This window comes from Diceros bicornis, chromosome 8 (genome assembly GCF_020826845.1).
Source record: "Diceros bicornis minor isolate mBicDic1 chromosome 8, mDicBic1.mat.cur, whole genome shotgun sequence".
In the NCBI taxonomy this organism is placed as follows: Eukaryota; Metazoa; Chordata; class Mammalia; order Perissodactyla; family Rhinocerotidae; genus Diceros; species Diceros bicornis.
In genome coordinates this window covers 46308253-46380341 of record NC_080747.1, presented here as the reverse complement: position 1 = coordinate 46380341, position 72089 = coordinate 46308253, and positions in this window count along the sequence as shown.

Here is a 72089-nt window from a genome sequence, read left to right as displayed (position 1 = left end):
ATACAAAAAGATGCTCTACATCACTAATTGTCTGGGAAATGCAAATTAAAACCACAATGAGATGTCACTTCATACCTGTTAGGATGGCTATTATCAAAAAAAAACCCCAAAAAACACAAGAAGTGTTGGCAAAGATAAAGTGAAATACTTGCATACTGTTGGAACCTTTGTATACTGTTTGGTGGAGGTGTAAAATGGTGCAGTCATCATGGAATACAGCAGCAAGTTTCAGCACTGCTGGGAATGAGAGAATATTCAAATCAGTGGATCCCAACAGCAGAGCGGACACTAGGTGGAGGGACAAGGAATGGGGACAGCTGGAGAGGATAATTTTATTGGCTAAGGGCATGGAAGGTATGGACATTGGAAAAGTACTATTCAAGCATGGGCTTCATGCTTTCCAACTCTACAGCAGGCATGCCGTTTAATCTCTACGTGTACTATTTTTCTTATCAGAAAATTAGGGATAGTATCTACATATTTTTTTATTTTTAATCCTTATCAAATCACAATGAAAACAAAGTTATTAGTTTCATTTTACCAATAAGGAAGCTGAAGCTCAGGAAGCAAATTATGATGCCCACCTTCATAAATTCTATCAAGTGGGAGAGCTGCACTTCAAACCAATCTAGCTGGCCATAGTATACTGGTGCTCTTACTTTTGCTCCTAAGGTCTACATAAACCTGTTTCACTGTATGTGGTGTAGTGCTTGGGAACCTGATCTCCAGAACTAGATTCTGTTGGTGCACAGTCTAGGTCTGCCACTGGCTAGCTGGGCAACCTTGAGCAAATTACTTGATCTCTCTGTGCAAATTGTTGAACCACTTTGAAGCAGATTATTTGATTGCTCTCTTTGGTAATAGGAAAGTAATAATATTATCTACCTCTCAGGTGTTAAGATATGCAAAAGCAGTGCCTGGCACATAGGAAGCACTATATAACCTTTCAACTACTACCATAGTCTAACCACAAGTATTTTAAGAAACAAAAACACTGAAAAGGAAAAGCATACCAAAAGGCAAGGGTACAAACCCAAAGACAAACTCAAATAATTCTGCTCAGGGCTGATCCTATTTCAATCAGTGTGATGAATGTTAGAAGTAAATTTTTTTCTCATCCTTTGTGATTTGATTTCCCTTCAGGATTGCTTGTTTAGGTTCATTCCTTGAATGCCTGCAGATCTTCAGAATGTGGAGTAGGAGAGGAGAGCCAAAGAATAGGCATGAACAAAAGAAATCATCAAAATCTATTACAAGGGACATATTGGCGCAGAAAACAATCAAATGGATCCGGTTGCCTAGGTAGTCCCTGGCAACTAAAAAAACATATGGTTTTCTTAGTCTATTATGAGACTCGATACTCTCCAAATAGCTTGTAGGAGAGACAGAATGCATGGAATGAGTAAAAGCAGCAGACAGCAAACTTCCCCCTGAGATGTGGACAGGTAGGGACCTGAGGAGAGGGAAGAGGAGAAGCAAGGGCACCTGCGGAGGACACAGCAGTGGTATTCAAGTGGGGCTCTGACATTTTCAAAGTACTCTTTATTTCCTTCACAAGATGCTTCTTTGTGTATTAAAAAATTGAAATTACAAAAAAGAAAAGTCTCTGAAAAGAACAGTGTCACCCTTGATTAGAAACAGCATAAGAAGCAGCAGAAAAGCTTTACACTCAGCTTGAAGTCTTGGGGAATAAGAAAACCTTTCAGGAGCAAAAACAAAACATAGCAGAGGAAAGGCAGATTAGTGTGACTTCAGAAATGAGTTCCAAGACTACCGAAGCAGAGTGTATTAGCTTTATGACGAGAGCCATTAGCTCTCCACGGACAGGCAATGTTTCTAAAGAGCTATACTGCGCGGAGAAGAAAGAGCGAAGGATCTAGGAAAAAAGCTCTGCTTTCTCACAAGTATTAACCTCATTTATACCACTGAGTCCCCATCATTATGCTCATTGCCCTGACATGGCTCAGTGCACTGACATTTCATTCAGCAGGGTGCGGATTGTGACGACAGAGAAAGGGAACCCCAGAGGCTCAGCTGCAAACGCCTTTGTTATGACCAGCTGCACCTCGGATGAAAGTAAAAGTCTAAGTAACTATTCTGGGAACGAATTCCCTAAAAACATTTTCAGAGTCCTTTATCCTGAGGCTAATTCACCAACTATCTGTTTATAAACCTCCGCAGGTTTCAAGTTCATTTTTCAAAAGCAGTTGTACACTTTCTTTCTACAGCACGAGTAAACAGAAGTTGTATGCTTGTAAAGTCAATGTGGATCTTTCCATTAGCCTCTTTAATGGAAAATAGCTTTTCATGAATTTGGGGAAATCATCCATTGGGGTGATAGATGGATTGGAAGGGGTGAGGGAGATAATATTTTAGTTACTTGAAAACTAAAACAAAGAGTAAATGCTCCATATTTGAAAAGTATCCTTTTAGGATGAATATCATTTTTCAGATTGATTAGCATCAAATGAATCTTAAGACCTTGTGTTTCTTACTTTATGGGTATAATATGAAGATAACTCTAGAAAAATAATCAAGATGTGTCTAATGAAGTAAAATGAATCACAATAATTTGTTGAGTATCAATAATGATGTTTGATGAAATATTATCCTTATCACTTATTGAATAAAATATAAGATCATCTTTAAGTATAAACATAGAGGCAGCAATTTTCTACAAAATGTAACAATGAAAAGTGGGGAGTTTTTCATCCATTAAAAATTCTTGAGCAATAATGTATGATACAGTTTGTAAGATGTCACTAGTAATAGACAGCCTTGACCTTTGGAAATAATCTTATTTAAAACTCAAGTATTCCTAAAATAAGCAAACTTTTGCACAACAGTTGAATTAATCTAAATATTTGTATTTGTGAAAGATATGTGAAACCGCACTACTGAGTAGAAGGTAAATATTACATCTATACAAGACTTTATAATCTGAAAACTAATGAGACAAATTTACATATATCTAATCAAAAGACTATAATACGTGATCAAATGACAATGCTGATGCTTTGGTATGCATTACATCAATATTTGAAAATTGTTATAAATGGCAATAATTCATTTTTAAAAAGTTCACAATTAGTAGAAAAAGCAATCACATTAATGTTTAATATATTTGAAATAAAAATATAAACTCATTGCATATATTATGCAGAACTTGAAATTGATTTGATATATATATTTAATGTATCTTAAAATTTTAATATAAATCACTAACCACTAATAACTGTGCTATTTCGTTTGGCTTCAAGCCACTTTGCCCTTTGGTCCTCAGAGCAGCTGGACTCATTTGACTTAAGTATTCGGCCAAATTTAGCTCTCTTGTGTGGAGATTTTAGGATAATCTCTTCAGGGGTGTTTCTCTGCTCTGATCAACAGATCTACTCAAAAACTCCCGTTCTAAAGTAACAACAGCAGCAAAAATCCTCCTCTTCAGTAGAGGAAGGGGGTTAAAATGGGGCAGGAAAATTGTCAAAGCTTAGTGGTAATGTCCAAATGAGAGGTCTGTGATGAGAGTCTCAGTGAGGGGCAGGGCAAGAGCAGAAGAAATCTCTGCAGTATCTGAAATGAAATTACGACAACAAATAGTGATATTTCAGCCCTTTAAAATAGCACAGTGTAAAGGAATACCAAAATACAGAAAATCCTCTATGTGATCAATAACCATAAATTACAATTAGCTTAATGAGTTGGAAAACGTTATAGCATAAATAAGAAAATTGAACTTGGAGAAATTGTAACTGAAGCTCCTTTAGCTAGTAAAGGTTAAGAAGCTCAGACTTCTCATTCCTAATAGAGGGTCCAGAAGAATTTGATAGTAAGTCTGTCTAGTTAGAGATGCAATGACGGCACCTTGATTTATGTGTTTTTCTATGAGATGTAATTTCCCCAAATTCTTAACTCACCTCTATCTCCTTCCAAAGTTTTTAACCTTCCATCCACATTTCTGCAACTCATTTTTTTTTGTGTTGACAGCAAGACTCTTCTGCCAGTGAATGAGATAGTGAATAAATTCTTTCCGGCAAACAGGTTTTATTTAATCCAAATGGCTTTTGTGAAAATAGTTTATCAATGAAAAAGTTACTTTCAGACTAGAGAGGTCCCTGAGATTTCACAGACAATGAAAGATCAAGACTGCCAGTCTTTTGTGTAAAGGGTAAGTAAGCTCAATCAGCTGATAGTCAGAAAATGCCCTACGCCAATGAAATCCACAATTGCCAATTAAGACAGAGAGCCAACAGGGCAAGTTTTAAAATTTCCCCATTTGTATTGTGGTTAGACAATAGTTATATACTCATGTGACATGAAAGACAACTAAGTGACAGGGATGAATTTGGCAAAAGGATATACATGAGTTATGATGTAATTCCTATAATAATTTGGATTAAATTATTTTAAGAAAAGATCTCTGTGGAGTAAAAATGAAAAGAATTCAAATATCAACAAAGAAAATGTTTTGAATATTAAATTTCCCTGTAGTTCTTTAGCTGAACAAATAATAATATCAACATGTTTTTACATGTTATATTAGATGTTTTTCTTAATTTTGCAGAGTCACAATCCCTAGGTTTTTAAGAGCATTCCTAAATACTTCCAGATGTATTCTACGTAATTTATGCAACACTCTGCATATAGGCTTGACTTAAGACATTGATGAGATTTCTAAAGTATGTGTGGTTTTCTTTTTTAATTAAAGAAATGAATTTGATGACTAATGTTGAGGAAATCATTTTGGAAGAGTATGTTTTAATATTGATCACCAGGGGACAATTATATCACAAAAATAACAATAATGCTACTATTAATAATAGTGATAATAATACACTCCATTTATTGAATATTTTCTTGATGTTAGTACCTGTGCCAATATTTTCTTGTTAATTCATCACAAAAATTCTGTGATAAAATATTTCCTATTGTACAGATAAAGAAACTAAGGCTCAGAAATGTTAAGCAAATTGCCCAAAGTTACATGATAAATTTGGAATTCAAACCTATGTAGATCTACCTCAAAATTTAATTCCTTCAACTAAAGAACTATATGCAATCTTAAAAAAAACTGCATACAATGGTCAAAACAAACAGCAAGAACTGGATAATTGTCAGAATGCACTAAGTAAAGAACAGATGAAGGAACACAATTCTAATTCAAAGGAAAGAAATATGAATGGATTTGGATAAAAGTTTCTGTATAAAAGCAAAATTGTAAATTCATTTATTTAATCTACAAATGTTTATTAAATGTCCTGTGTACTATTTTTGGCACTCAGGATATATAAGTGAACAAAACACATAAGTCCTTCTAACTGGAGAAATAGAACAGCCATTTACTGAAATGGAAAGACAGTTTCACACTGCATGTGGAATAAAAGCTAGGTTTTTACCATAGACTCCAAAACCCCAAGGATATGGCTCTGCCTGCCCATCTCTACAACCTCAAATTCTGACACTACCCTCATTGCTCCCTTGGTTTCAGCTACCGTGACATTTTCCTATATCCTCAAAAACACAATGTTCTTGTCTATCTTAAGGGTCATCCAACATTCTGTTTCCTCTGCCTAGAACACTATTTTTTTTTTTCCTTTTTTTTCAACATCTTTAAGGACACAGTATAGATATTTCTCATTCAGAGAGAACTTCCCTAAACCCAAGTATAAAGTATCCTCCACTCCCTTGTTTTCCTCCTACTTTAATTATTTCTATCACTTTGGGTTTTTCTCTACATTATGTAACACATATTGGTATTAATTTTGTTTAGTTATTTAAAAATCATGAAGATAAAAGAACATATATTTATTCTCCACACTGAATCTACCATATTCCTTAGTGCTTGGTACCTGTCAGACAGTAAACAAATATTTGTTGAATATCTGAATTAAAGAATTTATATTGTTTTATGATCTATTGGAGATTGGATCATCATCCTCTTGTCTTATATATTTGCATTTTATATATAATTCATATAAAGCAGTTATTTAACACAAGTCAATGATTCCTTGATGAAATAAGTTATGGAGAGACATTATAGATTAGTTTATAAGCATTACATACAACAACTTTATACAACGATATCAAGTTAATCTTTTGAAAAGACTCTTCTGTGGTTGTAATTTGATGTGAGTTATTGGGATTTCCACATGGTGAACATTATATTACATATATTGTCAAATGGTGGTCACCTTTTCAGTCAAGCAAGACTTATTGAACAAAAGGAATTTGTAGTAATATCCCAAAATAATTTAAATTTTTTAAAAACCTACTTCTAGCTTCTGCTAAGAATGCAGAAGTCTAGAAAGAGCATCACTGCCACTCTAACAACAAGAAAAAGGCTCAAAGAAAAATCCTCGAAATCCTCACTTTTTCTAACTTCATAAAAAATGTGAGATCAGAAGGCAATCAATTGCCTGAAATCCAAGAGTATATAAGCCTCATCGAAGAGAAATTCAGACATGAGCACTGGCTTACCTGGGGCAGGATATGGGAAGAAGACAAGGGCACCATGGAAATTAAACTTTTTAAAACAAATATCTAAAAAGGGGTTAGGGGTTGGCATGAGAGTATAGAACTACTGGTTATTTCAGACACAAGTGGAGTTTGTACCAATCAAAGGCTTTTCTGAGCAAATACAATTTAGCAATATATAAAAAGATAATACAGCATTGGAAAGTGGTATTCATCTCAAGAATAAAAGGCTAGATCAACAAAAAAAGGCAATCAAAATATCAACAGATAAAGAAAAAAAATCATAGACTCATTTCACTAAATGTAAAAACACGTGAATTTTGGCAAAACTCATCCATTCATGACCAAAAGGCTAAGCAAACTAGGAATGGGCAGGAGTTTCCTTGGATTGATAAAGAGCTTCTGAAAAAAATCTACAGTTAACATGATATTTCAATGTTAAAGATTGAATACCTTCTCCCTAATTACAGGAATAAGAATGTCCACTGTAATCACTCATTCAGCATCCTACTGGAAGTTCTAGGCAGTGAAATAATGCAAGAAAATAAATAAACGAAAGGCACACAGTTTGGAAAGGAAGAAATAAAACTGTCTTAAATCACAGATGTGATTGTCTATGGAAAATCCCCAAAGATTATTAAAATAAATAACAAGTATTTTTATTCAACGGTTATTTCTGGACTAGTTTCTACGTTTGAAACCCTGTTCACCTGGGGCTACAACATTTAAGTCTTATGCTTATGGAAATTATACCATAAAGGAAAGGACAAAGACAATAAATAAATCTATACGTAATTTTTTGTTGGAGAATATGTATAGGGAAGGCAGAGAGCAGGAAGACAGAGTCAATTTTCACTGTGATGATTAAGTGAAGTTTTCATCGAGAGAGTGACATTTGAACATGGAGCTGAAATAGGGGAGGGAGCAAACCATGTGACTATTTGAAGGAGGGGTTTCCCATATAGTGGGACCAAAACTTGTAAAAGTACTCAGGTGAGAACAAGCCTTATATATAGACCAGCGGGAGTCCCCAAATCCTATTTCCTATTCTTCTTAGATGACTGCCCTCAGCTCTCCACTCCGTCATCAAGTAGGATTAAGAGGAACTCCAAAGAACTACTACTGCTCAGAAGAGGGAGGAGGAGAAGAGCCACATTAAAAACCAGAGGATGATGTAGAAATCTATATTCTAAAGAGTGAGACCAGCTTTCGTCCCATTCCCTTGTCCTGTCCTAAAAATGCCTACATCCAGGCCTATGTCTCTTAGGCAGGAATTGTAGGACTCTTTGCTGAAGGAAATTAAGAGTCTTGGAGTAAAATCTTCAAGACACTGACATTTAGAGTCCATAATGAAAATCTGGATGACCATCTTCTCATATTACAGTGTAGCTCACATGTCAGTTTTCTCTACTCAAACATCCAGAGCTGTCAATCCATCATTAGTGTCTCGCTCTTAATGATAAATGGGACACCAAGAAATGCCAGCCATAAGAGGAAAGTCTCCAACATGGAATACAGTGATCAGAAAGAGGGGAGGGGCTCTAATCCAGATGAAACAAAGGTAATGCATAAGGGAAAAAGTTTCAATTTATATCCAGGGAAAAGTGAGATGAAATATTGCATTTGTAAAGCAATAATAGGAATACATCAAAAATGAACAATCACTAAAAAATTAATGATTAAGATCTCGGAAATTAAAACTTTAATAGCATAAAAACTGTTCAACAATAGGATCAGAAGATAATGTATAAAGACTCTAAGAGAATATAAACAAAAAATCAAACAAAATGGAAAAAAGAAAGGCTAAGAAATTTAAAGAATCAACTCCGAAGTTCTCAGTTGTGACAAAGAATTTTAACAAAGTAAGAACAAATAATAAATACATGAATTGTTATAAAAGATAATATTTTAAAACTGCCAACTAAAGAAGTCTCCATACAGAAAGGTATATGCTACTGTGTACCCAAATGCCCAACACAATGCATGAAATGATACGTAAGATATACTCTAAGGTACCTGATCATGAAGTCTAGAATACAAGGGATAAAGAAAACACGAGAGAGAAAAGTCATAATTGCAAATAAAGAGACAGAAATTCAAATTACATCAGATTTCTCATTAGCAACATGACTAAAATTTCTGAAGGAAAATAATTTTCAGCTTAAAATTATATACCCAAACAAATATCAGTCACGTGTAAGGGTAGAAAAAAAGATTTTTTTCAGTAATGCAAACATTCCCACTATGTAGTTACTTTCCACACTCCCTTAGATATGGAGCTATTATAAGACATAAAGTCCAGGAAACAGGAAATCCAATGCCAAAATGAGGCAAAGGATGATCTAGAATTAGGACCTAGAATTAGAATATTAAGAAAAATATTAGGATAGCTGTGCCATTGGCTATGAGAACAGCCACAACTTACTGTAGCAAGAAGAAGGGAGTTTCCAAGGGGGATAAAACAAAAACAAAAACCGCCAATTGAGTAATATGTTTGTTTTGATTATCCAGGTATGTTAGACATCTTTAAAATGACATTGGTAGGTATCCATCATATCTGATAGAGCACGTGGAAGCAATTCAGTTAAGATACAAGGAAAACAAAACAAGGGAATCACTAATGCTAGAAAAATCAGTAAGTTTTATATCAAAGAATTCTAAATATGCTTTAATATTGATGCAGAAATAAGCAATTTAAATATATAGTCAATATAATAAAAACATAGGTGTTGATTTAAACAGAAATGCTAATATAACTATACCTGGTAATATACAAGGAGTTGAAATTGAGGGAGTAGTGGTGTAAAAAAAAAATTCACTTTCCTTAACAGGAAGTTGATATCTAATGTAAAATGTTATTATATAAAATTACTAATATAGGATCTTTTGATAAATATGAAAGTAAATACCATGACTAACAGTGAAATATTTAAAAATAGTTAGCCCTGGGGTGTGGGAGTAGGTGCTAGGGAAAGGTGAAGCCAAGTACTGCTATTTTCACTACAGACTTTGTAGCACCTTATGCATATATATTTTTTAATTTAAATTTTTTTGACCAATTGCTTGCATTTCTCTAACACAATACAACTTAAAATGCTATATATAGTAAAATGATGAGCTACATTATCCTGAAAGCAACTCATTGTAATAAAATGAATATTTTAAATGAAATCTTAAAAACTAGAAATCGAAAGCTTGTGATTGTCAGTAGACAGAAGGGAGGAAATTGGGAAAAGACAGGCATAAAATGTTTTCAAATATAAAAATGACTGCATATGAATGAAGTTGAGTATCACCTTTACACCCTACCACAAATATTTCAATTTCTATTTCTTTAAGTGTTCACTCATTTCTATATTTTTTGGTAGAAATATTTTAAGTAAAGAAATAGAAATTTCTTCCTTTAAAGCTTCTTTGCAAGTTTTTAGTATTAGTGTCACAATCTTATACTAAATTATTCAGGATTAGTACCCTCAAAACAATTTAAAATATTTTCCCCAAACTATAGTTGTCTGGTTTTCTTTAAGAATGACTTTACCAACCTTGAAGAAATCCTAGCGTCTTAGAATAAGCTGTGTATATTTCTTCTAAGTGGTAAGAGTCTAGTCTGGTAAGCAAATAAACTACAATCAATGAGAAAAGGACACAATAGGTAATCATTACTTGTTTATTAAATGAACAAGTAAATGAATGTTCCATAGCGAATCAAGAAAAACTCAAAGTGTGGATTACATTACATTCTAATATGCATTTCCAGCATCTTCCTTTGGAAGCCTGGCAATCAACTCAGCAAGTTAATTTAATCATGGGGGTGGTGGGGTGCTGGGGGGAGAAAATTGCCAAACCTGGTAAAAAGCACTCACAAGGTAGCCATTTGCAGTTTTCACTGCTAAATAAAGAATTTACAGCACTAAATATATTTCTTTCAACTTTTCAGAAAGGCAAGTTGCCTTGGAAGAAAAAATATAAAGTCAAATCCGAAATCTACCACTGTGTTACATTAGGTTACTCTATAACACAACCACTTTCTCATTATAATGCCTTATTTATTCCAAAACCATTTGCCTTACCTTACTGTCTATTACTCTACAAAGAACACTAGTAAATAAAAATTCCCCATCGATCTGTTCTAGGTCCTCTTCTCATCTCTCTGAATATGTTTAATGTGAACCATCACACCAGATGTGAATTTAATTTTCACCTCTACGTACATGGCTGCCAAATCCGTGTTTCTAGCCTTGACTTATCTGTTTTCCAGTCTTGAATTTTCAGTCCTTGCTTCTGGATAGCTCCAGATATCCTATAACCCCTATGAAATATGCTGTATCTTTCATCTCAAACTTCTTTAGTTTCACATTTTCCTTATTTCTTCTCATGTCACCTGCATCTACCCAGTCACCTAAACTCAAAACCTCTATGTCTTCCTTGCTGTCTCTAAAATGTGTTGCCAATTATATTTTATCGTCCCTCAACAATATTTTCACACATTCCCTCATATTTATTCCCATTCTCTTTCTCTTGTTTCACATCTTGCCTTTCATCTTGATTCTAAAAATTGCCTTCTAGCAAATCTTCAATGACTTCATTATTATCTGATCAAAATTACCAATGCTTCTTTAGCATTTAAAGAATAAATAGTTACCTTGGTTGTAATTCAAAATTCTCCAAGACTTTGCCTCAAATTATTTCCAATCTCTTTCTCCAGGGCTCACCTGCTAGCATCCTATTTCCCTGTCAAATCCTTTAAATACCTATGCCTGCCTGCCTCACTTCAACCACAGATTCATGTGGATATTTCTGTTTAGCATTCTCTTTCACCCATAGCTCCACCTCCACAAATTCGATCCATCTTCCTAGACTCATTCAAATGTCAAGTATAACAAAGTTCTCCAGGTTACACCACCAAGAAATAATTTTGTGCACATTTCAGTTCTCACAGTAATTTTGTATGCCTAATTGCTAGCCTTTTTACCCAGTGTAAAACAATAATCTCTGAAGGCCAGGATTTATATTGGATTTCCCATGTATTATTTATTTATATAGAAAATATCTGCTGTGCATCTGATACTGTTCTGGGTATTAAGAATACAGAAATGAATAAGACAAGACCCCTGATATCATAAATCTTTCATTCCTTTAATGGGATAAACAGATATTAAATAAGAATTGAATAAAAATAAGATAATTTAGGAGAATGAGCAGTGTTCTGAAGGAAATAATGCAGATTAATATAATAGAGAGTATGTATAGGCATTTGTTATGGAAAAAGTTGGCATAAAGCACTTAATATGATAATATGATGGAAGGAAAGGGGAAAGGAAGAAAAAAGAAAGGAAGGATGCATAAATTGTACTTATATTAAACAATGTGTAGGATAGTTCATTTATTTAAGTGTATAGTGAGCAGCTAAAATGTGCCTGAACTACTGTAATCACTGGATGAATAAAAGATAGTACAAACTCAAATAGGTCACATTGTGAGGATACAGGTAAATAAGATCATATACTGCTATATGACAATTTCTATAATAACATAAAATGAGTATGAATGAAGTTCTATTCGGAACATGAAGCAAGTAGTAATTAGCGCAGTTTTGAGAAGTCTGATGAACAAAGTATTTTTCATGCTAGACCTTAAAGAATTGAATGCTCAGCACTCTTCCCTCTTTTCTGGTTAATGGGTATGCCCTCACTCCAACAATTTAATGTTCATAGCAGCTTCAATGCTTTTCGCAATTTTTTTTCTTTTTACTGTGCCACATTGGTTGGTCTACAGATAGACTTGTGAGCCACACTCTTAGATCATGATTGATTAATTCCAGGGTGGACACTAACCAAATCTGGACCTCTTTCATAGGAATCCTCAATTTGGCATTAAACATAATAATAGTGAGTTTCCTTCAATGACAAGGCTCACAGGTATTCATCAGAAAGCTGCTGGGAGCTTTAATTACAATGCGGGGAGGAAGTCATTCTGCAAGAATGAAAGGGAATTGAAGGGAGAAACAGACACTCAATGGAAAGCGGGAAAATCAGGTTTTTTCAAGATTCTGTTTTACCCCTAAAATCTAGTTTAACTCCTGAACTTTCATCGGTTTGATTTTTTTGAATTTACATTTTACTTAGCTGGTTCTAATTATGATCGTGATACTTAAAGCCAAAACACTTCCAGATTAATGAAAAGATGAAAGAGCATTCCAGGTAGAGAAGGTAAAATAAGCAAAGACAAAGACTAAGACCCTTGTATGAGTTTTATTTGTTCAGGAAGAATATTATCAAGATACTTAGACTAGAGATTCTAAGATTAGGACAGAACAAGGAAAGTAGTGTGGGATTAAAAATAAAAGCTGCCATATGTCTAAGTTTTAGTAATCATGGTAGGAAAATCCGTATAAATTGGTAGCACTAAGTTATGATTGCTGTCTAGCTTTGACTATATGGTTTGCCTTGTTACTCCTTCAAAATGGTGCTTCATCAAAACTCTTTCCTGCTTTTCTTTTATTCTTCTCAGACACATTTTCCAAAAATTACCAATTCCAAAGGAAAAATCTTAACATGAAATTGATTTCTGGAGAAAGGAAAGGAGACATACTGAATTCTAATGTTATAAACCAAACCATACTCTACACGACAATTTTAAGACATTGATTGAAAAGAGAAAAGAAAATACTGGCATGAAAAGTAACCAATTATAAAAAGATTAGTTTTGTAGGAAGGTGAGTATGGTGGGTTGGAATGAGGAAATACATCTTATTTACATTAGAGTCAATCTGAAATGTTAATATTTATTTTTTCACTGTAACTTAGAGAACTTGAAAAATTAAGGATCAGTCTTATGTGCAATGTTACTCTCATAAAAGACAACACACTATTTTTCATTTTGTTTTTGTTTTTTACCAGTACACAAAGGAGAGTCATGAGTTATCCGGAATGAATATAGTAAGGTTTTGAGGTAACTTTAAATTCAAACTGAGCACAGTACCAACATGCCAATATCTCCTGTTTTACTCTGTTGGTTTCTGAATGATGGAAAATTGTTGTCTATTTTGTTTTGAACAATGGATGTCAAATACAAAGCTTATTTAAAAAAAAAAAAAAGAACACTGAAGCTCCTGGAAGGTACTCCAAATGCATGTACATTCTATTCATTGCAAAGACAGGGTGTGGTTCAAAAAAAAAAAAACTGAATATAACATGCAATGTTTAGAGCTGCATAATATTCCATTCATATTAGACTGCAAATTTGCACTGCAAGGAAAGCTTTATCAGCCAATTGGATTCTGCAATTTGCAAATTAATTTGCAAATTAGTGCATTGTTGGGAGAATGAGATAGTTATAAACAAATATATTAGGAGACATTTGAAGCATGTATAATCAGTTTGAACACTAAAAATTTTTATTTATGTTACATGTAACTTGTTAGTAATACATATATATTCTCTTGGTGTTTTTGCACTAAAATTTTTGAAAAGGGATCTTTAATACAAAAATTATAAAGTCTAATAAACTAAAACAATAATGTCTTAATATTGCTACTTTTAGAGAATGTAATTATTCAATGATACATTAAAGAAATTAAAAAATAATTTCTCCAGAACGTGAATTGTTCAAAAAGCCTTTAATTGTCACTAAGAGAGCTATATCTTCATAGTTTTCCACAATTAATATTAAAAATTCTAATAGTTCTGAAAATCTCAAACATGAAGAAATACAACTAAAGTTTGCAGTCAGTAATTAGTAATTAAGGAGAATTCAGAAATATTTACTGAAATAAAGGAGTTTAGACACAAAGAAGAGATGTTTCTAGGAACAGACAGACAAGACAAAAAGTGTTTGAAATCTAATGTAAGCACCCTTCATCTTAGCAATGCTAAGAAAATCGGAACACAGTGCCACCGAGCATACCTCTTAACAACTTACAAGTTAGGTATGTTTTCTGATGTACAAATTATCAGAATGGTTATCTGACCTACTGTTCAATCAATTGTATTGATTCCACAGCCCATTTTCCCTCCATATACTACCTGGGAGGATTGTAAATTTTGGGAGAAAGTTTTTTCCTTGTTGATGTCTGAAAATTTTTTAAGATGAAGCAAAGACACATTATTATGAGATAATCAGTGCAAATAATTGTGAGATAGAGACAACATATAGACTCAAATTCACAAAATTACTGAATTTAGGCCTTTTCCTTTAACAAAGAAATTGGGGAGGATTTAATTTTACCTACATCAAAATTATATGCTGAGTCAATCCTAGACCTCTTTATGAGTATAGTATTAAACATACCTCAAAATAGATGATATATATATATATATATCTTCACCCCAGTTGACTTTGTTTTAAATATTAAAGCTCAGATATTCTAGGATATTTTCTTGAAAATAACGTAAAATGAAAAATACCAGGCGCCTATGGAACTTGCTCATGCATCAGAGGGCCCAAATGACTATGTCACGCCCAAAATGAATTCATGCATGCATTAATTTTTCCATTCAACCAATAATCTTTCTAAAATAAAACTGGATAAAGGAAAAAGAATAAATTAAAATACAGTGCTTTATTTAAAGAACAACAATAACAAAAAATAAATGAAGTTATACGAGTTGTCTAATTTTTAAAAGACAATATTTAAGTCAAATGTTCTTGTTGGCAGTTGTCATTAACTTTGTTGGCCCATTTGCAAATTGGTATATATATATGTTTTTTTTTTTTCTATAGCAGCTTTTAGAAAGTCCAGTGCAATCTGTTTATGGTTTATGCACACATGTGCAACAGAACAGCAATAAATTTGGCAGCCAGAAAGCAAAACAAAAAAAAAGCAAACCAAATGTACAGAAGAAGTCAGGAGGCTGGTTGTTCTATGACTTTGAGGAGCAGTTACAGCAGAATAAATGAAGGAGATGGCTTCAAGTCAGACAGTGGAGTGGCTGAATTTATTATTAGGAAACAGTGTAATTCTGGGTATTGGCAATGCCTAAGGTGGTATTATGAGGATGAGTGGTAGATGTACATTAGAGGTGAGGTCACTTTACACTTACAAAGATGTGATGCTACGGAAAAAAAATGACAGTATAGAAATATAATTAATCTAGATTTGTTTTCCTTTTTAAGTTTTAGCATATATTTCAGTATTGCCAGAAATTTCCTCTCTAGACCCTTCAAATAATGAACTTTTACTATAAGCCAGGTCTTGAGCATATATCACTACATTTAATCCTCACGATTAACACATGAAAATACATACATTACTACCCTAAGCTTATAGGTGAGAAACCCTGGATCTGAAAATGTGAGTACATTTTCTCAAAGTTGCACAGGATGTAAGTGATGAAACAGGGTTCTAAGTCAGACTCCAGGGACTCAATTCTTAAGCATGATTGCATTATACTATTATCCAAAGATAAAACCAGGAAGAAGAAGAGATCCTATTGAATACGAACAGTAGAAATAACAATAGTATTTAAGTATACAAGGAATATTTTCCTGCAGTGTTTAACTTTTGACTGTTACAGATACATTAGCAAGTCTAATCAGATTTAGGAATATTATCTCAAGAAAATGTACATACATATATATTTAAAAAATGGTTTTGTATAGTGTCTTTGAAAAACTAAAAATATAAGAAATATGAAACATTTATTACAACGATAGGTACATAGAAAAAATATACAATTTGAAATATTTGGGTAAATACTTAGTACTTTGTGCAACATGGGAGATTTGTCTATGAAACTGGTTACATTTTTTTGTAGCACTTTGGGCTTTAAGGATTTTAAAATATAGTTGTGATCAGAATTAATGAGCCCCAGTTGACAGAGCCATCCAGAGTATTATGATGTTCTTTCATCTGAGACATGAAAATTCTAAACATCCTGTACTTTACTAAGGTTCTATCTGGCAAGGGATTACTCTGAGACACCTTTATGAGTTGTTTGAAAATTTCTTTGCAAAGGTCAATTCCCCACAGGATTGATATTGGTAATTGGTTCAAAAGCAAACTACCTCTCCAAAATGTGCTGCTTTCTGCCTGATTAGAGCTTAGAGGCCAAAACAAGAGAGTTTTAAATGATCTTTGTTTCTAAAGCAGACTTATTCAGAGTCAGTTTCAAGGGCATATGAATCCATACTCCTCAGCATATTGTTCTGAAAATTCTGTGGTGAGGCAGGGTTCTTACCTTGTGAGAATTATAGATTTCTTTTTAAGTTAAAATTGGCATTTCTAGAGCTTATTATTTGCTTCCCTCTGGCAGCTGCCATATTGCTGTGAACATCACTGTGTCTGCCATCATTTGTGGCATACTCCACAGGAGGCCAGTCAGGAAATTTTGGTCTCAGGCTCTACCCTAATGCAGATTTAACAGTCAGAAAAATCCTACACTTTAATAAAACATTAAAAACATTCTTGGCAGCATGAGGACAGAAAGCAAGACAATGGTAAACTCAGCCATCTGTAGCATTCTGGGAGTATCAAGATGAGAGGACTCCATGACTTTGTAGCTCCAGACATGGTCAAATCATTGTGTAACTGAGGTGTGAAAATATACGTTTAGTAATGACCAAAATGGTAGAAGTATTTAAAATAAGTCATAGATGAAAATTGTAAGAAATAGTTCAATTCTACTTCATTCTTTGCAAAAGAATCACAGAAAGGAAAACCATGACAATATGTTTTTCCTTCCTCTTTTGTATCTTATAAATTATACGATTTTTCATGCCAATAAGTACATCTCTGTCTTATCTTCAAACGGTTTCTGGGGAAACCACAGGAAGAAGAAAATAAAATGGGTAGAAGATTTAAAAATGAGAATAGAGAAATTGAGCCCTAGAGAAGGACCGAATTAGAAGAATATAAATTGATCATCTAACTGTGCACTATACAACAGATTGTCATTAGCTGTGTGAAAGAGTGTGGAGTCCCTTGAGAATGCGAAAAATGCAGGAACTAAAGTAGTTTTGAAGACTTAAAATGGTCAAATTTATTTATTCATTCAGTTAAAGGCAAATAGGAGGAATAAAACAACCATTAGCCAAAGTGTCTCCCTGAGACATTATAAATAAATACCTAGCACACCAATCAGGCTATATAGAACTATTGTTTGAGATTACAACTTGAAGTAATTATTGTACTTTGGAGTAACTGTAATTAATTATCAGATATATGATGATTGATATTGACCCTGTTTAGTGAAATATTATGCCAGGAGTTGGTTACATGGTCTCATAGTGAAAGGATAATCCAACGACCTGGAGATTTCCTTGTATTCACTCATGTATTTTCAAAAGAAAAGTGACCTGGACCAAAAATATGAATTCTTTGGTCCCTTTGTGGGTTATGGTATGACTACTGCCTGTACTGGTTTAGCTTATTAACTTCTGTTGCTCTAGTTCTTTTTTCAACTTCTGATTATAATTTGTCTGACCATGAAGCTTTCCTCTGGGTACAGAATGTATTGATCACATTATTCAAACACTTTAATCTCCTGGATGGTTGATTTTCTCACTGCAAATTACTGGATTATACAGTAGTCCCCCTTATCTGTGAGGGATATGTTCCAAGAACCCCAGCGGATGCCTGAAACCGTGGATAGTGAGGCATTCTATATACACTATGTTTTTTCCTATATACACACACCTATGAAAAAGTTTAATTTATAAATTAGGCACAGTCAGAGACTAACAACAATAATTAATAATAAAATAGAACAATTATAACATACTGTATAAAAGCTATGTGAATGTGGTCTCTCTCTCAAAATATTTATTGTACTGTACTCACTCTTCTTCTTGTGATGATGTGAGATGATACAATGCCTAAGTGATGAGATGAAGTGAGGTGAATGACATAGGCATTGTGATGTAGCGTTAGGCTACTATTGATCTTATGATGATACATCAGAAGGAGGATCATCGAGCCATGATGATGTTGATGGTTGCACGTCAGGAGCAGACGATGTGGAGGATGGTTGGGGATCCAACAAAGGGATAATTCACATCCTGGGTGGGACGGAGCAGGACTGAATGAGATTTCATCACGTTGCTCAGAACAGTGTGAAATTTATTGTTTATTTCTGAAATTTTCCATTTAATGTTGTTCGACTCAGTTGACCGTGGGCAGCTGAAACTGTGGAAAGTGAAACCGCGGATACGAGGGGACCACTATAATTCTGTTTGGATTATAAGACCATTATATGTGAAATTAGGTAATATGATTTCTCCCCCTGAGAATCATTTACAATTTCAATTTCTGGAAAAAAAGAAGAGAAAAAGATAACGTTTCTGTGCTTGAAAGCTTCATGTCAAAATCCTGGAAAATGGTTAATTCAATAAGGTATCCTCCACGTTGGGAGGTGCATTGCCAGACAGACAGTCAGGTAAGTCAGTCAGCCAGTCTCTTTCCTTCATGACACTCAGCTTCTGTGAACTAAACTAAGTCAATTTGGCCCCTTACAATATTAGACTATTTTGGTAGATATTCATAGGCTTCAGATTAGAGACGAGGGCTCTAATTCATCTCTCCCATAATCTTTCTACAAGACGGAGGTACCAGATGAGAGCAAGTCTCTGAATGAATTCTGTACCAGCAAGTAGGCAAAAATTGTCACACAACTTATTCTTGTGAGCTCAGCAAAGTTGCAGACACTCCTAAGCACTTTGTATGATTGATTCAAGGCACATGCAATAATATTTTAGCAGCAAGAGCCAGCTAACCTTTAGTTGGAATCTCATTACAGAATTCTCCATTATGTGGAAAAAAACAGAATCAAATGGACGTCCTATGCATAGGGTACCAATGCGAGAGGTATAGATTGTTATATTTTTGTTCATACAAGGGTAAATGTCCTTGAACAATAGTTAGAGCCAATTCACGTATTTAGAACAGCGAAGTCAGTGTATTTCTAACACTACTTATGCTGATACAACTAGTCTCTTTCCATCAACCCAGCAATCATGAAGATATTATTGATAATCATTTTGCCTGAGAAAAGGTTAAGTTGTAAATTGTGCCTAAATCTCCATATCTGCAGCCTTTCTGTATGCAACATCCATTAAGAAGTTGAAATCCAATAAAATTATGGTTGAGATCCAGTGAGGTAGTGGGAAAATCTGAAAAGACCAGACAGTATATTAGCACTCAGTCTAAATTTACAAGTGCCCTCTGAGGACAGGAGAGGGAAGTGGCTGTAATGTTGCTGGCTGGTATCTGTTGCATCTCTGTGTTTTGTTTCGTATCAGTGGACTGGCAAAGTTGGACAGGCATATCTCACAGGCATATCTCACTTTTACCAGTCTCAATAAGGTGGCAGATCACTGATGGATGAGCCAAAATTGATTCTCGTGAAAACAGCTTAGGAGATAATGGCACCCCTGGGATCAGTTGCATCTAGCTGGTTAGGAATACAATGATATCTAGAGTGAGCATGAAGTTGTTGATACTATTGCTTACTCCATAGGGCTAGCTTCATCAATGTCAGCCCCTAGGTGGGAAACTGTGAACTGACTTGAATCTTTACTATCCTTATTTAGCATGTCAGAGAAGAACACAGTGAATTGTTGATAATCCAATTAGTACCATTTAGAATAGGTAGATGTGTTGATACAGTCAAGTTTTTTTCTCGCATTTAGGGATAAACTCTGTATTAATGCTCCTGCAGCCAGTCCCAAGAGACTACATGCGTTCCTTGATAAGCGTCTCCCATGTCTTGCTTTTGCCCCAGCCTGGTGAAGAAGGACTATTTAGTGGAAGGTCCACACTGGCATCATCTTCAGTTTCACTGCAACACACTGTGGTGACAACTCTGTGGCTTTTCATTCTTTTTGTTTTGCTTTTTACTTCTCTGGGAGAAAAAAGAAAGTAGTTTAGGGGGCGCCAGCCCCATGGCCCAGTGGTTAAGTTTGGTGTGTTCTGCTTCAGTGGCCCAGGTTCAGTTCCTGGGTGCAGACCTACACCACCTGTCAGCAGCCATGCTGTGGTGGCAACCCACATACAAAATAGAGGAAGATTGGCACGGATGTTAAGATCTTAGCTCAGGGTGACTCTTGCTCAGCAAAAAAAAAGAGAGTAAGAGAGTAGTTTATAAAAGTAAGCACTGGTAAGAAAGAAGTCAATTTTTCTTGCTCCACAAATCACTCTTCCCACAAAACTTGTGGGAAGCGCTTCAGCCATTATTGATAAAAAAGGATCTTCAATCTTAGGCAGTTGGACCTTGGATACTGTTCAGCAGAAACCTCAGCTTCCCTCTCTTAGGATCTTTGTGACTGTCATTTGTGATTCTCCCTCTCTAATTTTACTCCCCACCCTATTTCACAACTTTGTTCTGGACTGTGACTATGGCCCCAATCCCTAGCTTCTTAGAGTGTTAACACAAAGCAAAAGAGAAAAGGTACAGGAGGTCTTCCCCACAGCCCCAGCCTGTATTCCTCTTCCATCATCCTCTCTCCCTCACTCTCACCAAGCTGCTAGAAATGAATAAAGGAGACTAAATAAGAGTATGGATTCTGAATCAGCATTGCTCAAATAACAACTAATCATTTTTGGACTGTGCATTTCTGTGTCTATTAATTAACCTCTCTGAGAGGTGTAGATTAAAGCCAGCATACACATATTTATGTTGAACTCTGTATACTGAAGTATCTAAAAGTAAATTAAGGCAATATAACACTGTCATTCACAATTTTAAATGCATAATATTATACACTACTATTATACAATAAGTTCTTGAAAACTCTCAAATGGCCTTATGAGTTGGTTTAGATTTTTTAGAATGGGTATTGATAGCTGTAAATTCGTACAACTCGATCTTCTAGTTTCGAGATTGCCCCAATATACACTACAGCATGCCAATCAAATAAACATTTGCTTACTTTTATTTCATTACTTATATATATCTGATTGTCTGTTAAGCCAGAAGGATAAATAGATCAACTTTTACTAAGCACTTACTGTAATCTGAAATATTCTCCACCTTTCCCATACTTGAATTCATTTAAAACATATAGTAAGTCTTGTAAGTCTGTAATAAACATTTCAAATAACAGCAAACTGACACTTACTAAGGGCATATTTTTTTTTTACAGACATTGTACTATTTTAACAAGATGAAAAACAATGTAAAGATGAGACAAAAAACTTATCCAAATTAAATAGCAGTTGTGACTGAATCAAATTCTATCTTTGGCAACTTACTCTAGAGCCTACACATAAGATTACAATTCTGTCATGCCCCCTCTATTTTGCAATATAAAGTGTAAGGATTAGAAAACTCATATGTTTAAGGCAAAAATCACTTTTTTAGTGGTAGAGATAGTGTGCAAAAACTTGTTGTCTGACTCCATATTTATTGGTTTTCTGCTTCTGTTTTAAATACTTTTCAGAACAGTCTAAGTCAAACTAGTAAAAATGCCTATGCTCTTGTTTATCAGCATGAAAGTATATTCAATATTTTTGCTGTGATTAACACAGCTCTGTTGTCAGGGTGCTACTTGCCATACAATGCAAGAATACCTTGCAACTCTGCATATGACTTTGGAGGGCATTAATTGATGGGTTTATTCAGTAAATAAAATAATCCCACAAAACTTAGTAAAAAAGAATTCACAACAAATTTTTATATAGGTTCTTATAAAACATTTGGAACTAACTAAATATAGTTATTAATCAAAAATTTCAATAATTGTAGGACAGAGAAAAGAGAAAAGGCAAATAATTAATCTTCTATCAGTTGCTACATAATTTTCCGTGGATCTCTTTTGTTTCTGTATATCTTGTCAGCAGAGGCACTGATGGCCTTTGTTTGGACTGTTCTTTGAGGGTACAGTCCCACACGGGAGCAGATGGCAAGTTTGTTTACCGTCCAGTGTACTAAATATGATCTCTCTCCTAGAGCAAAAATGGCAGTTTTTCTTCAAGTCCATTATAAAAGATTTGGGTTTCCTAAGTTCAGGGTTCCTCAGTTATAATACAGACCTACTGTATGCATAGCACCTACCTGGGCCTCTTCACATCACCTCGTGGGGCTTGGAAGTCGAGGGAACCAATGCAAACATAAAGCTCAGGTTGCTCAATGTGCCATTAGCAATAAACTCTTTTTCTCTTTGACCCAGGAGTCTTTGACCTCTGCCAGCATCCAGGAAACTGTAGGAGGCTAATTTGTGAGCTCGCAAGAAGCGTACAATTATAGACCCTTCACAGTTATTCACATTGTCATGACTAAATCTCTATTCTTTCCTTTAACATAAAGCAGAGATATATTATGTGTACTGCAAAAACCATGTTAATCTCCCAAAGAGAAAAACGGAAAATAAAATGATAAAAGCATTTGATTCATTCTTTCTAAAATGAGTTTTAGATTTTTTTTATTAAGATTGTCTTAAGTCTATAGCTCATATGGCAAAGATTAAACTTTGACCTGTTTTTGAATATTTAAAATTCAAAAGGTGAAAAAAAATCATTTTATTTCTTGAGTATACCCAAGAGTGGAATTCTGGGTCATAGGACATGCATATGTTTAGCTATGTAGATATTGCCAACCATTTTTCCTAGGTGGTTTTATAAAATTACACTCCCAACAGCAATGTATGCGAGTTTATTTATGATACCTTAAAACTAGAAACAACCCCAAAATATTTTGATATAGGAAAGCAGAAGGAGGTCATACTTCCATTATAAATGAATCAACATCCCCCAGTGTGTAAGAAATGTTACAAATCTTAACTTGTAATCAGAAACCATGTCATAATATCTAACTTAAAACATTTACATTATCATGGAATAGGCATAAATGCAAAAAATGACACATTTGAGCAATTTTATACAACTTGTGGGAAAATATGCATTTATTTAAAAAATAAAATGTTATAGGGTTTCAATTTTTCACAACCACTCTTCAGTGCATATGGTATTAAAATACATGGTTGCTAGTCTCCAAAGGTAGCCCCAGAAATTCATCCTCTTTTGGAACCTGTGACTGGATTTAATTAATAGAATTCAGTGCAAGTGATGTTACGGAACTCCCAAGCCCAGCCTTAAGAGGAATGACAGCTTCTACTTCCTGTCTCTTCAAATCCAGCATCCGTGTTCTGAGAAACTCAAAGAGGCCACATATAGCTTAACCAAAGCACTATATTCAAAAGCTCTAGGTGAGCTCCCAGCCAACAGCCATATGAGCCATTTTGGATGTCCTAGTCTAGCTGAGTCCCAGATAAATACAGCTCAGCTAACATCACTTACATCACAAGAACCACTGCACCAAACCCAGTCAATCCGACAAAATTATAAGGGATAAAAAGTAGTTCTTGTCTTGAGGTAGTTTGGTATTCAGCAATATATAACCAAAATAATATATGTGTATGTGTTTTTCAAAATAGAGAAATAAAGGAACAATACCATTATTTGTATGTACACACACATACCAATTTCGGGTTAACATTTTTTTTAATGTTCATTCTGAGTCTCTTGCTGGCAACATAATTAAGGAACACTGACAAGTGTCCATGTGAAGGCAGTATGATTACTCTCAGCATGATAAAAAGTGATTTTCAGGCCAATAATTCCTTTTCAATTGCCATGTAATACCACACTATATGCATGTGCTGAAATTGATCTCTGTGCACTCAGATGTTAAAATCGGTTAGCTTTTAAATAAAATCGGAACTGGAAATATATGTCAGGCCTGTTGGTGATTAAGCTGCAGAAGGTAGCAGTGGGATTCCATTTTGAGACATTAATGGATACTTCCTTCACTGGTACTGTTTCCTTACTCCTTTCCATCATTGGGCAGTTTGAGCCACAGTATTCATTTACCTGGAGAAATAGAAGCATCAAATTCTTTATCTTTGATATTCAAACCCCAAGGTGTACACATAAGGTGAAACATTGAGAATAATATTTGACATATAAGAAGAGAAGAGAGGACAAAGAAGAGAAGGGAAGGGGAAGGGAAGGGAAGAGAAGGGAAGAGAGAAGAGGGAGTTGAATTGAAAAGTTAGATGCTGTTATATGTATAGGGCACAAAGGCCACTTTCTGTGAATCTCAGGCCCTGCCAAGTCAAATACAGAATGGGGTAAAGTATAGATCTGAGGGTCAAGGATGAGAGAAGATTCGTACTCCCGATTCCCAGAGAAGAATCCAGGTTGTGAACAAGGTTCCAGAGATTTCTGTTACCACCAGTGGGGAGCAGTAGAGAAGAAATGGAGAAGACTGAGTCAAATGCATCCTCAGAGCGCAGTGGCTGTCAACTGGAGGTGATTGCCAATGTCTGGAGACTTTTTGATTGTAAAGACTTGTGCTTGTGGGGGGGCTATCTAGTGGGTACAGGCCAGGGCTACTGCTAAGCTTCTATTAGTGCACAAGACCACAAGTGCCAAGGTTGAGAAATCTTCTCATAGAACTCATTCACACTCCAGTGTGATGCAAATGACAGTAAAATGTATTGCATTGTCAGCAAGACTAACATGAAGGTAATGATGAGCTTTATACAACTTCACTCTTTCCTTAAGCCCCCAGGAGTTTTGGGAACAATGTATTTTTCTTTTGTATCTAAGAAGGTAAGAAAACATCGAGAGAGCGACAAACCTGGAAAGACCTTGTGTTTTTGAACAGGAGAGAATGCAGTATCCTATTGTGCAAAATAGTACTTGACCACCAGGTGAAATGATGTTCAACAATTGACAGCATAGAAGGTCCGATGGTAAATTGTCTGACCCCCTCCCCCACTGACTGCTGTATTATGTAAGGCCTTCATTTTCAGTTGTGGCCTGAAAGATAAAGGATAGGGTTGGGAGAAATTTTTGCCCAAATTCAAGCTTTCATGACCAATAAAGTGAGGGCTTGATAGCGAAATTAAGTTCAATTTTGGAAAAACTAAATTAAATTTCTAGCACCTCTGAATTTGTAGAATGAATTTCATATCTGCTTCTAAACTACCATCTTTTGAGTTAAAACGGAAGTTGTCAGCGGCACTGAGTCACCGCCCTGTGCTACATCTTTCATCTTGAAAACAGAATGAGGGGTATTGATGGTTAGACATTAAGATAAAAAATGTTACATCTGGAGTATTGTTGAATATGAAAAACACTCCACATTTATGAATACCTGAAATGTGAAAATAAAAATATATGTTTATAATGTTGATTAATGCCCTGTGATATTTGATTATAACCGTACATGATTTTTCTTTCTTTATTCCACAAACATTTTTATATACTTTTCTTTTGCCACAGATTGTTTATTTGCTATCATGTTATATGTGAAATGGAAAAGAAAGGATATATATGAAATTGCTTTCAACTAACTGGAACATATTTCTTGACTATTCATGTATTTCCAGTGGAGAGGATTTGCAAAGATATGTGACTTTCTCCACTGAATGGAGGACAGGGAGCAGAGTGTCTGTGAAGTTATAGTTTCCAAGTTGAATAAGAAGGAAAGTCAAGTCAGAAAAGAGTGACAGACTTTTGGAATGGAGAAGTACCACAACCAACAATTTTAGAAAGAATATAAGAGTAAGAGAAATAGAAGGTAGGAGGCTGTGGCCTGAGATTTTCAGAGCTCAAAATTGGTGGATAAAGCTGCTCTCAGTGATGGCGAGGTTTAGAGCATGGCTGTGCGTGGGGCTGCTGAAACAAAGTGAAGAGAGAAAATGTCAGAGAAAAGAAGACCAAGGAAAGTCAATTGATGAAAATGTCTACGCATTCTACAAAATCACAGTTAACTGTGACTGCATTACTTTATGTCCGTTAAATAAAGATGTGCAATGTAAATTTCTTTTAAAATTTTGTACCAGGAAAAGTTTTGTTTTTTCTCAGTTGACTATACATCATATAAACATATATACACCATAGAATCATTGTGTTCTGTTTCTCTTTTACTACCGTAATCAGAAAAAAAAAAAATCCTAGAAAATAAATGAGTGAGAAGAGGGAGAGGGAAGGAAGGGAAAGAGAGAAAGAGAGAGGGAGAGAGATCAGAAATGACAAAGGGCAGGGCCAGCAGCGCAATGGATAACGTGTCTATGGATCAGAAGATTCTAGAAATGGCACAGGAATAGCATGGATGCCAGTATCCCTTCTCAGAAGCTCATAACAGGCTTAGATAATGGGTCATAATGATCCTTCCCTCTGAGCCTGAGCACAGCTGTGATTTTTTCTCAAGTCGGTACTCCAGGAAATCATTTCCAATTTATTGAAAGTGGCAAGTGAGATAAAATGTATTTTCTATTCTTATTATAGATCGATCAATTTTCTTTCCTCTTAAGAAATTGTCAAACAAAAACTGATACATAACTGTGATTATGAGCACATCAGTTCATATTTTCCTCCTCACAGGTTAACGTATATGAATTCTTTCACATATTCAAGGTACATATGTTAAAGTGCACTGTGTTGTATGCTTGAGATACAAAGAATAATATGATTGTTCTGGTTATTAAGGAACTTAAAAACTAGTATAAGCAAGAGGTGATGAAAAAGACAGATGAAAAGAGAAAGAAGAAATATGAGAAAGGTGGAATTGCTCCAGGAAGAAGATAAGTAAGGAAAGAGAAGGTCATGCTTGAGCTGAACCAGGTTTTTGCAAGTGGGACTACATAGCAACGACAGAGGAAGTGGCATGTGCAGAGGCAAGGAGACGGGAGAGAGAAGGGAGCAACTGAGGAACAGCAAGGGGAAAATATTGCAATTTCAACAAGATTCGGGAGTTTTCTTACTGTTACTACTTTTCACTGCTACGTCTACAATTCCTAGAATAATGCCTGGTACATAGTAGGTATTCAATAGTATTTCCTGACTGAAAAGATATGTTCTCATCTTCTCTTTTGAAGTATTAGCATGGTTAAAGGAAGATAGGGACATAAGAGATGGCTTTTCTTTGCTCTTGTAGTTTTACACAATGAATTTAGCCCTATTTCTTATGTTGGGAAATATTTCAATAGGTATGAATTTTTGGTGTTAGCTATGAACAACTTTCATTATCATTTCATAACATTGTTAAGTGGTTGGAGAAGGAATTTACTTTGCTTGAGACCTGGCTTAGTTTTGTCTGTGTATTCTGCTGCTGGATAGTCAAGCATATTTTTTTTTAAGCTTTTCATAGTGTTCTTCAGAATTGAGCAATACCCTAGGGAGCTGTCAAAGCATTGCCTGAGGTGATTTCATATGTTTGTGCTTATAATTGTGAAAATGTAACTGCAGTTGCACAGCATGAATTTGTACTGCGACAGGTCTGCATATTTTTACATCTGCTGCAACAGTACTCTGCCATCCAGGAGCAAGAGAAGAGGGGGTGGGATGCGAGTCATCGCAGCTGGGTGACAACTGCTGTGGGCAAAATGGAAAGTCACTTGGGAGAAAGAGAGTAGTACTAAGGCCAGCACTGACACAGCAAACTAGGCAAACACCAAGGAGAAGGAAGATGGAAAGAAAAAGTCTTAGGGATGTGGCTGTCCAGTTTACCCGACAGCATTTCTTAAAGAGACTTTCCTCTCTCCATTGTATGTTCTTGGCTCCTTCATCGAAAATTAGCTATCCATAGGGAAGGGGGGAGGTGAGAGGGCAAAAGGAGTAAAAGGGCACATGGGTGCAGCGACAGATGGTAATAGTCTTTGGGTGGTGAACATGATGTAGTCTACATAGAAATTGAAATATAATGATGTACACCTGAAATTTATATAATATTATAAATCAATATTACATCAATAAAAGATAAGTAAATAAAATACACAGAAAAATAGTCTTAGGAAGTTTAGTGGATTGAGTGGTGCATCACTCACCCGCCCCATGTTCAGTGGCTGAGAACCCTCAGCTGAGCCCCTCTAGAGGCATAGCTCTCAGGCTAAGAGACTTCGATCATCCAGGTCATTCCTCCTCCTTCAGGGGAGCCCACGTCCAAAGACTGGTGCTGGGAAACTAGGACGGTTCTTGGAAGCGAAGAGGGAGGTGGGAGGACAGTGACAACTTTGCCTCAAGGTAGGTCAATCTAGAGGGACATCTCATCTCCCCATGGGACTGGCTAAGGCCTCTGTGACCGTAGCACAGTTCGCTCCTCCCTCTGCCCAATCCTACTTCTTTACTCATCCACTAAATATTGAGGCTAAGGGCAATCCCCAGTACTACTCCTCCCTATAATAATCCTGCATGCATATCTCCATCTCAAAGGCTGTTTTCCAAGGAACCTGAATTAATATATTTGATGCCAAGAATTGTCTGATGAATCAGACTCTAAGAAAATTTTATAGACTGGCTGGCAATAAGGACCTCATCACTGGTAGTAGATGGAGCCCTAATAACTCCTGGCATGCTGTAGCAGCACAATTGTTAAAACATTTATTGGTGGAAAATTGATATAGGACACCAGCGAAATATATTGACCTGGTGGTTGCAATATCTCAGGCCTTCAAGAGGTTTAGGACATACTAATTATAAGAACAATGGAATCAGACAGCTATGTTAAGTGCCATTGATGCTTTGGAGGAAGAAAATGAAAGGCTGAGGGTGATTAATCATCAAGTATAGCTGCTTTAGCAATACTGGCTAAATGTCAAAGTGACTCCTTGGTAGCATGCAAAGAGATACTTATCTCTTGTAGTTAGAAGAAGATCATTAGAGTAGCAGAGCTCCAGAGAAAGATGAATTCTCGACCTTGGCCAGTCTGCTCCACCAAGATCAGGGCTATGGTTGAGAAGAAGTTGGACTTGAGATGTGGACATCTGACTTAGTGTTCTTGGAAACCTTGAAACTTCATACCTTCCTGAACCTACTAGGTATGCAGAAGCAGTTCTCTCTTTTCTCTTAGAGGTTAGCATTTCACCCTTGGATGATGCAAAGACCTCTGGATCTAACTCCACTTCCTTTTCTGGAATATAGACTGTTAACTACAGTCACATCACAATGTGATTCAGCTAAGGAAGTGCTGGGCCTGCTAGGGTAGGAAAGGGTCTATATTCCAAAGGAGGTGCAGGACCTAGTTCACACATATTGGAAGAAGCTCTGAAAGTATATACAATACTAGATCCCAAAGGAGATGTAGTAAAGCAGTGGAAAATAAATATGAATAAAGGAAAGCTTATTGATTTGGGAGTATTCTCTCAGTATACAGGATTTACTACCCTGGGAAATGGTAGTAAATACCCAGGATTTAATACCTTGGGATGCTAACACTGCTAAAATGTCTCTTGGAATCCTGGGGAAAGCAATGCACGGTATTAAATACAGCAGATATGTCACTGTCTCCCTTGACAGACAGTGGAAAAAGGGGTCAACAGTCTTAGACAAGTAAGCATGTTAGAGTAGCTATACTTTGTGAGACTAGAAAACTCATCAACTGATTATGCTCCACAGAAGAGCCCAGAAGACATCACGTTTCATAAAGTGATAAAGCATATGCTGGCGAGAGGCACATTGTGGGTACCTTTGTGAAGTTCAGGGATGGTTGTACTCCTGTAAGTCAGGCTAATGGTAGGGGAAGCTGTAACAGGACTAAGTTTGCTGAGAGCAATGGTGGTGATAGGACCCTGACATAATAGAAGCCAAAGAGCAGAGCCTAAGTGTCAGAAAAAAGGTGGCAATGAAGATCTTAATGGACAGCAAGGTTGGCCTGGCATCTAGGAGACATTGATCCACAGATGAGGATGGTAAAGAGAATATGCATCTATAGGGGTAAGAGAGACGGACAGAAACTAAGGATATTAGTCAATCCATAACATCAAAATAAATAAGGATTGGATGATCAGAAAACTGACACAACAACCTCCCAAAAAAGTCACACTCTCGGGGCCGGCCGGGTGGTGTAAACAGTTAAGTGCACGTGCTCCGCTGCGGCAGCCCGGGGTTCGCCAGTTTGGATCTCGGTTGCGCACCGACGCACCGCTTGTCAAGCCATGTTGTGGTGGCGTGCCATATAAAGTGGAGGAAGATGGGCACAGATGTTAGCCCAGGGCCAATCTACTTCAGCAAAAAGAGGAAGATTGGCATCAGACGTTATCTCAGGGCTGATCTTCCTCACACACACACAAAAAAAGTCACACTCTCTAGCCCAATTCTGGACTTGAGCCAGTTTTTATACCTGGGACCCTCTAAAGAAAGAAGAGGCTAGATTCTCAGGAGCACAGACGTTGTAAATGTATAGCAAGTGTGTACTGTCTAACCTGCCAGTAACAGACACAAAAGCCGAGAACTTCATATGATACTACCCCTCAAGATCAATAAGCCACTTGGTGGCAAGATTAAGTTGGACCCCTTCCAACATGGAAAAGACAGTAATTAATTATAAGTAGGATTGACAGATATTTTGAAAGTGGATGCATATTTATCTTTGCACCTCAGCCAGCACCACTATATAATATATATTCTAAGTCAATCAATGATAATTATATGGTATTCCCAGTAGGTAGGGCACATGGTTCCAGGAGCCAAGACATGGAAGCCGTGGTGATGATGATGCTCACTATCACTCCCAGTGGTCTACTAGCAGAAAGTTCTATCTTGTCTCCACAACTCTGGGCTATTCAGATTTAGAGGTCTAAATCTTCAGATTTAGAGATCTGTTGTAGGAGAGAAAATGCTTTCATACGGAAATAGAGCAAGAGTCCTAAGGGAGTGGAATCTAGTCTTTTTTGGATCCTCATACTATGAGTCCAGCCAGTAAGAAGAGGAAAGTCAGCTTTCAGGAATAACTGATGCTGATCGTCATGGCGAGAGAGGTCTGCTGTTCCGTAATGGAGGCAGGAAAGAACATGTTTCAGCCCCTTGAGATCTATTGAGGTGGTTCTTGGTCTACCTTGCCCAATTTTGCATGATAAAGGGGCAAGTGCAGCATTCATGGCCTGGAAATGTTATGGTGACCAGAAATTCAGACCTCAAAGGGATGGGGGGTCTGAGTCACCCCACAGGTGGGTCACCTAGACCAGCAGAGGTGCTAGCTCGGTATGAAGGGTGGCCATAAAGGATAACAGAGTGAGGTGGCCATGAGGATCAGTGGTGACCTGAAAACAAACTGCAGCAGAGAGTGTAGTTTCCTCTAAGGTCTTTTCTATTTTAGTTTTCACAGGCAAAGGACCAGAAACTTAGAGGAGCTTTTCTCAGAACTTTCTCATAGAGCAATCAAATCCAAGTTGGGCAAGAGGTAGATTGTAATGGATATAAAGTGTGCCACACAGAAGTTCTCTGTAGGACTCAGAAACTCATAGCTGCTAGGACTGGAGGCAATGAACGGATCTTAGGTGAGTTCTTCTCTGGGAACTGTTCTCAGCCAAAGAGGCCAAGTCATGCATGGTCCAGCCACTTCTCCCAGGGCATCTTACATCTAATGACCTGATGTGAATACATAAAGCCAAGGCCTCCTTGCTTAGGACACAACATATTCTGAAGTGCTGTCCAATGTTCCATAGATACCATGCATTTGATTGGTTGATGCCTTTGTTGTTACTCCATCTCACTTCAACTCCCTTGCACAATCCTACATTTTTCACTCTCTCTCATTTGATCCTAGGATACTACTTAATAAGCTTCCAACGCACAAGTCTCCACCTCAGAGTCTTTTCCTGGCAGTTCAAACTAAGACAGGCAGCTAAAAAGTTGGTTAATTCATTAGGTATTGCATAATTACCATACTTCATTTAATCTAAGTTCTATCAATATTAAAAGACACCTTTATTGCATATACCATTAAAAAAGATTCCAGTTAAACACTGCCAAATGCTCTTTTATGTATATTTTTTACTGTTTTTTTTTTTTTTTGCTTGAGGAAGATTAGTCCTAAGCTAACATCCATGCCAATCTGCCTCTATTTTGTATGTGGGACATTGCCACAGCATGGCCGGTGAGTGGAGTAGGTCCGTTCCCAGGCTTGGAACCTGCGAACCCAGGCCACCGAAGCAGAATGCATGGACCTTTAACCACTCGGCCACAGGACCAAGCCTTACTTTATTTTTATAAACTCTTTTAGACTTATTTCAACCTAGATTTTTACATCAAAGATCATTATTGAATATGCATAAGAAAGGAAATATAGGGCCAGCCAGGATGGCCTAGTGGTTAAGTTCAGCACTTTCCTCTTCGGTGACCCAGGTTCAGTTCCCAGGCACAGACCTACACTGCTCTGTTAGCAGCCATGCTGTGCTGGCGTCCCACATGCTAAAAAATAGAGGAAGATTGGCAAGGACGTTAGCTCAGGATGAATCTTCCTCACCAAAAAAAAAAAAAAAGGAAATATAAATATATAATTGATTAAGCTATACCTAAAACATGCTTTCATTCAGACTCTGACTCTTCTGATTCAATGTTTGACATAGTCATCATTGCTCACGTTTTCTTGCATAATATTCTCTTCCATGATATCAACAGCCTAGCAGATATGGCATTTCTCAAAGGACTGTCTCATTGCTCTCTCCATGATTCTTTTATAAGCCACTGACACTCATGATGCAGGTTTTGATGTTAATGCTTTTCCATCTACAGCCCATTTCATATCTGGGAAAGAGATGTCAGTGAAAGTACGTGACATATAAAATTCCCCAAACATAAAACGATGTGAGTAAAAATAATATAAAACATTTGGATTGTAGGTTGTTAGCAGGAACATATTTATATCTATAGTTTTATGTTATGGGACTCACTTTGCTATTGAGTAGATGATAGTAATGGGAAGAGAGAAAAAAAAGTCCTCGCTTTCCTGGTTGCAATATGATCCCGGCAAACTGGCTTATTATCTGTTAACCCCTTGTATTAATTACAGAGAACTCCTTAAATCTGAATTCCTGTGACCCGTCTTTTCTTAGGAAATGTTCTGCTCCAGGAATGATACATAGGTTTCTACGGCTAAATAAAGTTAGAGCTCTTTTGTCTGTTTTCTTCCCTTCACACTTATCTGTTTGTTATGATTATGGGGAGTTTTAGCCCAGCTAAGGACTTGTTTGAGGCGTGTTTGGAATCCAAAGATATATAATGAGGAGGCAGCCCAGACTAAAAATTGTTCATGTAAAGTGAGTCACCAACGCAGTCAATAAGGTTAAGCAAAAAAAAAAAAAAAAGAAGAAATAATCAGAAATGGTTCAATATATGGTGCCAAGCAGGGGACAAAAGAGAGGATTCCAAAGGCAGGATTCCAGGACCCGAACAGGGTTCAAACAGCCGGAGTGAGCCTAGACACTGGTCTAGGAATGAAAACAAGCTAAACATGAGACAGAGTCGATGGGGAGGTGTTTCAGGAAAGATAAGGCAGAAACACATTTCCTAGAAAACAGAAAGAAGCATAATATAGGGCAGAACATCCTTTATGGGACTGTTCCTCTGGGCAGCCCTCACAGTGCCCACTCTTCCAGTGAGATGTTGGAGGCTTCAGACAGGGAGACCGATACTTACTGTAAAACAAACACGATTACTACCAAGGCTGAAAGTGTTAACAATATTGCAGCTCAAGTAATAAGCAACCATGGCAACTAGAAAATATAACCCCAGATGCCTGCAGAACTCTGTATTTTGATGGATGGGAGGATGTCTTCTCAGTTTGGAGGGATTCACACTCCCTTATTTTTTCATTTAATAAATATTGATGGAACACCTATAATTTGCCAAACACTTTCTAGGTGCTTACATTAAAATTAAAAAATAAATAAAATGTAGACTTTTGTCTAGAGCCACACCTGTGTAGCTTCAACTATTCACAGAAAACAGCAACTCAGCAACACACACTTTATTAAATTTTGTGCATGAATGATCATTTAATTCTGCAAATTATATAGGGCATTAGTCATTACCAAATTCCTGTAACCTGTTTTGGAATTGTTTTTAGTGCTCACTGGTATTCCATGTGCAGCTCTTTTCTTCTCCAGCAGGTTTACAAGCTATTTGAGAGCAAGGTCTGTAATTCATTCTTTTGTCTTTGTCTCTCACTGAGTGAAGAGTAGAAATTAAAAATGTATTAACAAATACTTGCTCATGAAAAAATAGCATACAGATTTCTACAATGGTAAAGTGGTGGAATAGTCCCAACAGTAATTTGCATTGAAGAACTGAGGGAGTAGATATCTGATTATCTGTATATTTTCAGAAGTTCGGTACATCAAATTCTTGTTTTAAATATGTAGACGATTATTATACGTGACTCATTTATATGTAACAGTTTTGTATGTTCCACAGCTGATCCATTCGTAGTGATTACACTCTAATTTAATCAAGATTGGAAAACCAGATGGTTTGAAATTTACTTCATTAATAATCCATTTCAAACTGTTGACTCATATGTACATAATGTTTTCCTATCTTTTGTTTGTTCTAGTTGTTTTTATAATTAGATACATATATTTATTCAATGAATTTTGGGAAAAATAGAGCAAAATTTATCACCATTATTTTTAAATTAAGTTTCAAAAAATCCTTCTTCATGTTCTTTGATGTTTTGTTGTCCAACAAGGAAAAAAAAATGAGGCCAAAGATTGTTTCTTTAAACGTAAGCTCATGGGTTTCTTTTCCCAGGAGGGCTTTTCCTGGTCTCTTATTATCAAGGGCTCCAGGATGAAACCAGAGTCCTAGAGGGATAAAAACATACCAATATTCCACTTTTATTTTCTCTGTACTCTAAAACAATATTCCACTCTGAAGAGAAGCTCAGGAAATATTATGTTTGTCCACAACTTAATCTAATTTATTTTTAGTAATCTAGAGATGGTGAGAGTTAAGGCAGTAGCATGAATGTCTCCAGTTGTTATTATCAGAAGTTTGCTAAGGAGGACAGAATAAATTAAAGAGAGCAAGAAAACAGACAGACATCCTGCATGTGTACATTATGGGAAGACCTTTGTGTAAAGGGTATATTACTTTACTGGTATTTCAAAATATATGGTGTCTTCTACAAATGGTCCCTTGAGAATATATTTGGTTTAAAAAAAGGAGAAAAACTACCAATAGCTATTAAAAAAAATTCATGCTGCATTTAGCTATTTCATTTTTAAGACACTATTTTTTTCAATTTCTTCCTACTGTGTGGTTTTGTATTCATCTGTGTGAAGCTACAAAGTTTAAACACAGCAATAAGCTATGAGTCCTAGGTGAGCATCAGTGTTTAGAAATAGGTTTATTTAGAAACGAGTATCAAGGTTTAGAAGTCTCATTTAGCAATTAGATTTTACTTTTCAAGAGAGCAGTGTGACTGCCATATACTGGATGACTAATTCAGCACCTTTTGTGTTTTTACGCACACTTTGAATTAAGTTTTCTAAGTGATTTTCTTTATTAAAATGGCACAAGCGTTCTAGAATAGATTCCAACACTATATATCTGGAAGGTCATCACTTTAAGTATTTGGCATTCTTAAGTAATATATTGATTAGACAGCATCCCTTACATAATCATAATGCTCTCAGGAAAAGGCCTTTCCATGGCAGGTATGGAGATGGATGAGAAAACAAGCCCTCTTGGAGTTCTTTAAATGCTTAGCTATGAGGAGAGCTTCAATAACTAGGGGACAAGTAACGTTGTATGAGCACGGCAAAAGCTACTTTTATTTAAAATGTGATTAATTTAAACAAAATAGCTAAGGATCTCCCCCTACCAATCTGCCATTAAATTTTTTGCATTCCCTAAACCAGAAAGTACTCTGGTTTTAGTACACACTAAGTGATTCACACACTTTTAGATAGACCTTTCCTTTGTTGGTTGTCTATGTCCGGCTCTATGTAAAATAGATGGCACATTAAAATTAGGATAATCCTAGGAGTGTTTAAAAAGGGACTATTTAGAAAGGTGTGGTTGGGTATAAGGGAACAAAAAGAAATCGTACAGTAATCTGGGGCAGAGAACACCAGAGTGGTGGTTCCTGGAATCTAGGAGATGTCCTGTATAGAAGAGGGTCTTGAGAGGAGCAGTGACCTAAAGGGGAGAAACATGGTAGCCTGAGGCATCCCCTCAGGGCAGGAGGTAGAGCAACAATTAATTACCCTGATCTCACTATTCTCTCCCTCCATCTCTGCTGGTGCTCACCACTGACCCACCCTAATCTGAAGGCAGAGGGCAAGGGGTTTCCTAACATAATCCTTGCAGATCATTGTCCAGGGCAGAGCGGAGAGTAGAAAAGGAGGAGAGTGGATCTGGAAACACACATAGACGATATCTGGAATGTATGGTAACAAATGAGGGCAAAGTGGAACACTTTAACAGCCTTAAATTTAATCCCTACGTAATTAGTCCTTGGCTTGTTTTTCTGTCATCAGGCACCAGCAATGGATTTTATCCAGGTGAGCCTGATGACTCTTCTTCAGTCAGTAGAGTGTAGAAATTATACCAGTGAAAGAGGACTACTTCTAGGTACCTAGTAGAACATATTTCTATTTCCTTAAGAGAAACAGGAGGGAAAGTTTGGAACATGGCAGCACAGGAGGATCCTGAACTCACTTCCTCCCATGGACACAACAAAACTACAACTACCTGTGGAACAATTTCCTCTGAGAGACATCTGGAAACTGGATGAGAAGAACCTCCACAGCAAGGGACAAGACAGACAGAGGTGGAAGAGGCAGAGAAACAGCCCTGCTGAGGAGAAAACCACATTCTAGCTGCAGAGCTTCAGGGTCAGGAGCTATCTCAATGGTACTCAGCTTTTCCTGGAGGAGCCAGGCAGCAGGCAGCCTGCCCCAGGGACTGGCACTGCCTACCAGCAAACCCAGAGGGGCTGTGTGGACCTGTGGCGGCCTTGTGGGCCTATGGCAGACTTGTGCTATTGACCATCACAAACGGCCACACAGGGGACCTTCCCCACTTTCCAATGCCTGAAACGGTTGTGCACCGCCATGCCTGGGGCCTGCCCTATGCATTAGTTGGTTCTTGCCAGAGGCCTGCCCTACCCAAACGCTAGCTGACAATAGCCATGCACAATGTGCAGTAAGCCTCAGCTGAAGCCTGCGCCACCCCCTCACCCACCAAAATAGAGACAGCCAAACATCTGCAGGGAGCCACACTGGGGGCCTACAGCATTTATGTGCACCAGGGCCTACCAACAAACCACACTGGAGGCCTGCCTCATTTACCATCAAAAAAGCAATATTTTTGTGCTACCAAACTCAGAGCAAGCCATGTCAGGGGCAAGCACCACTCGATAAAGGACCCATAGCAGCCACATATGGCTGAGCCTCACAATGAGTCAGCCCAGGGGCCAGTCTAGCCTACCCATGCACCCACAGCAAAAGTAACTCCACCACAATAGAAAGGCACATGCAGCCCATACAGGAGATACCACTGGAGCATTTGGCATGGGTGACAAGAGGGGAGAGGCTGCTGAGCCCCATAAGTCATCTCTTATATAAGGCCACATTTCCACATTTGAGAGACGTAGGTGATCTACCTAACACATAGAAATAAACACAGAGAAGTAGGCAAAATAAGGAGACAAAAGAATATGTTCCAAATAAGGGAATAGGAAAAATCCTAAGAAAAAGAACTAAATGAAACAGAGATAAACAATCTACTGGATAAAGAGTACAAACTAATCCTCATAAGGATGCTCACTGATATAGGGGGAAGAATAGATGAACACAGTGAGATCTTCCACAAAGAATTAGAAAATATAAAAAAGAACTACTCAGAGTTGAAGAATACAATAATGGAAATGAAAAATTCACTAGAGGGAATTAACAGCAGAGTTGATGACACAGAAGAAAGGATCAGTGAGCTGGACAAAAGAGTAGAGGAGCTCACCCAAGCTGAACAAAAAAAAGAAAAAAGAATTAAAAAGAATGAGGACAGTCTAAGGAAGGGACCTCTGGGACAACATCAAGTATACTAACATCCACATTATAGGTGTCCCAGAAGGTGAAGACAGAGACAAAGGAGCAGAGAACTTATCTGAAGAAATAATAGCTGAAAAGTTCCATAACCTGGGCAAGGAAACAGACATCCAGGTACAGGAAACACATAGAGTAAAAAACAAGATAAACCCAAAGAGTCCCACAAGAAGACACATTATAATTAAAATGTCAAGAAATAAAGATAAAGAGAGAATCCTAAAAGCTTCAAGAGAAAAGCAACAAGCTACATACAAAGGTAACCCCATAAGGCTATTAACTGACTTTTTAGTAGAAACCTTACAGGCTAGAAGGGAGTGGCATGATATACACAAAGTGCTGAAAGGAAAAAATCTACTATGAAGAATACTCTACCCAGCAAGGTTATCATTTAGAATGGAAGGAGAGATAAAGAGCTTTCCAAACAGGCAAAACTAAAGGAGTTATCATCACCAAACCAGCCTTATAAGAAATATTAAAGGGACTTATTTAAGTGGAAAAGAAAAGACCACAAATAGGAATAAGAAAATTATCAAAGAAAAAATATCACTGGTAAAGGCAAATATACAGTAAAGGTAGTAGATCAACCACCTATAAAGCTAGTATGCAGGTCAAAAGACAAAAGTACTAAAATCAACTATATCTATGATAAGAGGTTAAGGGATACACAAAAATAAAACAGGTAAAATATGACACCAAGGGGGCCGGACACATTGCCTAGTGGTTAAGTTTGGTGCGCTCTGCTTCAGCAGCCCTGGTTTGGTTCGCAGGTGCAGACCTATACCACTCATTGTCAGCAATGCTGTGGCGGCAACCCATGTACAAAATAGAGGAAGACTGGCATGGATGTTAGCTCAGGGTGAATCTCCTCAGCAAAAAAAAAAAAAATTAAAAAAGATACTAAAAACATATAACATGGGAGGGAGAGAGTAAAAGTGTAGGGCATTCAGTGGGAGGTCAAACTTAAGAGACCATTAACTTAATAGAGATTGCTATTTACATAGGTTATTATATATGAACCTCATGGTAACCACAAACCAAAAACCTGTAATAAATACACACACACACAAAAATAAATAAACAACATAACACTAAAGATAGCCATCAAACCACAAGAGAAGAGAGCAAGATAAGAAATAAACAGAAAAGAACTACAAAAATATCCAGAAATAAAGTAACAAAATGGCAACACTTATCAGTAGTTATGTTAAATGTAAACAGACTAAATGCTGCAATCAAAAGACATACAGCTGAGGAATGGATTGGAAAAAAAGATCCATATATGCTGCATACAAGAGACACACTTCAGACTTAAAGCCACTCACAGACTGAAAGTGAAGGGATGGAAAAAGATATTCCATGCAAATAGAAATGCAAAGAAAGCTGGGGTAGCAATACTTATATAAGACAAAATAGATTTTAAAACAAAAACTGCAGCAAGAGACAAAGAAGGGCTTTACCTAATGGTAAAGGGAACAATCCAACAAGAGGACATAACACTTGTAAGTATCTATGTGCCCCATATAGGAGCACCTAAATATATAAAGTTAATATATTAATGGACATAAAAGGAGAAACTGACAGTAACACAATAATAGTAGGGGATTTTAACACTCCACTTACATGAATGGATCGATAATCCAGACAGAAGATCAATAAGGAAACACTAGCCGCAAACAGCACATTAGACCAGATGGACTTAGTACATATATACAGAACATTCCATCCCCAAACAGCAGAATACACAATCTTTTTGAATACACATGGAACATTCTCCAGGATAGATCACATATTAGCCCACAAAACAAGTCTCAATACATTTAAGAGGATTGAAATAATACCAAGCATCTTTTCTGACCCCAACTGTATGAAACTGGAAATCAACTACAAGAAGAAAACTGGAAAAGCCACAAATATGTGGAGATTAAACAAAATGCTACTGAACAACTATTGGGTCAATGAAGAAATCAAAGGAGAAATAAAAAAATACCTGGAGACAAATGAAAACGAAAATAAGACATGCCAAAATTTTTGGGATACTGCAACAGTGGTACTAAGAGGGAAGTTTATTGCAACACAGGCCTACCACAAAAAACAAGAAAAATCTCAAATAAATAATCTAACAATACATGTAAAGGAATGATAAAAAGAAGAACAAAGGAAGCCCAAAATCAGTAGAAGGAAAGAAATAATAAAAATCAGAGCAGAAATAAATTAAATAGAGACTAAAAAGACAATAGAAAAGATCAATGAGACTAAGAGCTGGTTCTTTGAAAAGAGAAAGAAAATTGACAAACTTGTGGCAGACTCACAGAGAAAAAAAGAGAGAAGGCCCCAATAAATAAAGTTAGAAATGAAAGAGGAGAAATTACAACAGACACCACAGAAGTACAAAGTATTATAAAAGAATACCAAGAAAATCTATGCACCAACAAATTGGATAATCTAGAAGAAATGCATAAATTCTTAGAATCATACAGCCTTCCAAAACTGAGTCAAGAAGAAATAGAGAATCTAAATAGTTCAATTACTAGTAAGAAGATCAAAACAGTAATGAAAAACCTCCCAAAAAACAAAATTCCAGGACCAGATGGCCTCCCTGGTGAATTCCACCAAACATTCAAAGAAGATTTAACACCTATCCTTCTCAAACTCTTCCAAAAATTGAGGAGGAAGGGGTGCTTCCTAACTGGCCATAATTCTATGAGGCTAGCATTACCCTGATACCAAAACCAGACAAGGACGACAAAAAAAAAAAGAAAATCACATGCCAATATCACTGATGAACATATATGTGAAAATCTTCAAGAAAATACTAGCAAATCACATACAGCGATACATTAAAAGGATCATACACCATGATCAAGTGGGATTTATTCCAGGGATGCAACGATGGTTCAACATCCACAAATCAATCAATGTGATGCAGCAAACTAACAAAATGAAGAATAAAAATCACATGATCATCTCAACAGATGCAGAGAAAACATTTGACAAGATACAGTATCCATTTATGATAAAAACTCTGAATAAAATGGGTATAGAAGGAAAGTACCTCGACATATTAAAGGCCATATAGCAAACCCACAGCTAATATTATACTCAATGGTGAAAAACTGAAAGCTATTCTTCTAAGAACAGGAACCAGACAAGGATGCCCACTTTGGCCACTCTTATTTAACATAGTATTAGAAGTCCTAGCCAGAGCAATTAGGCAAGAAAAAGAAATAAAAGGTAACCAAACTGGAAAAGAAGAAGTAAAGCTGTCAGTCTTTGCAGATGACATGATTTTATATATAGAAAACTCTAAAGAATCCACCAAAAAACTAGTGAAATAATAAACAAATACAGTAAAGTTGCAGGATACAAAATCAACACACAAAAATCAGTTGCATTTCCATACAGGAACAAAAAAAAAGCAGAAAGAGAAATGAAAAATATAATACCATTCACAATAGCGAGAGAAAGAATAAAATACCTAGGAATAAATTTAACCAAAGAGGTGAAATATCTGTGCACTGAAAACTATAGAAGATTGTGGAAGAAATTGAAGATGACACAAAGGAATGGACAGAGAGTCTGTGCTCATGGATTGGAAGAATTAACATAGTCAAAATGTCCATACTTTCTACAGCAATCTACAGATTCAATGCAATCCTTATCTAAGTCCCAACAACATTTTTCATGGAAATAGAACAAAAAATCCTAAAATTTATGTGGAACAACAAAAGACTCTGAATAGCCAAAGCAATCCTGAGAAAAAAGAACAAAGCTGTAGGTATCATGCTCCCTGATTTCACACTATACTACAAATTTATAGTAATCAAAACAGCATAGTACTGGCACAAAAACCGACACATAGATCAATGGAACAGAACAAAGAGTCCAGAATTAAATCCATATTTACATGGTCAATTAATCTATGACAAAGGAGGAAAGAATATACCAAGGGGAAAAGACAGTCTATTCAATAAATAGTGTTGGGAAAACTGGACAGCCACATGAAGAAAATGAGTTATCTTACACTATACACAAAATTTAACTCAAAATGCATTAGACTTGAATGTAAGACCTGAAATCATAAAACTCCTAGAAGAAAACAGAGGCAGTACACTCTTCAACATTGGCCTTAGCAGTATCTTTTGAACATTACGTCTCCTCAGGCAAGGGAAACAAAAGAAAAAATAAACAAACAGGACTACCTCAGACTAAAAAGCTTCTGCACAGCATAGGAAACCATCAACAAATGAAAAGACAACCTAACAACTGGTAGAAGCTATTTGCAAATCATATATCTTATGAGGGGTTAATATCCAAAATATATAAAGAATTCATATAACTCAACAACAAAAAAGCAAACAACCTAATTAAAAAATGGGCAGAGGATCTGAACAGACATTTTCCCAAAGAAGATATACAGATGGGCAACAGGCACATGAAAATATGTTCAATATTACTAATTACTAGTGAAATGTAAATCAAACCCACAAGGAGATATCATTTCACACCTGTCAGAAAGGCTATTATTAAAAAGACAAGAACTAACAAGTGTTGGAGAGGATGTGGAGAAAAGAGAACTCTCATACACTGCTGGTGGGAATGTAAATTGGTGCAGTCACTATGGAAAACAGCATGGAGATTCCTCAAAAAATGAAGAATAGAACTACCATACAATTCTGTTATACCACATCTGAGTATATATTCAAAGAACATGAAAACACTAATTCATAAAGATATATGCACCCCTTTGTTCACTGCAGCATTATTCATAATAGCCAAAAATTGGAAACAACATAAATGCCTATCAATGGAGGAATGGATAAAGAACATGTGGTATATATATATGATGGAATACTACTCAGCCATAAAAAAGATGAAATCTTGCCATTTGCAACAACATGGATGGACTTTGAGGGCTTTATGAAAAGCAAAATTAGTCAGATAAGAGAAAGCAAAATACCTCACGATTTCACTCATATGTGGAAGATAAAAACAACAACAACAACAACAAACACATGCACACAGAGAATAGATTGGTGGTTACCACAGGGGAAGGGAGGAGAGGGGGAGGGCTAAAAGCGTAAAACGGCACAGGTGTTATGGTGATGGATGGTAATTAGTCTTTGGGTGGTGAACATGATATAGTCTTCACAGAAATCAAAATAAAATGATGTACACTATAAATTTATATAATGTTATAAACCAATGTTACGTCAACAAAAAAAATAAATAAAAATACAAGAGAAATAGAGAATATGAGAATATAACTGCATATAATGTGCCACAGTGGAGATTCCATTGCACACGTAGATTCCACTGTTCACAATTAAATGGAATATCAGGAAGAAACTCTAATTTATAACGTGTAGTGGCAAATGAAATGTAATCATCTGTAAAAAATTGTGAAATGGAGAGAATAAGTGCTGTTAAGTCTAATCTGAAGAAACTTAAATTTAGGCTTAAATTTCTACTACACAGATAGAATCACAATTTATTTTTATTCTCAATTTTCTTGTTTGTACATTAAAATATTTAGGCTTTATTCTAAAATTTTGGGTTTCTTAATCATTCTTTGGATAAATTCTTGTAGAGAAGGGCCTTTGAATTTCTTCAACAACGTTCAACCCTAAATCCTTCTCTTAAAAGGACTAGAGGTATAGCTAATGAGGTATATTACCTTGTCCTTGATGCATCCCCCCTACCACACACACATTATAAGAGCCTCTTTTGTCCCTGCCTTCAATAATCTGTGTGAGTAGAGTTCATGACTTATAGACACATCTCTTCATTCACTCTTCACAAGAAAGGAAGGCTGAGTTATTTGATTGGTAAGTTTGGGAGAAGTAATGGGGCACGTGTGGCCCTGCTCTTCTGTCTTCTCTATAGTGGGGGAGAGGAGTAACTGCTGGCAGGAAGCATTCACCCCTACCTTCTTTTAACCCTGTGATAGGCTTAGTGGTACAGGATCTATGGGGGAAGTCTGACTGGGGGGATAATTTCAGCTGGGGTAGTGTTAACATGACATTGGACAAAAATCGGCCAAGCTTTCTCATTTTACTTTGTCAGTGATAAAGCTGACATTTTGATTCCAAAAGTTTAATTCTTATCTAACTTTCAAGTGGTGCTGAATCTAGATAGAATAGAAGGGTACTATTTATTGGGCCCTTCTAATCTCTAAAACATCTAGTACATTTGGCTTGGAAGTTGGAGAATAGACGGGGGTGTAATTAAGTGAGACAATACGTAAGGAGTGACAGACACACCTAGAGCAGCCAGAAGTGGTGGCTGTAAGATTTAGTGGTGCTATAGTAAACATGAATTTTGGGATTTCTTGACCATGTCAGATTATCAGATTATAATAACTTCTCTTTTGCTGTTTTTATTTGTTTTTTCGTTATACATTGGTTTTTAACTGATGTGGCCTAAATGACTGACTGTGAAACTCAGTCCCATGGAATGTGACCTTGGCAAAAGGTAGCTTTGACTACCCAGACCAGCTACATAATTTGTGATGCCTAGTACAAAATGAAAACGTGGGGCCTTTGTTAAAAACTATTAAGAATTTCAAGATAGTGACAGCAGAGAATTGTACTAAGCACAGGAATCTTCTGAGCCCTGTGCAACTTATACAGGCAGCCCTACAGTAGTGGATCTCAGCAAACAAGAGGCAGGCCACACTGTGCAAATGATGGCGGGACCATGCTAGGCCTTAACAAAGACATGCTAGATAGATTGGTAAGCCAACTAGGGTAAAATCTTGAACAAGAGGAAAACTAGGTGGAGAAGAACATTCTTTTTTTTTTTTTTTGGTCATCTTTAGTATGTTTATTTACTTAGATTATGGACCAGGACTTGAAACTATAGACCTAGCTGTGTTTCAGTTCCAGGACGCGATGGGCTGCACAGCATTCAAATTCCTGACTCTCATCCCTTGCACTGAGTAGTATCAGGACCTAGCTTCACTGATCACGTGAGTTCTCGTTGTTATTTTAGATTTCAGAGACTCAAAATGTGGCTTTACCCAAAGAGGTTTGATATGTTTTATTAAAAAAAACCAAACAAATAAGGAGAAATGCGCGCCATTGTTTCAAAGAGAATAGGCCATAAATGTAGATGTTGAAAACTTGGATGTAGAAAAATAAGCAAATAAAATGAGCATGCCTAAAATTGAAGAGGACAATTCTAAGGACTTTTGACAAAACATTCGGTCTATATGCTTTATTTAAAAAATGCTTTAAAAAGATATACACATCAAAATTATTACAAGCACAGGAGCACCAGAAGAATGAAAACAAAATGAAGAAATGTAGGCTGATAAAATAAGAGGGAGAGAGTAATTTCTTTAAGATAAAATGAAAGTAAAAGGAAATAAATGAGTAAAGTCTCTGGTTACTAACTGATCTTACACTATCAGAAATGGAGAGATATTATTATTGTTACTAGAACAGAAAGGGAAATCAGACCCCAAAGAAAACCTAATAAAAAATATGAATAAGATGTCAGAGAGCTGACTTAAATACTAACACCAAAGGGAACCAGTATCTCGAGAGGAGGAAGAATTGTTCTCTTAAAATTGCAGATCAAGTGTCTATGGTTATAACAACAGGGAACCAACACTTAATCAAGACAGAACAAATAGTTCCAAAAGTTGAACATATTTGACAGAAAAATTCAGAAAGATCAATGTAAAATAACCAGAGAGTAACTGGGTGAGTTTCAAGAGGAATAGTTATTGAAGGGTAGTATGCAAGTACTTCCTTTATCCTGAGGGAATCACACATGGAATGTGTGGAACTAAGATTAAGGGATGGCATAAGAATAAGGAAACATATTAACAGGGAGCCAAAAAGGGATTTTCTGAAAATTTATAATTTTCTATGCTTATAGCCTTAAGGTTGACTTGAAATCCCCAACGGAAAATGTTATAAAACACAGGTATTGACATTTTTAACCCGTGCTAAGGAAATCTCACAAATGAATTTCACTGAGTTTCCTGTTTATATTTACCTGATCTTTTCATCTAAAGGTGATTTGTTAATAATTAAATACATAATTCTTGATGAATTCCAGAGGTTTATCACCTGGGATGTTAGACTATGTATTAATTAGAGAGACAGATAGAACAAATGAAACATTGGTAATTACATGCAAGGGCATTGATAAAATCAAGGTTCAGACAAGATCACAAATAAAGAGACTTTGGTAAATTCTATTTTCATAAACTTCACGTTATTAAAGCACTCACACTGGCAATGACGAGTGTAATAAACTCATTGGTTATTCATTGCACTTTGTAAATGTTCCAATACAATTTGTAATAGTTAATGGGTACTTACAATAACATGACTCCTCTATTTGTTTTCCAATTATATAAAAATGATGACTGTCTTGCGTGTATCTTGCTCTTTATTTTACCACTTGGGATGGATGCTTCTAAGCCGTTCTCAGATTAATATATTCTTTACCTTATTTCAGCTGTGATTGGTCTTCTGAATACTTACTATTTCTGTGATCATGATTCTTTTCATAGAAAGATGCTAAATGTTGTTAGGAATATTCCTTTGTGTCATCCTATATTTCTAAGTTTATTAAATGACTATGATACCTGTTAGCACTACGGCAAGTTTTCTTTTAATGATCAAAAGACATTCTTGCTCGCTTACTATTCTGTTTATTAAAAAAAAAAATTAGAAATAAAACTTTTGTTTTTTCTATTCTTCCTTTAGAAAAGTTTCTGAATTTCTCAAGTATGATTGCAGAGCTAAATAATGCTTATGAAAGAATACATACTTTTACGCTGCCTCTTGCTAGATCTCCCTCTGCAATTGTATATCTTGAAAAAGAAACCTTTTTTATTTTGTAAGCCACTTTTCACCTCTACTTCACAAACCCAGTCAACTGGGAAAATATTCCTAGCATTAGAAGCTAAACTTCAATTGTTTGTGCTGTAAGTCTCTTTTATTTTTCAATGTATTACAATAATCCTTTGTCTTATTCAGTCTCTCTCTAAAAGAGCATCTTTTATATTCAAGGATATATCTTAAATCAATTCTAGCTGGGAACAAGCATGCTTGAGATTTACCTGTGGCTGCCACACTTAAAAAGTTTCTACTAATGAACTTCTTGCTAATGTCAGGACAGAAAACAATCCTTGATATTATGGAAGACTTTTTTGAAATTAACTCTAGTTTATTAAAATAAAATTCATGATAAGAGTATTAATTAATGCCTCCCATGTATAAACCAATATCAACATCAAACGCAAATGTGCTATATGTATTGAATTAATTTTCCATTGCAGTGTGACAAATTTCCACAAATGTGGCAGCTTGAAACGGCATCCATGTGCTGTCTCACAGTTACCACGCATCAGGACGCGGAGCACAGCTTAGTTGTGTCTTCCGCTCAGGTTCTGACGTGGCTGCAGCCAAGGTGTCAGCAGGTGCTGTGGTCTCATGTGCGGCTCAGGGTCCTCTTCCGAGCTTACATCCTTGTAAGCAGAATTCATTTTCTTGCAGCTGTATAACTACTGACAGCTTGCTTCTTCAAGGCTGGTCGGATAGCTTCTTGGCTGCTTTTGTGATTTTATCAAGAGCTCAGCTGACTAGGTCAGGCCCACTCAGAATAATCTCCCTTTGATTAAATTAAAGTCAGCTGATTAGCTTTATATTTACAAAATTCCTTCACATCTGCCATACAATTTAAGCTATCATAGTAGTGGCATCTATCGTATTCACAGTCCACAACCACGTTCAAGGGGAGGGGATTATATAGAACATGCATACCAGAACATGCACCCCAGACCTTGGGGCCCATCTTAGAATTCTGCCTACCACGTGTATCTTTCTTACGGTAGTCAAAGGATCTGCAGTAAATGCTTTTGAGTTGTAATACACATAGATAGTATGTTTGTACATGCCCCCAATTGAGAAATTCAGAGAAACACATTAGATACACTTCTGTTAGGCATATGTGAGCCCAAACAACAATCAATTTTTGCTTACTACATCTACTGCAAAGATATTTTTATTCTAAACTAGAGAGAGATGAAGGGATGAATTATGTAAGCATCTGGATCCCTTTTTCCCACCCTAGGCAGTTACAAAGAACCAGATGTTCCCTTATATTAACTCTTGTTAATCTAGTCAAGCCTAAGCACCTGTATTTCAAGGACTTTTATCTTTTAATAAAGGAAAAAAGAGTAAAGTTAAGTTATAAATTATGTTGACTAAGCAATTTAAATATTTCTTTTAAATTTTATCTCCAATAGGTTATAGAGGGTATATATTAACATAAAAGGTGAATTAGTAAAAAGAATAATTTTGAAGACAGTGAATGAAAGAAATACTCATAATTTATCTTATGTTATCTTAAGAAATTCAATTCAGCATATAATTATTTAATACCTGGTATGTTGATGATGGCACCACTTTCATTCATATGTTTTTAAAGCTTACAAAGTTTTTTAAGACACAGTATTTTTATTTAATTTTCACAGAATAAATTAGGAATTAATTTTATTGAGGTAAAAAAATTAAAATGACAAATATTCTGTATTTTTTTAATCTTACAAAAAATGAAATTAGAATAATATTTTCAAAGTCTTGTCTGGTTCAGACAAGGTTGTCTGTCCACTATCATCATATTGTTGAATTTGAAATAGATATTTCTTGATAACTATAATTCCCAGAATCAGCGAGAGTTCAAGTAGTCCTAAAAAATTATTTGTGTATTTAATATTCAGGATAAACCAGACAAAATGATCATTGTGCATTCTTCAAATCAAAGTGTTGTTTAAATATGTATGTCTACCTTAATCAGCTGATCTAATAGTTCTCATCTCCCAATTTTTATCTTATTGATTAAAACTTTTCAATGAATCAAACTTTGTTTTGATTTACACATGTATAAGATAAAAAGTTAATTCCAACAATTTGGAAGATTAAGTTTCTTTATTTTTAGCTTATCTTGGTAAAATAATTCACGCAGCTGTGTGGTTGAAAGATCATGGTTTTGTCGTCAGTTGGACTTTAGCGGGAATCACAATTTTATCATCCTCTATCTGATAGCCTTAAGAAAGTTAAGTTTTCTAAGACTCAATTTCCTTTCATACAAATTGAAAGATAACAAAACCTATTTTGTGTTTACCATGAGCGTTATGAAAATTAATGCATATGAAAAGTCCACTATATTATCTGGCCTATAATATATAGGCCAAGAAATGGCCTTCCTTTCTTCCTTTCTATCTTCCTTCGTCATTTCATCCTTACTTTTTTTTTTAACAGTTTTGTTGAGACATAATGCACTGTCACAAAATTCACCCACTTAAAGTGTACAATTAAATATTAAATATTTTTAGTATATTCACAATATCTGGCAATCATCACCACTATTTAATTTTAGAACAATTTTATCACCCTAAAAAGTAACCTTGATACCCATTAATAGTTACTCCCACCATCCCTTCCCCAAATAACCACTAACTTACTTTTTGTCTCTGTAGATGTCATTTGAATGTTTCATATAAATGGAATCATACGATATGTGATATTTTATGATTGGTTTCTTTCATGTAAAGTAATATTTATAAGGTCCATCCATATTGTAGCAAGTATCAGCACTTCATTTATTCTTCGTGGCTGAATAATATTCCATTGTATGGATATATCATAAATATTTATCTGTTCATAAGTTGAAGGACATTTGGGATGTTTCCACATTTGGACTATTATGATAAATGCTGCTATGCACATTTGTGTACAGGTTTTTGTGAAGATATATGTTTTCATTTTTCTTGGATATATACCAAAGGGTGGAATTCCTGGGTCATGTGGTTACTCAATGTTTAATTTTTTAGCAACTATCAAGCTGTTTTCCAAGTGGCTGCACCATCTTACATTCCAACCAGCAGTGAATGAGGGTTCCAGTTTCACACATCCTCACCAACACTTGCTATTATCTGTCTTTTTTAATTATAGCCTTCCCAGTGGGTGTGAAGTTAGTATTTTGTACTAGTTTTGATCTCCATTTCCCATTTTTAATTGGATTGTCTTTTTATTATTGCACTATGAGTATTCTTTATATATTCTGGATATCAGTCCCTTATCAGGTATATGATTTGCAAATATTTTCTCCTGTTCTGTGAGTTGCATTTTCACTTTTTTGAGATATTTTTTGTAGCAAAAAGTATTTAATTTTTAATTAAATCTAATTTATCTACTTTTTCTTTCATTGATTATGACCTAAGATCATGAAGATTTACTCTGATTTATTCTTCTAAGAATTATATAGTCTAGGTCTTATGTTTAGGGCTATGATCATCTTTCAGTTAATTTTTGCATATAGTGTGAATGGTCCAAATCACTTTTTTGCATGTGAATATCTAGATGTGTCAACATTGTTTATTGGAAAGACATCCTATCCTTATAAAATTATACTAGCAGCTTTGTCAAAAATCAATTGACCATTGATGTCTGGGTTTATATCTGTACTCTAATTTCTATTCCATTGATCTGTATGTCTATCATGCCAGTGCCATACAGTCTTGATTACTATTTCTTTGTAGTAGATTTTGAAATCAGGAATTCCTAATCTTCCAACTTTCTTCTTTTTCAATAGTATTTTGTTTATCCAAAATGGGAATTTTCATGTGAATTTTAGGAATCAGAATGCCAATTTCTACAAAGAAGACAGCTGGAATTTTGATAGAGATTGCATTGTATCTGTAGATTACTTTGAGGAGTACCACTTTCTTAATGATATTTTCAGTGTAGAAGTCTTGCACTTTGTTAAATTTATTCCTTAGTATTTTATTCCTTTTTGATGTTATAAAAGGAAATATTTTCTTAATTTCATTCAGTTTTACATTTTTCATTCCTAGTATATAGAAATACCATTAATTTTTACAAATTTATCTTATATATTACAATCATTTATGAATTCTTGTAACATTTTGTTTTCAGCAGATTCCTTGGAATTTTCTATATACAAAATCATGTCATCTGCAGATAAATAGTTTTATTTCTTCTATTCTAATCTGGATTTCCTTTATTTTTTTATTGTTAAATGCCCTGGCTAGAATTCCTTTTTTCTATTTTCTAACAAACTTTAAGTATTTTTTGTGTGTTAGAGACTGAGTTAGTTTCTAAGCATATAAAAAATAAACAATTTTGGTTACTTTTATGAATTGCTGGGGACTGAGTGTGGACTAGTGTGAAACTCCTGGGGGTGGCAATCTTAGGGAGATCCCCACATGTCTGGGGGTTTTTACCTCTAAAACCCAACAAGGTTCTCATGGTGAAGATCCAGTAAAGACCCCTTCCTGGCCCAGGCTCCTAGTTAGAGGGAGAGAAAAGTAATCAGAGCCTTCTCCACAGCAAAATCCTACTCTCCAGGGGAAAAGAATTTACCAGAACCTTGTCTCACCTGAGGAAAGGGCATTTCTGCCACCCTACTCCCTCTATTCTTCCTATCTCACCTATAGGTGGGAGAAACCTAAACCACTGAAGAGACACTTGTGAAAGTCACAGCTCAGGGACACAGGCCCAATAAAAGAATGAAATTTAATCATTAGATTATAGCATGGTTTTCCTCCTCTATACCTTACCACCAATCAACAGGGCTCCAGTAAAAGAGCAGTGGATTAAAACTGAAAGAGCTGCAAGATACAGCCTCTTTTTGAGGAAGAGTACCTAAGGAAGCCCAAAGTCAAAAGGGAAGACAAAAGCACGGACACAAAAGGAATTTGAATTCACTGATACCTATATCCCAGACCCCTAGTCAGTGTCACACAAATCCTCACACTAACAGCCTTTTGACCTCAGTTCCTTTATCTGATACAATAGGTCGGGCTTAAAAAAAAAATTACAAGAGGCATGTCAAAAGTCAAGAAAAAACATGCTCTTAAGAGTTAAAACAAGCATCAGTACCAGATTCAAATACAACACAGATGTTGGAATTACCAGAGAGGGAATTTTGAATAACTATGATTAATATGTTAAGGATTATCACGGAAAAAGTATACAACATGTGAGAACAGATGAGAATGTAAGCAGAGAAGCTGGAACTCTAATAAAGAATCAAAGAAAATGTTAGAAATCAAAAACACTGCAACATAAATGAAAAATGCTTTTGAGTAGACTGTGTTCAGTAGACTGGACACGGAAGAGGAAAGAATCAGTGACCTTGAATATATCAATAGAACCTTCACAAACTGAAATGCAAAGAGAGAAAAAAAAAACACTAATAATGGGGACATGTCCAAGAGACACAGGAGCCAACTGAAAGACCTCTCAATGGCCAAAGCTGGAATACTTCAAGCAACAAAAATTGATATAGTATTGGATCGCAGCCCAAAGTTTAAAATAAATATCAATGAGTCCATATTGACTTGTTGGCATAAATAAATGTTTGAAAAAATGGGGGCAAAGGGACAAATTTTCAGTGCGATGAATTCCAAATAATTTATCCAGATACTCCATCCTCCAAGAAGTGAAGCAGTAAAGCATAACTACCCACTCCCTAAGTGTGGGCTCTGCACAGTGACTTCCTTCCAAAAAGTACAGTATCTAAAGTGGGATAAAAAGAGTAACTTTATATGGGAGAAACCTAATAAACACAACCTCAGTCAGGTGAGTAGAGTCAACATTGATAACTCATGTTGATATGATGTTATGTGATGTGATGATGTGATGAAAATTCCATTTTACCTACCTCTGTTCTTCCTTTCAAAAATCATAACCCCATAACCATGAGAAAAACGTTAGCCAAATCCCAACTGAGCTACATTCTACAAGATACCTGACCAGTACTCCTCAAAATTATCAAAGTTCATCAAAAATAAGGAAGGTCTGATAGACTCTCACAGCGAAGAGGAGCCTAGGGAAACATGATAACTAAATGTAATGTAGTACCTTGAATGGGTTCCTGGAATGGAAAAAGGAATTAGGTAAAAACTAAGAAAATCTGAATAAAATATGAACTTTAGTTCATAATAATGTATCATTATTAGTTCATTAATTGTAACAAATATACCATACTAATGTAAGATGTTAATAATAGGAGAAACTGGGTATAGGGTATATGACAACTCTTTGTATTATATTCACAACTTTTCTGTAAATCTAAAATCATTCTAAAATAAAAAGTTTATTAAAATAAGAAAACATTATTTGTAATTCATTTTTCTTTGACATTCTATCCATCAAAAATTGATAAGTAAATAAATCTTATTGGTAAAATTCTATAAATTAATCAAATATTATTTAAGAATAGTGTACTTAGGGGGAAAGGGGATAACTGTAAAATTTTTCTAACTAATTAAATCTATAGTTACATTCAAGTATCACAATGTTATACATTTGCATTTCTCTCTTGTCTCTGTCTTGCTCTCTGTCTCTCTCTCCTCATACATATCAAGTAAGGGACACGGAGGAGGTGCACATCTTAACTCTATTCACAATTCCATTATCATTCAGGAAATTAACAAATCTAGGAGATATCAGTTTGTATAAATGAAAGAAATCGTGAATGACAAATGTTTTGTTTGTTTTTTATTGCTCCATAACAAATTAACACAAACTCAGCAATGTAAAACCACATACACTTATTTTTCTCACAGTTTTCCTGGGTCAAGAGTCTGGGCACAACTTAGCTAGATCTTCTTTTTTAGTTCTCACAGATTCAATCAAGATGGTGACCAGAGCTGTGGTTCTCATCTCAGGCCTGGCTTCCTCTGCTAAGCTCATTCAGGTTGTGGGAAGAATTCAGGCCCTTGCACCTCTGTGACTGAGATTTCCCCTTACTTGCCAGCTCTTGGCCAGGGACCACTCTCAGCAACTGAAGGAGGCTGGCAGTTCCACCTAGCTCCTGTAGCCATTTCATGGCAAGGTTGTTTGCTTTCTTCAGACAGTAGGAGTCTGGCTCTCCCTCCAACCTCCCTCCAGGCTGATAAGATGGGGTTTTGTGTAATGTAAGATAAGTCTTGAGAGTGTCATATAATGTCTTAATCAAGGGATCTACTATCTCATCGTGTTCACAGACTTCATCCAAAATCAAGAAGAAATTATATAAGGAATGTGCACCAAGGAACAAAAATCTTATGGACTTTCTTAGAATTGTGTTAAACAATTGTTAAACAGATGTTAAAACAAAATAAAAACAAGCATATTCTTCATGGCCTTCATGTCCTTACTCATACTGTATTTACTCCACTGGTTCTTATATTAAACACAACATCATTTATGTGTTTTCAGTCCTCAGCAAATCAGAAGTATCGAGTACACAAAAGGCAGAAATAGAATATGAAAATCTTATGAGGTAACAAATGCATCAAGGGAGACGAAAGAAAATTACTTTTGGGAATCCAAAAGGCTAGCTACTATGGACATTTAGTGGTGTGGAGGAACGGCCATTGGGATTAAATCAGCTCACTATGGCAGGTTAAGAATTTCTGTTAGGCAGGGACTTAGAAACGGGTTTCAGCAGTATGGTATGGCAGTTTATGGGACTATGAGACTTGGTTGGGAGCTGCAGGGTTATTAGTGAATGAATATGTTTAACTGTGGTCACTGGAAATTGGTGAAAAAGAAATATATAAAATAAACGCTAAAAGTTCTTTCCATTAGGATTTCCCCAAATATAACCACTATTGATATTTTTCTCTATATTCAGACACATCAATGCATGCAAATCTATCAAATACTTTTCATTAATTAATAGTCCAGGCTCAAAAGATATTTACTAAACTCTTGTTATGTGCCAGCAAATAAAATATTAATTTGCCTCAAAAGAACACTATGAAGTAGGTTTTGTTATTTGTACTTTAGGTTTGAGGTAACTGAGTTTCAGGAAATTTACTTCACTCATTCAAGCCCATACAGTTAGCCATCTGGGAACCCTGCTTCCAACACAGGCCCTCTCTTCCTTACGACACAGCCATCTCTCTTTTGGGGGCATAATGCTGCATAAATGAGATGTCAATGCACAAAGCATCATAGGTGTCCCCTACTATAGACACAGAAGAGCAACTAGGCAATTTCAATAGCATAGGCAGACTGATTATAACTAATTATGAAGCTGGCACATTGACCCTTTAAATGCCTTGACTAAGTGCTTCTAATTTTCTAACTGAAATGTGAAGGGGCCGTGTGTATTCATTCCTGAGGTGTGTGTTTGTTCTTCTAACATCATAGCTTTTTAAATGTTTTCTCTTCAAGAGGTTTGTTTTTGTTTTTGTTTGTTTTTTAAATAACTCCATTTCCAAATATCTTTGATAAGACTGATGGAGATATTTTTAGGGTGGCAAATTAGTGTAAAATATTGATGGCCAACATAAGATAAACTAATTCCAAATATAATACAAACAGTGGCTTTACATATTAAATTTCCCCAAATATATAACATTTACTAAGGTAGAAACTTGAGAGGATTTATTTGACGAAGGATATAGTTGGAAGACAGAGTGAAATTCAAAATTTACATTTTAACATTATAATATTTGTATTTATTACAGTGACGTAAAGCACCTGTGCATGTGTCCTGGCATAATACCAACACTAATTGATTGAAAAACACACTACCATTGTGTTTTTGTTGTAATGCACTTGGAGAGAAAGGACTAGATCATTGTGTTTCCTTTAGTTCCCTTAATGAGTACTTAAGAGCATGGTCTTTGGTTTCAGAGTTGGAGTCTAGTCCCAAGTCCCTGACTCAGTAGCTACATCCCCTTGAGGTCACACTGGGTCAACATTTTCCCTTGTATATGCAGATAGAACAACTTAAAACACTTCTTCTTCTGAAATATGATATACTGTGTTCAGAATGGAGTTATAGGACTTTTCAAGATTCACTTGTTCCTGTGGAAACTCCCAAGTACCTAAAGCTTATTCAAAGCTGTTGGACTATTCAGCTCCTGTCTCTCCAGGGAGCTTGGTTTCTGTCTTTTCACAGTTGAAAGGCTTTAAATTTATCTTCTCAAGGCTTTAGGAATGAGGGGGTTTGATTAGTTTAGTTTAATGGAGCTGAAACAACCAAGTAGGTAAAAGAGTTAATTAATTTGTTTGGAATCCAAGTTTTATTTTTGAATTGAGTATAAGGAAAATAGGAAGCAAAGGCAAACTGCTTGATCAGCATGGCGAGATTCAAGAGCACTAACTAATTAGATTATAAACCTGTTATGGCTTTGTTAGTTTGTAGAGATCTTTAAACCCAGTTGTATAGTAATGAGCCTTAATTGTATGCCTAAATTCATAATTTGCAGTCAGTGATTGACTAAAAATATGTTGTCAGATATGTGCACATTCTCATCTTTTATTATAGGAGATTAGGCCGTTTACTTGTCTAATTTATATTTTATATCTTATGGCTTTTTAAATTTGCTCCCTCAGTCTTTCTGAGTCTTATCTAAATTTTCCAAAGATTCCTATAAGAGGTAATCTCAGTGAGTTAGATACTTAAAATACACTTGCAATGGAAAATAAAAACACTAAGCAAAACTTATTCAATGAATATTCAGGAAGTCCATTAAATTATTATTTTTTCATTTTTATTTTTTGGTGAGGAAGATTGACCCTGAGCTAACATCTGTTGCTAATCTTCCTCTTTTTGATGAGAAAGATGGGCTCTGAGCTAACGTCGGTGCCCATCTTCCTCTATTTTGTATGTGGGATGCCACCACAGCATGGCTGGATGAGCAGTGCATCAGTCCACGCCTGAGATTCAAACCTGGGAACTCCGGGCCGAGGAAGCAGAGTGTGCAAACTTAACCACTATGCCATGGGGACAACCCCCATTAAATTATTTTAATTAAGTTGTATATTTTATCCTAATGTTTTAAGTCTCCTCTATGATAGGGTATGGAAGTTAGAAGAGTTCTTTAACTCACTGATATATCTTAGCATCAGTAACAGTAACACAATCAGACATTAAGTGCATCTTGATGTATTGCAGAGTGAAGTATACATCACCTATGAAGCATTCTTGACAAAAATTATTTAAGCTGAATCTAAGCAACCTGTTAGGTCTAACTTCAGTTAACATTAAATACAAGAGAATACGAACACTTTTTCTCTTAAGACATGTGAGACATCAATCAGACAATTCAGAAGGTAGGACCTTCTGTAGGATGATTGATTGCTCTCCTCAATAAGTTGATGTCATGAGAAAAATGTGGCATTGTTTATATCAAAGCAATTTAAGGGACATAATAGTCAAATGCATTGTGTAGATTTGGTCAAATACTAGTTTGAACAAACTAAATGATAAAGATATTCAGGAAAATCTGGGGAAAGATGATACCAAGGAATTATTGTTTTTGTTTTTTGAAGTGAAATATCATTCTGATTAAGTTATACAGGAGAATGTCTTTGTTTTTTGATATTCATACTGAAGTATTTGGGGGTAGGTAACATGAAGTTATTTTGAAATATTAGAGCAAAATAGATGAAGTAAATATAAAATATGGTGACAATTGCTAGATCTTGGTGATGGAAATTCAGCACCCATAATTTTTTTCTCTCTATTTATACGTTTAAAATTTTTAATGTTAAAATGTAATATAAATGTAGAAACTATTTGATAATATATTAAATAGGAAAAATAGTTTCATACAAATATTTAGCCTACAATTATTCATTGACTATCCACCTACCATGTGCTATGTTCCCCGCTATCTGTAGGGGTAGTGTAGTGAGCAGGTCTGATTCAGTCCTTGATCTCATGGGACATATACTATAACGGGAATGATAGACACTGCCTAAGTAATTACAAGGGATGTGAATAAAATGTGAGATACTACAAATGTGTGTAACAGTTGAACCAAATTTAGCCTAAGAGGAAATGAAAAATTCCAGGAAGAAGTGCCTATAAGAAGAGATTCAAAAGCAGATGACAGAGAGGCAGTGGGTGTTGAACAGCCTTATTGCTTCTAGGAAGGCGCCGGTTAAAAATAGATATATATAACATGATTCACTAAAGAAGACAAAGAAGTGCATTATGGTGGGAAAAGAAAAGAGGGAGAAGGAGAGAGAGAAATGAGACAAGATTGGAATGTTAGACAACAGCTGAGGTTCTTACAGGTCAGTTTTAAGGATTTTGGTTTTTCTTCTGAGAAAAGTAGAAAATTGAGTGACCTTAAGTAGAATTAAATGATTATTTACTTCAGAGAGCTCACTCATGCTGAAATGAAAGAAATGGAATAAGAGTTGGCAGATGTGACTTTAAAAGAACCGTTAGAAGGAGGACAATGTACATATCAAGAGATGACGGTGTTTCAGGAAGCGAAAAGGAGAACTGGTACCAAGGTACATACTTCTGGGGGTCTAAACTGGAAATGCCTTCTGTAAAATGTTCTAAAGTCTCCCTCCAGTGCCTGGACTGGCCAGGTTGGCAGTCCCATTCAGGCAGGGCATCCTGAGCTCAGATTATGACCTCCCTGGGCCCAGGGATCTGTTTTCTCCCTTCAGGACCCCTTTCAATTCTTGATCCTTTGCATGAATAGGGTCAACCAGACTTTTCAAGAAGCTCTAGAACTTGTGCTATGAGGATGTTCAAGGGTCCCCTGGCCAGGTCCTAGTTTCAGGATGGCACTCTCATGAGTGGATCACTACCACTGCCCAACATTACCTTTCAGGGTCGTATAAGGTGGGGCCCCAGTATGACTCTGACATACTGAGTTGGGATAACACACACACTGGACACAGGATAAGTTCAGGAGTTGGGGACACTAGGAGTCCACTGTTCACCTTTAGGTTTAATCAGTGTATGTGAACAATTTCCTCAGCTCTTGACCATCTGAGTTTCTACCTCAATGCAGCCTTGGGTCTACAGCATAGTCTCTCCACCTCGGCACTATTGACATTTAAAGCTGAATAATTCCTTGTTTGGGGGGCCACGGGGACTGTCTGTGCATGGTAGAATGTTGAGCAGCATCCTTGGCATCTCCCAACTATCAACCATGCTCCCAACCCCCAGTTGTGACAACTTAAAATGATTTTTTCAGACATTATAAATGTCCCCTGGGTGACAAAATCAGCCCTGGTGGGGAACCACTGTCCAACAGCGTCTCAGTTGGGGTGGCGACAAGCATCTTTACCCTGTGCATCCACTTGCCCATGGCACTCAGGACAGTCACCCTACCTCCTCTACAGGCTCTATGCACCATGCCAGTCAGTCTTTGGTTAGAGCTACATCTATCTTGTCTGAGGGCTTTCAACACTATTACTCTGCAAAGCTGATGGACTCTTCTGGTCAATGTGGTAACACTGACAGTCTTAAGCCATGTCAGATTAGCGGCAGATGTTCTTTGAGCAAATGGAACTGCTATTCTCATTCTGCCCACAGACTTCTTGCCTACTGTCCCCACCTAGAGGTGACTGTGTGTGAAGGGAAAGGGTGCAATTAATATTGAAAGACATTACATTCTAGGAATGCAATGATTACAGCCTAATGTGTTGAAGAGAAGATGTACTTGGAAGATGTGTTGTTCTATATTTATCTTAAAATTTTTAAAAGGTAAATTAGCATGTCCAGAAAATGAATAATAGCTCACATTTTCCTGCATACTCTGCGTAAGGCTTGCATTCACGGTCGTCATCAATGGAGTACAGTAACAACCTTTGAGAAAATCATTGGAGAGCAGGATTTGGGAAAGGGGGCATGCACAACGGATGATGCAGCATCATGAGTAATAATGTAACCAGCATTAAATAATTGATATGAGGGAACTGCAAAGGCAAGAAGATCCATATTGTTTCAATACAAACACGTTCTCATGAGCCGTTGTAGTATAACGTTCTTGGTAGCTTTTCCTCACAGTGGGAGATAAGACATTAGCCAAGAATGACACCTTTGCCAATAAAAAACATAAAGAGATGGTTCCTGGACCTGAACAGGAAGATACGATGTCTCATTATGAATAATTTTTGCATGAACTGATGAGAAAATTAATTAAGTACATCTTCTCTGCTAATTATTCTAAATCGTCATTGATAAGTCACTATACTTGTCAATAGCTGATGAATAATTTTTTTCTTTTTTTTTTTTGATGAAGAAGATTAGCTCTGAGCTAACATCTGTTGCCAATTCTCCTCTTTTTGCTGAGGAAGATTGGCCCTGAGCTAACATATGTGCCCATATTCCTCTAATTTAAATGTGAGACGCCTGCCACAGCATGGCTTGATAAGTGGTGCATAGATCCATGCCCAGGAACTGAACCTATGAACCCCAGATCACCAAAGAAGGGCACATGAACTTAACCACTATGCCACAGGGCTGACCCCAGCTGATGAATAATTTTTAAATCAAATTGCTTATATGAACAGGAACCCCACAATAAGTATTTACCTGGACCCTGCACACCCTAGAGTCAACTTGGTGGAAAACAATGGATTGAAAGATATTTAGTAGAATCTAGGACTTGGTGATTTGTCAGATATAGGAAGAGAAAAGCTAAATATGTCTTCCAAAGTTTCTCACTTGAAAAATTAGATAGTTAAAAAGAGATTTATCGTTCTTCCACAATATTACAATTGTCTTTTCAGTATTACCTAATTCATAGTTTTTAAATTTCAGCTTTATTGAGGTATATTTGATATCTAATTCATAATTTTGTTTAAATAAACGTGTTCTCCAAATTTTCAAATATTTAATGTCATTGTAACAGTAATTTGTTCTTAGACTAATGTTCTGAGTCTTTATCCAAATTGTTATCCACATTGAAAAAGAACAATGTGAGATGTAATCTTTTCCTTTCCTCTTTTTCCCTTAAATTTAAACCTTTTAAATCCAGCTAATTTTTTTTGCATGAATACAAGTGGATTGTATAAATAATCCAAAATGCCCCAAACTATAAAGGTCTTCATCAGTTTTCCAAATGTACTAAATCAATGTAGACCAATCCAGACAAATGAACTATAAAAACAGAGAGTTGCATAGTCTTGACTTAGTTTTGAGTAGTATAGTGCATTAATTGGCATGTGAGAAAAGTAGATTCATTACTTATCCTCTTGAGAGGATAGGAAATAGCCTGAATTTCAATAACACCCATCTGCATCTAACTTGGCTATTGCCTCAAGTTTATCCTTAAATGTTTGCATTTTGATCTTAGGTTGATTTGATTATGACAAAGATCCTACATTTTAATAAGTGCAACACCATTTTTAACATTATTTCATTTTTAGTTATTGTCTAGAGAATTTCCCAACATGCAAGCAGGTTTTTAGAGATAATTTAAAATTTCGTCAACAGTCGAACGTGGGAACATCTAAAGTATCCCACATCATCACCTCAGGGGAACATCTAAAGTATGCTACATCATCACCTCATGTCTCTACTATTAAAGCCACTCTATGTGTACCTGAGTAGAGGAGAGAAAGAATAGAATTCATCTTCTTTCCTTTTACCACCTGCTAGTGACTGGAACAGCATTCAGAATTCTTTTCTATTCTTTATGTGATTTTCCAGCCCATGATCCTGGGCTTTGGAAGGAACGCAGTTCACCACTCCCTACTCCCCACCACCACCCTGAATCTCCCTCCATTTCTTTAACTGCAAGAACAACAAAAAAACCAATGATTTAATGAGTACTTACCATGTGCCAAATTCTATGCTAAGCATACGACAAACACTATTTTTAATTTCACAAATATCCTGTGAGGCAGGATATTAGTTTATAGATTAAATTAGTTTGTAGATGAAAAACCAGATGTTCATCAAGATCATATCATACAGCTGGTAAGAGAATGCTTCAAACTTCACATTCAGTTCACTCTGATCCTAAAGGACCACACTCTCTATTATTCCCAGATTCCTTGTGTTAGTATCAGTTTTGTCAGGAATTGAGAAAAAAACACATTATTTTAAAAGATTTTAGATTTTTTTCAGCCTCATGAGAAAGTTATCAATGTCAATATCATAAATTCTCAAAGAATGTCATGGTACACCCTGAGGGGTCCATTTTAGTTTATATAGCTTATTTAGGAAGTGTAATTTATTAATAACTAATGGATAGAGACAATTTAACCTTGAAAGGGGTAGTAACAAGAGGAAGAATGAGAGAAGGGAATGACACAGAGTTTAATATTTTTTGCATGCCACTTTTGTACTGAACTCCACAAAAAATTATGATCAGTTATAGCATTAGAAAATATTGAATTCATCTAAACACTTTAAATTGTTAAAGACAAGGAATAAAAATGTTTTCTACATAATTAATGTATAGCCAATGTTTTAACTCATTACTAATATAGTAATTTTCCAAAGCACTATAAATTATAGCATTATTTGACAAAATATAATATTTTTTGTAAAGATATATATTTCCTTGAAAATCCTTTCTTAAATCAGATTATTTTCTAAGATGCATTTTCTACTGTAGCGCTACTTCAGAAATTTATTAAAACTTTGTAATTCAGGAAAAAGCTTTTAAAATATGCTGACTGTTGAAATGATATTTTGTAGGAAGACAGACATTATTACATTTATAATTATTGTCTGAACAGATGTAAAATGAGGCACATTTCTGAACATTGATAGAAAGCTGACATCTAGAAAAATAGGTATGTGAAATCAGAGTTTGTTGTAAGAAATGACAAAATTTCTATACACCAAAGCCATTCTTTGAAGAACAGTAAATAGTTTCTAAATAGATATTGATTAAAGAAGGAAGCGTAAAACTGACACTTCAATAAAGGGCAGAAGGAAACTATTATAGAGAACAGTAGACATGACATGAAGATATGATGGACAGATGGGAAGCATATTGAAATGCAAATGGGATATAATGGAGCAGAAAAATGGAATGTTGAAAACATATGTAATGATCAAAAATAGGAAAGCCTGTAATCAACTAAGGACAAATTATAAAAAATAGTATTTTAAACGGAGGTGCTGGTGGCTTTTAACCAGATGGGATAGAGATAAATCCATCAGAGAGCATATGGGATTAATGAATCTGCTCAAACAGAGTTTAGGATGAGTTGAATCACGTGTGTTGATCACAGTATTCAGGACTGTGAATCCTGTCCTAGATTTGTTAATTTCCTGAATGATAATGGAATTGTGAATAGAGTTAAGATATGCGCCTCCTCCATGTTCCTTACTTGATATGTATGAGGAGAGAGAGGCAGAGAGCAAGACAGAGACAAGAGAGGACTACCAACTTCCTCTGTGATTTGTGACAGAGAAGCTGTGCCTGTATGATATATCAGAGTACGTGTAGACTGCCAAAGAGAACACCTAAGAGAACTCTCTGTAGAAGTATGAAATGTAACTTTTTTTGGTCTATTATTCTTAATTGTTGAATGTATACTTCCAACTAAAGTAAGTACAATTTAAAATACCTGTTGTTGTTGTTATGGTTTTCTTAATGTTTGGTCAAAAAAAATTAAAAACGCTACATTAAATCTTTGTAACACTACCTTATATTAAGATTTTTTCTTTCACCAACTCCAAAATATTTCCAATCTATATATGTTCCAAGCAACATATTCATAAGAGCTTCCTCTCTTCTCCTTTCTTAATAGCAAACCAACATCTGTCAAGTGGTGAACCCAGTTTTTTATGGCTCTTTATGCAAGGTCCCTGCTTTTCAAGAGCCTTCACTTGCCTATAGTTCGTTTGCCAACTGGGTTTTCAGGATCTGTGCCTGTGGTTAGGACCTACTAGATGTGCTTTGAGTCACACTGTTCCTTAGAAATTATCTTTTCCAGAAGAGCAGAAGAACTCCTCATATTCAATCAATAAGGTTATTGAAATTATTTTAAACAAGAAAATAATATAATGATATTTCTTTAAACTGCAAGTAGTTACACAAATGAAGGAATTTTCCTTACTAATATTTTTTTCTCTGGAAAACAGCTATGATTCCATATAAGCCAGGATGACGTAATGAAGAAATTTTATACTATGAAATCTAAATGACTTGAATTCAATTCTATATAGACTTGAGTAAATTACTGAGACTTTCTTGCCTTTAGTTTTCTCTTCAGTGAACTGAAGAAAATTGTGGAGATTTTAAACACTAGGTGAAAAGATTCCACATGTAAGAGAAATAAAAAATTTTTCAAGTGGAAATTAAATTTAAAAATCCCCATACTTAGACCTTAGTCATCACTTTTTTTTTTTTTTTTGGCTGAGGAAGATTGGCCATGAGCTAACATCCATTGCCAAGCCTACTGTTTTTGTGAGAAAGATTGGCCCTGAGCTAACATCTGTGCCTATCTTCCTCTATTTTTATGTGGGACACCTGCCACATTATGGCTTGATAAATGGTGCATAGGTCCGTGCCCAGGATCCAAACCTGTGAACCACAGGCCGCAGAAGTGAACTTAACCACTGCACCACCAGACTGGCCCCAGTCGTCACTTTCTTAACCAACTTTCCCAAAGAAGAGCCATTTCCAGATTACAAAATCATTTTGATTCAACTTTTTATTATTATAAAATGACTATGTAGTAGTTAAAGTAATAATTATGGACTACTTTTATAGATAGAAAAGTAGCATTCTCATGGATGTCGAGGCATAACTAACATCACGTGAAATGTAACTAAGAGTAATATTGATAATTCCCAAGTGCTGGTTCATATCACTTTCTTAAGATGATTTTTTAAAAAATTAAGTTGAGGAAATTCAGCTTGCTAACTAAATGTTGAATTACGTGCAAATTCTTCTTTAATAATTTGGTGAAATAATTGAATTACTAAAGATGTATATCTATTTATATAGTAATTGTTCACACATTTTTTGATTTCCAAAAAATAATGAATAACTTCTGAGGACAGAGCTGTACCATATGCCCAGCCCCATTTTAGTGTCAGTTTTAGACATTGTTTTAGTAAAAGAAACCTGCTTAAATAAAGTAAATAAATAATTGAATAAGTTAGGTGCATATTAGGGAACATTATTATAAACATAAATGATATCTTACTGAAAACGATGACAGAAACTTATTTGGTGCATTCAGGCCCCAGGAGAATCTAGACATTGAATTTGAAATATTTTATGAAACCAAACAGCTATACATGTCATTTGTCTCTTTTTCTCTGGACTAGTACAGTTTCTTATCTCTTCATTCTCCACATGCTTACTTAGAATATTGACTGTAACACAGTAAGCACAATATAAGTGTTTGCTAAAATAAAAGTATATATTTCTTAAATATGTCTCTTTTTCATTAGTGCATAGGATCCACAGAATCCAAGTTTCATTTTGAGAGATCAAAAGATAGTAACCTGACTGATGTCTCTGAATCTAAATTCCCAGGAGAAAGAATCTGATTGGCCTAGTTTGAGTTATGTGTCCACTTCTGGTTAAATACACTGTGCCTAAGGGGCAGAGTCAAGAAATACACACAGACACACAAAAACAATGAGAAATGGGTCTGCTCTGGGCTGGAACTTCAAGAGATGTTTACTATAGAAGATTGTGAGCTCTTCTGTCTATGTTCTCCATCAGCACCCATGAGCCTTGCAAAAGCACAAAATATTTAATAGGAAGAAAAAGGAAAAAGGAAGTTGATCTCTCTCGTTTTTTTTTTTTTTTTTTTGCTAGTTTTATAAATCAAAGAAATCTCTTCTTAGGTAAATTGTGTCCATAATATTGAACTCAAAGAGCTATCACTAATTGTAACAGCAGTAAATAGAAAACTGGACTTCTGAAATCTACTGCTCACTTTGCTTACAGCAACTTCTGTTCCATGTGTAGAGTAACATCAATGTTTAGCTTGTACATTCATAAACGTGTAACACTGATTTGTGTTGTGTGTGTGACTCTCACCCCTTTGCAGTCACAGTTAACTTCTTTAAATTTTTGTTTTGGTCATGCTCTTTCTTTTCTTTAGGGTTTTAGCGTATACTTTTCGTTTTTTGGCCACCTTCTATACCCACTCCCTGCCTCCACATACTTTTTCACAGCTGGATATTAATTAGATCTCAGGGTCAGACGGTCAGACGTAGAAGTCATTTCCTTTTCGTGGGAAGGCCTTATCCAGCCCCATTAGTCTATCTTGGTTGTCTCAGTGTTTGCTGCACTGTATGGAAGTTTTGTTCATTGTTGAACTCTTCATTATATGTTTTACATTGTTTTGACTTTAGTAACCTATCTCAGAGCCTAGCACATTGCACAACTCTGAAAATATTTGTTGAATACATGAAAAAACAAATCTGGAGAGAATATTTCAATCACAATTCATTACAGTGAAATCAGGGAAAAAAGCAGTTCGTATCACCTAACTTTGTGCATTCTACAAAATTAATTAACTATATAAAAACAAAGTTTACCAGCATTATCATGACAATGACTGTGTCATTGAGCTATTTTCATGTGCCAGACACAATATGCTAAAACTTTTTATGCATTCTTATCTACTTATTGCTTTTTTTTCTTTTTTTTTTTGTAACTTCAATCTTCTCTCTCACTTATTCCCAGAGGTAAGGCTGAGAGGTAGGGTTAAGTATAGATTTGAATAGCAGTCATTCCCCATATTCAAATTCTCAACTCCTCATCAATGACTAAGTCTTTGTTACTAAGTCAAGGTCACTATGCCTCTTAGAATGAATTATTTCTCAGGAGACTCTTCATCCCCCTCAAAAAATAGGCATTGTCCATTTACCCCAACAGTTTTCTAGATTTTGAGGTATGTCTGAACTCCAGCAATGTAAACACATTGAATGTCTTTATCCACTTATTTGTGTATTTACTTGAGGTTTCTTCTTTTCTCTTAGATCTCCTGAGTCCTCAAACAGATAACATTTGGTTAGTCGTAGACCAAATATGTCCAGGCATGCAAAAACCCCAGAAATAAATAGAAGTTCTGGAATATTATTAAATTTTAATCTCCTACTAGGCTATGATACCTGAGTTAAGTCTAGAGCCAGGGTTGTAAATGTACAATATGAGGCCCAGTTCATAAGTTAAAAGAGAAGAAACAAAACGTCAAAGCAAAAGAAGAATAAGGAAGGAAGGAGGCAAGCAAGAAAGCAAGCTTAAAAAAATAAAAATAAAGCAAAAAACCCAAAAAATCTATCAATTCAATTCCATCTGTTAACATTTTTTTTTGGTGAGGAAGATTAGCCCTGAGCTAACATCCAACGCCAATCCTCCTCTTTTTGCTGAGGAAGATTGGCCCTGAGCTGACATCTGTGCCCACCTTCCTCTACTTTATATGGGACGCCACCACAGCATGGCTTGACAAGCGGTGCATTGGTCTGCACCCAGGATCCTAACCTGCGAACCCTGGGCCACCGAAGTGGAGTGGGATCACTTAACCATTACGCTACCAGGCCAGCCCCTGTTAACTTCTTAAAAGCAAGTATAATGTTATAGTCTTCTTGTGACCTACATTGTAAAAACTATTGCATGGTGCTAGGCACATCAGTTAGGACTCAATCAATTTTCAATCACGAACGGTGGGAAGTTAATAGACTTATGCATTTGTTCACTCAATAAACATTTATAGAAGGCTTATGTATGTTTAGGATCCCCCAACATATTCTTTGAGGAGCTGGGAGCTTACAGAAAGGAGCCAGTGTTAGTCCAAATGGATCTACACAACATGAAACTTGAAATTTCCTTAGAAATTGATTTTAATAAAAATAAATAATTGGGTAAGTTGTCTTTAATACAGAAATCATTAGATAAGCTATCTAAATAGTCCTCCACTGCTGTGTAGATTCTAAACTCTTAAGGCCATAATTCAACACATTTAACTATAATAAGGGAATTAAAAAAAATCTAAGTTAATGAAGGATAAAATTGATTAAAGGCAGAATTATATATATAAAAAAAACCCAGAATAACATACTTTAAACATTACACTACATATCCTTAGAAATCAATGTGCAGCACAATAAAATCTTTTTCTAGACCAGTGGTTTCCTAACCTGACTCTCAGAATCCCCCACGGACCATTGTTAAAAGAGACATCTGGAGATCCTGATACAAAAGGCCAGGGGTGGGTCTGGTAAATATTGCAAAAAAGCTCCCAGGTAATTCTGATAATCAGTCAGATTTAGGACCCGTTGCTCAATTACTTTCTGTAACACATTAGCAACAAAAGATACCAGCTAAATCGCTAAGCTTTTATCTGTTCTTTTATCCTGTCATCAATTAGCAAAATCCTTAAAATACCTCTTTTTCACTTCAGATATTCAAATCAAAATCTACCTATCATTCAAATTTTCAACATTCCCCAATCCTCACTGAAAAAATAAACTGAGTCTAGGGAAGGAAATACATGATAGCAGCATCATTAAATGGTTATTGCCTTCCTGTCCCAAGCTCAAAAATTCATTTTGAATGCACAAGTCTGAGCATTTGAACTGTTTAATCTCTATGTAATGTAGACTGGAACATTCTTGGGGGAATCACATTCTACTATGACTCTGGTTTTCTTTTTTCCTATTACCTACAGAACCACTCACACCTACAACTATGCTTGGAATAGCAACTGGCCTCCAGAGTTCAAGCAGTTATATGAACTGGAGTCGGTTGATGTCTGGAAAACTGAAATGTCCTCTATTCTCACGCATTGATAGCCTTTCACTGTGGAAGGCTCACAGCAGAGATTACGAAGTAGCATGAAGACATTGCAGCCCTGAGAACAATTTTGAAATGTGAATTAAATACACTTCTTGGAGTAACCTCACGACTGAAGATCCAATCAATTCTTCTAGATATGACATTTTTTGGCAGAAAGGCTGGCGTGATCAACAAAAGAGATTCCTAAAAATTCCCATCTCATTGCTGCTGTCTTGTCTCTTGGGAAACCCCCAAATAATTAGCATACAATATTATCCTCTCTATTTTTATTGTAACAGCAAGAGAAAGGTAGAGAGCAAGGCAGAGATACATAAGTAGCTGGAGGTTTAGTCTTTAAGCATGTACTCCAATAAATTGTTGGCCCTCATAAACAATTCATATGACGTTTGTGAAAATTAAATATAAATATAAAATCCACTAGAAAAAAATAAAGCTACTTAAATAAAATGTGCAAATTCTAATAGTAGGATGTAACATGGAAAAATCCCTATGGCCATGAGAGTACAATTTTTATACTGATTTAGTACCAATGTTTAATTTGAGAATTACAAATTATTCACACACGTGTGTGTTTATTGAACTGTTTTTACTTTTCTTATGCCATTAGAACATGAAAGCTTTTAATATAGCAGAAAATAGCATATCACTTTTTCCCTGCCCAACTCAATTGTGAAGCTGAATAGATGGAAAGCAAATATATATCAGTATTTCCCCACAAATATCATTCTTCTACATGAGTGTCTGATATGAGAAGTAATTGACTGGCAATTAAGTAATTGAAGTTCCAATTCATATACATTATTTTAATTTCTGCTCAACTTATTATGCAATGCTTTAGATCACTTTTTATTCTTGATCTAATAAAAATTCTATTCACTCTTTTTGTAATGTTATGTACCTCTAATTTAATAATAATAATAGCTATCACTGAGTACTTAGTATGTGCCAAGTACATTGTTAAACATTTGAATATTTTATCATTTAATATCTAAAAATACTTCAGCGGCCTATCTTATGATCCCTGTTCTATGGATGACACAGCTGAACATAGAGAGGTCAAGATTGTGCAATATCTCACAATCCAGAAATGGTAGAATCAGGATTTGAAGGCCTGTAACCTACAAATTCTTTACAATCAATTATTAAACCATGCTGATTTGTATTTCAGCTATGTCAATTTATCGCATCTGACCATTTCATAAACCTTAGACATAGGAGTACCATGGTTATTCCTTTGTGATATTTCACTGTTCCTTTTTGCAGTGGTCCACATTTTTGTGTAAACCACAAGCAAAGAGAAAAAATATCACATTTGAATCTACTGTAAATGTGATGGTATAATTGTGTATGTGTTTGCATGTTTCTTTTATTCAAACACAGTGTATCTTTTCTATCATATAACTTGAAAATATTAAAAATAGATAATTTTATTCAATGAGAAATTAAATGTATAGGGAGAAAGCAGTCTTACTTAAAGTAGTGGAATTTGCACTGAGCAAGATAGAAAATAAAGTAAATTTTAAAATATCACCTGTGAATCTATCGTAAATGTAATGGTATAATGTTTTGTGTTACTTTTTTATGTATACATACACATATTATTTTTCAAAATTTTGAATTTCATCTCATTAAAATTTTCTTTTAAAATACTATTTTAATGTCTTCATGTCCAGTATTCCTTATGGACTACCTCCAATAAAATTTAACACAAAGGAAGAAATTTTTGTCTGTCTTGTTCCATGATGTGAACATCAAAAGTGCCTGGAACATAAGAGGCACTTAATAAATAATTGCAATAGGAATGAATGAATTTAACCGAGATCCTATATTTGGAAATTCTGGGTCTGCAATTTCATAATATTAAAAACTTATATGTGATGACTACTGTCTATTCATTGAACAGAGACATGATTACCTTCTTCCTAGTTGCAGGATTACTGGTTCAAAGGGTATATGCATAATTTTATGACTTTTGAGTTTTTCCAGATTTTCTTTTTTTAAATAATTTAAAAACACAAAGGGATTTATCTATTTATTTTCTTGTCTCTGCAGCCTGATATTGGAACTGGTGATCCTGAGAGAGAGCTGGGTTGGTCTTTTCATGACATCTTTTTGCTTTTTTAGGAGAAATATCTCAGCAACTTCACTGCAATAAGATATGACTTTTGTCAAGCTATTTGATAACTACAGGGCTGTATGTCTCTCCCATTAAAAAATCTGGCTCTTAAATCCCTCTACGTATTATCTGCATCTAATTTTTTCCTGTACATTTCCTTTGTTTTCTCATATCAATGTGATTTATGGTGAAGAGAGTTTTTGGTTCTATCTATCTATCTATTTATGATTTGAGACTTTATGCGGTATCTGAGGACAAGAATGAGGCTAGATAACATGGTTGCCACCTCCATTGACATCATCTAAGGGAGATGGGAAGGCAGAACAAAGGCCTCAGGGATAGGGTTTTTATATTAGCAAATTGCATCCAGAAAAATACACACCTATTTATAGTCCCACTGGCTATGGATGAAGATACCTCCTTTCCTAATCCTTGGACTACAATGGATATTTTCTGTCTTAAAACAGTATCATTTCACTAGGAGGGAACTGGCATCTCACTTTATTTTCATGTTTTGATTACTCTTCTAATGGAATACATCTCACAAATTTACCTCATTTGTGAATTGCCTTTTTGTGTGTTTTCTTAGATTATTTGTCTCATGGAGTATTTGTCTTAGTTCCTACTGCCTTTAATATTTACATTTGAGCTGAAGTCACCCTTAAGTTATAAAAAAGACAATCTACATGAAAGTAGCATTTTTGAGAGAAGCTAGTTTCGAACTGAGAGCTGAGACTACTGTATGTCCTCTGTATTTCTAACCTGATTTACTGGTTTCTTATAATCCCGGTCCTTTCAAATTGGGGCATGCAGAGATGAAGAAATGTAAAGGTCTCTGCTCTGCATGTTTAGATACTGAGCAGAGGCTGGTACTGAGTAACTTTGCCAATTAACACTTGTGCCAGCAGTTCAGAAGAGACCCAGGGCACTACTGAACCTTTCAGGCATCCAGTGTTTGGAAAGCTAAAAAGATTAAACATTTTCTTCTCAAAATTACATTGAGCTTCAAATAAATTGAAGGCATGGTGAGGGGTATAATGCTCTGCTTCCTTCAGGGATCCACAATCTAGTGTTTGTTTATTTCTTGATACCAATTAGATGAATGCTTTGATGTATTATATTAGAGCTGTAGTTTTGGACTTGAAATTGAGTTCAAGTTGTTACTCTACTTGGTGTAGCAACAGGGTCTCACCTGAAGTG